At 47.2% G+C, this 70,365-nt stretch overlaps 2 protein-coding genes across 5 annotated transcripts; both read left to right on the top strand.

Annotated features, from left to right (window-relative positions):
* The first annotated feature begins 17,863 nt into the window (after positions 1 to 17,863).
* On the top strand, positions 17,864 to 39,596 carry LOC140896898 (BPI fold-containing family B member 3). 4 transcript variants are annotated; one of them, XM_073308987.2, is made up of 17 exons: positions 17,864 to 17,924; positions 18,622 to 18,698; positions 30,181 to 30,306; positions 30,657 to 30,759; positions 31,623 to 31,727; positions 32,084 to 32,224; positions 32,656 to 32,716; positions 33,104 to 33,164; positions 33,945 to 34,036; positions 34,737 to 34,919; positions 35,618 to 35,671; positions 35,770 to 35,934; positions 36,409 to 36,476; positions 37,037 to 37,079; positions 38,132 to 38,195; positions 38,327 to 38,403; positions 39,223 to 39,596. In XM_073308987.2, exons 3-17 carry the CDS (start codon positions 30,195 to 30,197, stop codon positions 39,250 to 39,252), a joined length of 1,359 nt encoding a protein of 452 aa, XP_073165088.1. In that variant the 5' UTR covers positions 17,864 to 17,924; positions 18,622 to 18,698; positions 30,181 to 30,194; the 3' UTR covers positions 39,253 to 39,596. The 4 variants fall into 4 exon arrangements, with proteins under 4 accessions (XP_073165088.1, XP_073165091.1, XP_078704407.1 ...); XM_073308989.1 differs by lacking the exons at positions 17,864 to 17,924; positions 18,622 to 18,698 and adding an exon at positions 29,011 to 29,069; XM_073308990.2 differs by lacking the exons at positions 36,409 to 36,476; positions 37,037 to 37,079; positions 38,132 to 38,195.
* Positions 39,597 to 46,691: 7,095 nt separating this feature from the next.
* On the top strand, positions 46,692 to 57,195 carry LOC140896909 (BPI fold-containing family B member 4). Its single transcript, XM_073309006.2, has 14 exons — positions 46,692 to 46,751; positions 48,846 to 48,950; positions 49,571 to 49,714; positions 50,411 to 50,471; positions 51,676 to 51,736; positions 52,470 to 52,561; positions 53,050 to 53,244; positions 53,541 to 53,594; positions 54,231 to 54,401; positions 54,649 to 54,716; positions 54,894 to 54,936; positions 55,845 to 55,908; positions 56,381 to 56,457; positions 56,896 to 57,195. Exons 3-14 carry the CDS (start codon positions 49,632 to 49,634, stop codon positions 56,917 to 56,919), a joined length of 993 nt encoding a protein of 330 aa, XP_073165107.2. The 5' UTR covers positions 46,692 to 46,751; positions 48,846 to 48,950; positions 49,571 to 49,631; the 3' UTR covers positions 56,920 to 57,195.
* Positions 57,196 to 70,365: the final 13,170 nt, after the last annotated feature.

Raw genomic sequence — 70,365 nt, 5'->3', positions numbered from 1 at the left:
CCCGCTTCGTGCTCCCCTTCTGACCTTGTGTGACGGCCATATTAACGATTCCAATTTTCTGCTTTTTATGGTCCATTTCAGCTCCTAGGTACAGAGCTCACTAATGGCTGCAGTGCTCAGGTGGCAGAGCGGCGGCTGGATCTCCGCTGGTTTCTATCTGGCAACTGTTCTGTGGGGACAGTACAGATTTTATAGGGCGACTGAGCTCTGCTATCTAAGGGTTACGAAACGGAGCAAAGTCTATAACTTTGCCAGCCGGGCGACTGGGTGCGTTATTGCTGCCCATGGGCTGGCAGCAAGGATTTCATCAATGGGGAGGAGAGGGGAAAGTAAATACCTCCAGTAGAACATGAGAAGTTCAGGCTTTTCAATCTGCTTTTAGCAAGTATGTCTGTGTCTTCTGCGGTTTGTAAGGAGGAGTTAATCCTGTTTGCATTAACGTATCTTTGCCTTTGACATACCAAAGGAAATAGGTTGGTGCTCTGTCCTCACCCTGGTACTGTTTGATCTGATGAAGGTTATACAAGAAGATGTTTAGTTAAAGAACACAGCTCCCCACGGGGTCTGGCATGAGGAATTCACTTGGTTTTGTGAAATCCTGAAGGGAAGCCGTGAACATCCTTTCCATGGGTTCCAAGGCCTGAAGGCAGCATTACTGTTTGAGATGAATCTACTCTTCCATATTTGGTAGCAGCTGCAACCTCAGTACAAAACAGCAGTTTGATCCAGCATCCAACCTGAGTACCGTACAGCTCGTCTTCATCAGCATTGCCTGGACATGTGCAGGGTGGTTGTAGCCATGTTGGTCCCAGGACATTAGAGAGACAAGGTGTGGGAGGGAATCTCCTTTGTTGGACCAACTTCTGTTGGTGAGAGAGACATTTTGAGCCTCCATAGAGCTCTTCAGATCTGAAGAAGAGCTCTGTGTAGCTCGAAAGTTTCTCTCTCTCTCCAACAGAAATAAGTCACTTGTTACTGCTGTTCGGGGCAAAGCCACATGACTGTTACAAACATATAGAGGAGTCAATATCTAATTCTGAGTTTCAACACAAGGGTCTTCTTCAGTGACCAATATAGTGTATGTGCAATATCTGGAACTGGGGCTGTCCGAGGTACACCCAACATGAAGTTCTATGAAGTTGTTCCCCCCTATTCGACATTGGTGAGGCCTCATCTGGAGTACTGTGTCCAGTTTTGGGCCCCACACTACAAGAAGGATGTGGATAAATTGGAGAAAGTCCAGCGAAGGGCAACAAAAATGATTAGGGGTCTAGAACACATGACTTATGAGGAGAGGCTGAGGGAGCTGGGATTGTTTAGCCTGCAGAAGAGAAGAATGAGGGGGGATTTGTTAGCTGCTTTCAACTACCTGAAAGGGGGTTCCAAAGAGGATGGCTCTAGACTGTTCTCAATGGTAGCAGATGACAGAACGAGGAGTAATGGTCTCAAGTTGCAGTGGGGGAGGTTTAGATTGGATATTAGGAAAAACTTTTTCACTAGGAGGGTGGTGAAACACTGGAATGCGTTACCTAGGGAGGTGGTAGAATCTCCTTCCTTAGAGGTTTTTAAGGTCAGGCTTGACAAAGCCCTGGCTGGGATGATTTAACTGGGAATTGGTCCTGCTTCAAGCAGGGGTTGGACTAGATGACCTTCAGGGGTCCCTTCCAACCCTGATATTCTATGATTCTATGATTCTCCCAACTAATTTGAGAGCGTTCCGTGGTGCGTAAGTTGGGGTTACATTGTTTCCGTAAGAACAAGTTGGTTCCTGAGGTCTGGATCAAAAATGGCAAATAATTAAATGAACTAACAATTGGGCTGTGCTCTCACTGTGGTAAGTCTGTGCTGTATTTGTGGTAAGAAAGGTACAATGGCCAAAATGGGAAATTATTCCAAAAACAAATAAAATGTTTATTAAGGGAACAATTTATTTGTGAAATGGCAGAGTAAACGACCTTGTTGCTATCTGTACTGTTACAGCACCTTTCGTTCACAACTCTCCAAGTGCTTCACAAACATTCATGTGTTCGTTACAAAATATGAAGCAGGCTGGCACTCTTCCAGCTTTGCAGAGAGCTGGGCAAATCAAGGCACAAAAAGCTTAAGTGACTTGAAAAAAGTGAGTGTGAATCATTGACAGAAGCAAGAATACAAGGTGGGGACCTTGATGCAAGTCCCTGCTCTAAGCAATTGGCAATTCCCTCTACCAGGGGACAGATGCTTTAAATTAAATGTCCATTAAAGCATGTCAGCACTGTGCTTGTCAGTTAGTTCCCTCGATGTGCTGGTTAAAGGTTTCGGAACATACAGCCATGCTGCCCTGGAGCTGATTTTCAGAGAAGGATGTCTGTTTTTGGGGAAAAAAAAAAAAAAGGAGGACTTGTGGCTCCTTAGAGACTAACCAATTTATTTGAGCATAAGCTTTCGTGAGCTACAGCTCACTTCATCGGATCTGATGAAGTGAGCTGTAGCTCACGAAAGCTTATGCTCAAATAAATTGGTTAGTCTCTAAGGTGCCACAAGTACTCCTTTTCTTTTTGCGAATACAGACTAACACGGCTGTTACTCTGAAACCTTTCGATAGCTGTAACCCTGTAAATTCCAGCCTGAGTATTCCTGGGCAAAGTCCCTCATGCAGGTCTCCATCCTGGTGGCATCATCTGTGACCCCAGCAGCACATTGGAATCATCTTTGCATCCCTCTTTCAAGTCGGGCATAACAATCAGAGGAACTTGCCTCTCTCCTGCCCACGTGTACAGACCGTTGTGGTGCTCGTGCAGTAACGTCTGTCGGCCTCTGGGTTATTTCTCAGCCTGTTTTAATGACAAGCTTTAATTTCATATAATTTCATCATAAGGTCCAGCTTTATCCAGGGGAGTAAACCTGAGAGAGCCTGGGCAGAGAATCCTTCTGGAGAAACCGTTACAGAACTCAGGTTTTCCCTTATTTAAATTTATACCAAATCTGATGTGTTGACTATTTCTTATAGGGCAAAAGTCCATAAACCCCATCGCCCAGCTCCTGTACTCCACGTTGGAACCACCAGGGATCACCAGCGACTATACTGACCGGGATTTAAATATAAGCTCTCAAGAAACTCGGGGAGGCTCTGCAGAGTTTGTCTGGCTGATGCTCCACTTAAGAGTCAGGTTCTTATGTTGGGCAGTGGGTGGACAAGGACCCCTTCATGTAGCTCAGGCAGGCGGGAATGCCAGAGCTAATGCCCTGGGGATAGTGTGGTTCACGGGCAAAGTGAAATCAGATGCTTTTGCAGTGCTTGAGCTGCTCTTGCGCTGGTTGGTCTTTAGAGCATGGTTTGTTCAGTAGAACCACGTATTTCCTTCCCTTTTTCCTCTGGTCTCAGGCTGCGTTTGCACTGATGGAGAAGCCTCTTGAGTTTTCCAGCCTCTTGCCCCCCTTCTCCCTGCCACGGAACATTGGCTCCAGTAACTCCAGGGTCTCTATGGGGCTGTCAGAGGAGTTTCCCAGCAGGCCGTCTGCTCTGCACTGTGGGAGTGGAGGGAAAGAAGGGGGTGGGGGTGGGGAGAGAGGGAAATAGCTAAGAGGAAGAGGCTGGGGAGTGTTGATGGGGGTCCATGGGGAGGTATAGAAGGGGTGAAAAAGGGACACGAAGAAGAGAGAATAAGGATGGAAAAATGGAGAGGAAAATCACAACATTAGAACAGAGAAATGAAACCAAAGGAAATGGACTGAAAAAGGGAAGGGGAGAGAGACAGAAACAGGTGCAATGCAACAACCATGCCCAGGATATTGGGGCCCAGCTGCAGACCCATCACAGATGGGGCCTGTTGTAGCAATTAGTCTATTAGTCAAGTAATCAATTAGCCTAGCACCTTTCACCTGCTTTGGAAGGTAGGTCCAGTTATTTTCAATAAAGAACATTATATTCAGGTGCAAACCCCCCCCCCCCAGCAGTGGTTCCACGACCCTCCTTGAAGAGAGACCTGGAGATTGCACAGGCTGTGGGGTATAGGAATAGAGAAAGGGGAAATGATAACGAGAGGATGAGAGAACCATCCCAAAGCCTTGGGGGTCTGCTCCTCAGCTCTTGGAAACTGGTGTCGCTCCTTTGAGTTCCATGGAGCTGTGCTGAGGGACAGCAGCTCTGGAGCTAGTGCTGGATGGTCTCCATCCTTGATCTTGGAAGTAGATCTGAAATCGCAGACAAAGTCACAGGCTTTGTTCTGAGGATTCCAGTACTTCCTGCTTCACCTGGGCTGAAATACCGGGCCAAGCCATCCACTTGGTATTCAGTTACGGTCTTCTCTGCCTCCAGCCCAAACTGCTGGCAAGTGAAGGGATGCCCAGAAATTGTGGGGGGAAGGGACACGTGGAAGGCCGGCCGGCCGGCCCCTGCTTAATGCGTCGGCCCATGTAGCTAATACCAGTGACACGTTCCAAAGCTGCACTTGTGACTTGTTCACGTGCATATTATTATTTTAACCTGTGCAGAGAGTCTGACGGGGATAAGAGGACACCCTGTTATTTAGATGTGGATTTTCTCCTATTGTTGAGCTGTACTGTGCCTGACTGTCCAAGTGAGGACTTACCTGATAAGATGACATCTAGTTAAGGACTGATCAAGTTACCAGCACAAAAGCATCTTTCTGACTTGATGGGCACTTAAGCTTAAATTCCTAAGCGATAAGAGAGAAATCTCCCAAGCTGGGCTTAGCAGCTGATCGAAAGCCATCAGGTGTGCCACTCGGAGGAAGACACTGAGAGGTAAGCATCAGGAAACACATTTTTACATAAAAATAATGCCGAGGACAGAAATAATTCAGCACCTACAATTTCAGGGGTGCACGTGGCCAAGTCAGTGACATATATGACAGGGACGATGGGCAAACCTTGAAAAAGCCACCTAAGCTGGCTCTCCGATGCCACAGGTCTGAGCTGATAACAGCCGGCTAAGCAGGCTCTCCGATGCCACAGGTCTGAGCTGATAACAGCCGGCTAAGCAGGCTCTCCGATGCCACAGGTCTGAGCAAGGTGTAACTACTTAGCCAGATACAGAGAGCTGGATAGAGAGAAATCAGTATTGAAGATGTAAAGATAAATGGGTTAGCCTCTAAGGTGCCACAAGTCCTCCTGTGTCTTTTTGCGAATACAGACTAACACGGCTGCTGCTCTGACACCCTAAAATTGTATGTTCATTCAGACCTCATGTCAATCGTGACAAAATGGTGCTAGCGCTAGAGTAAGAACAGCATTTCTTGCAAGCTTTTCAATTCTGGGTTTTGTCCAGGCTGGAAATGTCACAGAAACACTCCACTTCCAATCCTGCTGGGGTGTGAGAAGGAAGGGGAATTAGAAATGACAGGGAAGAGAGAAAGAGGCAGGTAAGATTGTTTTAACAAATTAAATATTCAGCCCTTTAAGGAGATTCATGTTAGTTCCCTCCCTTGCACCTCCTGCAGTGGGTGTCTCTACTGCCCTCCCTTGAGAGCAGGTCATAAATATCAATCACAAACGTTGGCGTGCCTGACCCAGAACACCAGCGATGAGAGCCGCTCTCCCAGCAAAGAGCTAGTAGCAGAGTTCATGAGTCCTGGCTCTCAGTCCATTGCTCTGTCCATGAGACCTCTAGTCATGATGGACCTCATCCAAAACCCAGTGAAATCAACAGAAAGATTTCCACCGGTCGGAGTAGAGGGTGAGGGCACTGAGTGTGGGCAGCTGGATCAGGCCCTGTTTCCCCCGGATGCTGGTGTAACCTCTGCCATCGCTCAGCGTTAGGAACATGTGCCATGCTAATCACATGGGAAAGGTTCACAGTTAAGCACGTGTCCTCCCCTCCCCCAGCAGAATTTACCCTTTGAGTCTCCCCTCCCCCAGCAGAATTTACCCTTTGAGTCTCCCTCCCCCAGCAGAATTTACCCTTTGAGTCTCCACTTTCTCCCTTCCCCACGTTCATTCATCTCACTTTTTTTGCCAATTCCAATATATCGTTTTTTAGCCTGCTCTTCTGGATTTGCATGCAAGTCTCCCAGGCAGCTCTGCATGGCTGTTGAGTAAGAGTGTTGGCTCCGTGCACACGAGGAACATTCACTTGATACCTCAGACTCAGCGACTTGCCCAGACTTTCACATCTGTTAGCAAAATTATTTACATTGGAAGATGTCAGAAACCACACGGGAGTTAGTTTTACATCCCCACAATCAGCTCCATTTTAACCACTCCTTTCGTTTTCCCTCATTTTCGTTCCGAATTCTAGTATATAAAGGCTGCCCCTTCTATATTGCCGGGGAAGGGGAAAGGCTCTAACAGCTCTTGAGACGCCTACCACTGGACAACAGCCTAGCCAGGTGAGAGCACGAAACACCCCGATGAAGTGTCTCTGGCGCTATTGCAATACTAGGAAAAATAATTTTTTTATACACTCTCAGGGGACCGATTCTCCGCTGCTTGTACCTCGTGTGGTCAGGAACACCTGCCTCACGGGGCTGTGAAATGCTGAAATCATTGACTGGATTTGGTAGCATTTCACACCCACGTCGCCCTGGTAGCAATGAGATGGACATGGAGCGTCTGGCTGTGGTCATAGCTTTGCTGCAGCACAGATCTCAGATCATTTTACTGAATTAAGAGCCGTCAGGTGGTTCTAGCAAAGGGCCTTGTGCAGCCGTTAACATTGAACGGGGCAGGCGGGGGGCACCTAAATGTAGAAAGCCACCTGCAAATGTAGACATTGCTCCATGCAACGTCCAAGGACCCCCCAGGGCTAACTCTCTCCACTAACTGCCTTTCTTCTGTTTACAAAGACCCCACGAGTGACGCTGATGCTTATAACATAGGGGGAGCGAACAGCTCATATCTCCTCCTATAAACCTGGGTCTGTATGGGGCAAGTTAAGCAGGTACCATAGCAGTCTCTCCTTTCCTCCCCCCCGTCCCCCAAGAGCTGATTCAAATGCACCTTAAACTGTGCTTTCAAATTGTATTTCTATAGGTAAAATCATTAGGGGCTGATTCTTAGCGCATGCTGGTTTTAGCCTTGGGTAACTCTTTTGACTTCAGTGTAGTTGCCCCCGATTACAATCCATGTGAGATGAGAATCTGGCCCTTGAGCCACAGCGTTTGCTCTGCTGCAGTAATGAACTCAACCCAACAGAGTCTTTCTGGGCATTTTAGCGGCGGTTCTCATTTCAGCCCCTCCGTTTGCACGTTGCTCGGTGGAAGGTTGGGCACCACAGTGCTGGAGCCAAAGATGTTAAGGATTTGGTGCATTATCTTCTCCTTTGGTTGGCTGGCCGCGTCTCAAAGAACGGATGCCCCTGGGGCCATCCTGAAGATTGATCTTGGAACAATAGATTGTGGTGAGTTAATGAGCCTGTCCCGCAATGAGTCAAAGTCAGCTGTGCATGGAGCGAACTCCTCACGTTTGTGCAGAGCATCAGGCCGGTGTGGCTGGAGCGTTTGGCTGTGCAATGAAAGGGGAGATTGCCATTCTGTTTTCTGTGCCCTGAAATGTCCCCTTGAGGGTGCAGCCACGGGTTTCACTTTCGCTGCACCGTGTGGCCATGAATTCCTGTGCTTTCTAATATGGGGACTTTAGGCCAGACCCATGGATTACGTATAGCAACCGGGTGCTGTTCTGTGGTGCAAAGGGTAGCAAAGCCTGTTTGTCTGGACGGCTGAGAATTCCCCGGGCCGGGCGCTGGGGAAATCCCCAGGTGGTGTAGAACCCGTACTGCCCCCTTGTGCAGCCCACACTATGTGGCACATGGCCAAAGCACCAATGAGCTTCCCCAATTCCCAGATGCCAGAACGGCCCCTTGGGCAAAACTTAGAGAAGCCCTGCAGCTACTTTAAAGCGTGCTCAAGGCCAAGCTAGCCCTAGGATCATGAAGGTGGAAGTGCTAAAGGGGTATAAAGCCACCTGATATCTCGTGCAGAGCACAGCGCAGCCAGGCCTGAGACTCAAACGCTTCATATTTGTTTTTCCTTTGTTTGCTGTTTTCCGTAATCTGCAATAAAAGTTGCTCGCATGGAGAAATGCATGTTCTGCTCTCCCGAGGTGGGACAATGTACCAGTGCCCACAGACAGAGAACTGCAGGTTCCAGCTATGTGATGGCCTTACGGGTCGTAGAGGGTGTAGAGGGTGAGGGCACTGAGTGTGGGCAGCTGAGTAAAAGCTATTTCGTGTCTAGAATTAAAATGCACACAGCAGATGATGGTTCAGGTTGAATCCCTGAACAGAAGTCTGCCACACTGTGTGACTGAAAAGAGTGCTGTAATTTGCCATATGACTGTCATCACAGGCTTCTCAGCCACACCTGTGTTTACGGGGATAGGACTGCCATGCAGCTGAATGATTTACACAGCATGCTAGGTGATCCTGAATTCCCTGACAAAAGATTCCCCGTTCTGCCCCCCATCTCCATCGCTGCTGATGAGGCATCTGTGCTAACCACACCTTGTCTTGCGGAAATATTCCAGCCGTCTCGCATGCAATGACTGAGAGCGACATTCTTCAGAAAAAAGAAAAGGAGTACTTGTGGCACCTTAGAGACTAACCAATTTATTAGAGCATATTATTTATTAGAGCAGTTTCCACGATATGCATCCGAGGAAGTGAGCTGTAGCTCACGAAAGCTCATGCTCTAATAAATTGGTTAGTCTCTAAGGTGCCACAAGTCCTCCTTTTCTTTTTGCGAATACAGACTAACACGGCTGTTACTCTGAATTCTTCAGAAACTGACAACAGCTGCAACTAAAAAGCAGCCAGGTGTCAAACCCATCAAGGGCATTTCAGGGTGAGTTGAACAAGACCGTCAAGCATTATGGCAATGCTCTGCAGGTGAAATATGTTAGCTGTTAGTATTAGGTGTGGAAGCATCAGCCCAGAGGCAGAAGCAAATGAATCAGGAGCCATTAATAAGTGTGATTATAATGGAAAGCAGCATGCTAGTGACAAAGGCATGACTGGCCTTACAAACAAAGGGAGGGCCATCACCTGAGGGCAACACAGCAATGTGAGCTGCTGCTTCAGAGCAGGTGAGATGTTAATATTGTAATTCTTGCTTACTTTGCTAGGAAGTTTGTTGTAGACACGGCAAATTTCTGTAACACAGGGTGGCCGTAGATCAGAAGTTCACTGCTAGATGTGGAAGGGACTCAAGGCGGATGGTAAATCAACGATACAGCTTCACCCACATCTTCTTTGCACCTTGTTTGCATTTAGCCAGAGAACTGGAGAAGGGCAAACATAGTACTTTTGACCTTTAAAAAGGGGGACAAAGAGGACCCAGGGAATGACAGACCAGTCAGTCTGACTTCAATGCCTGGAAAGAGACTGGAACAAATTATTAAGCAATCAGTTTGTAAGCACCTGGAGGGTAATTAGGAAATAAGTAAAAGCCACCATGGAGTTGTCAAGAGCAAATCATGCCAAATCAACCTAATTTTCTCCTCTGAAGGGGTTACTGGCCTAGTGGATGGGGGCCCAGAAAACAGGGACACTTCGATTTTAGTAAGGCTGTTTGTGACAGTCCCAAATGATGATCTTATAAGCAAACTGGGGAAATGTGGTCTAGATGAAATTACTCAAAGGTGGGGTCATAATTGGATGAAAGACCGCACTCAGAGTAGTTACTGATGGTTTACTGTCAAACTCGGAGGGTGTATTGAGCAGGGTCCCACAGGGGCTCTGCCCTGGGTCTGGTTCTGTTCAACATTTTCATTGGTGGCTCGGATAATGGAGTGGCAAGTATGCTTATAAAATCTGTGGGGGACACAAATAAAACTGATCTGAAATCAACAAGATGAAATTCCATAAAGACAAGTGCCAAATAATCAAGAAGAAAAAATCAAGTACAAAATGGGGAATAACTGGTGAGGTGGTAACACTGAAAAGATTCTCGGGGTGTGTGTGTGTGTGTGCGGAATAGCAGATCACAAATTGAATCTGAGTCAGGTGCCAGAACGGGGGGGGCCAAGGGGCCATGGCCCTCCCACTTTTGAAAGTGGATGCGCCTGGCCCCTGCCCCTCCTCTTCCCCCAGAGGCTCTGCCCCCTGGCCAGGCCAGCTGGAGCTGAGCTCAGGGAAGAGCAGCCCGGGGAGCTTGGGCAGCTGTGAGGAGCCATGGGCCCTCCATTGAGGCCTGGGGACACGAGCCAGGGGTTGCTCTTGGGCCCCCACCCAGGGCAGGTAGAGGGGCCCGGGTTCCCTGGCCCAGCTCCGGCTTCTGGCTTGGCTGAGAGGTGGGACCTTGTGGGGAAAAGGAGGGATGGGGCCTCCTGGCCCCCCCACTTTTAGGAAGACTCACTAATATCAGTCAACAGTGGGATGCAGTTGCAAACAAGGCTAATAGAATTCTGGGCTGTGTTAACAAGACAAGACCTTGGAAGTAATCGTCCTGCTCTTGCTCAGCACTGGGGAGGCCTCAGCTGGAGTCCTGTGCCCAGTTCTGGGCACCCCACTTTGGGAGAGATGTGGATAAAGTGGAAAGAGAGTCCAGGGAAAAGTAACAAAAAAGATTACAAGTTGGGAACCCTGTCCTATGAGGAAAGGTTAAAACCCCCTGGGAGTATTTAATTTTGAGGGGAAAAAAGACTGAGGGAGACCTGATAAGTCTTCCAAACTGTTAAGGGCTGTTTTAAGGAGGACGGTGATGAATTGTTCTCCATGTGCACTGATGGCAGGACAAGCAGTAGTCGGCTCAATCTGCAGCAAGGGACATTCAGGTTAGATGTTAGGAAAAACTTTCTCCCTCTGAGGGGAGTTGAGCTCTGGAACAGGCTTCCGCGGAGGTTGTGGAATCCCCGTCGCTGGAGTGTTTTAAGGACAGGAGGGACGAACGCCTGTGAGGGATGGTCCAGGTTTACTTGGTCCTGCCTCAGCACAGGGGGATACACGTGATGGCCTCTCGAGGTCCTTTTCAGGCCTACGCGTCTATGGTTATTGTAACATGTCCCCTGTTTGTTTAGGAGTTTTTGACCTGCATACAAACCTCTGCACAGGCCATGGAGACGTGGTCTGCCAGTCACCGAGGGTTCTAGGTTTCTTATTTAGTCTGCACGCTTCACGACAGGGGAGCATCTCTTAGTTCTGTGTCTCTACAGCACGTAGAACAGTGGGGTTTTGATCCCAGACAGGAGCCCTTAGATTCTGCTGCAATAACAAATGGAATAATCCTGACGGGATTTGTATCCCTGCAGACCCCAGTCTTACCTGTGCAGGTGCCGGCACTCTCCTAACTCACCTGTTTTTATCCCATAAGGTAAACGTTAAAGATTTTCACCCCCCTGAGATGACGCCAACCTTCTTACCAGGGACTGGGCTCTTCCTGGCTGTGGTAACTTGCATAACCATCGCTGGGAAGAGGTGAGTGCGATCCTGCCTGGGGTGTGAGATGATCTCATTCCTTTTAAACAATTTGTAGGGAACTGATAATATTTGAAAATGAATAAGGTCTCCTGAGGAACCTGGGAAAATGCACCCTGTGAGCAGATCTATTGGATAAACTGTTTCCCAAGTTCCTTGAGTTAATGATCCCAGGAAGCTGATAAGGAATTAAAAACAATTATATTCAGGACAGCAAGGAATGCAACATGTTTCGTTCCCTTCTTCTGCAAAAATGTCTAACACCTGAAGTGCAGTGGCTGGCATGTGGTGTGCTCTGCAGATGGATTAGCCAGAGCTGAAAGCATTTGGCAAACAAGGGCTTAGTTTGGGCTTGAGAGCTGCAAAGTTAAGGAAGAGAAGGGGTGGTAACGTGCCGAGGGGCCCCCCACCAGCACCTACCAAACAGACTCCAAGTGTTAGTCACACCTGGCATGGCAAAGACCACCCGGCTGGACTTGTCTCTGGTGCATCCAGAGTCTGTTCTGGCTCCTCTGCCTGCCTTTCCAGAGGCACAGTGCATTCATCTGATGGAGACGATCTCTTCCAGGGGAGCAGCTCTCACCGCTCCGGCACTCAGCATTGCCTGCCTCGCCCAGCATGCGTGGGCTAGCGTGGCTCCAGTGTTCACTCTACGTCCCTCGCCGAAGGGTGTGTTCGAGGGTTCCCTCAAACCAGGTCACCAGAAGATGAGCAAGAAGCAGGCGAGTTTTAAGGAGTTTTGTTACCATGAGATAAACTGTCCAGAGCAGCGTTAGACATGTAGTCTTAGACTCAATGCACGTGGACTCGAGAGCAGTGATTTCTTAACTGTTTCCCTAAGGCAACTCCCTGGGACCACCCCAGAAGCCCCCCCCCCCCTTTAGCAAGCTGGAAAGGTTGGGATGAGCAGCCCTACATTAAGGCATCCGAAGGAGGAGACCCGCTGGCGTGGACCCTGAACCAAGCAGCTCCCTTCTGGGTGCTCGTGGTCCCTCTGCAGGACGATGTCAGTAAAGAATTCATCAGGAGGTCACTGAAGTTTGCTCTGTGTAGCTTTATAGGTGGAAATATGGAAATCCCAGTGGTTGCGAACATGACCGCTAAGAACTAACGGTTGCAGGATGACTCGGGTTGCCCCAAATTTAGAGTTGGCAACTGCCAGATTTCTCTTGTTAGTATTAAAAACCAACCTCCCCAACAGGTGAGTGCCTGAGATTTAGCCTCTGCTATGGAGGACAATGCTCACTAGATTTGCCCCTATTCATCATACTTAACATTTATAAGCATAAGGCATGTCCCCAGTTCAGTGAAAATCGGCGCACCAAGTGCTCGCCCAAAGGAGCAACGACCTTGTGCTGGCCCCTCGGTGCCGGCATGAATTTCACCCACAGATGACTGACTTTATTTCCATGCGGTATCCATATGTGTGCACTGACATGACCTCCAGGGTGATGGAGCTTCTTCTTGGAATGGGAACCTTTTAGCACTGTTTAAAGTCAGCACAAAACACTTCTGACTCGTTTGCCAACTGGATTCCTCTGGTGCTGGTCCTCTGACCTTTGGCTTTGCAGCAGCTGTTGTCATTTTGAATCTCTTTATTTACTCTGTTGATTTATTTCTTCGCCACCTTTGCCCAGCACGCTGCCCAAACTTGTGAATAAGTTCCTGGATACCACCCTTCAAAAAGCCTTGCCAGACACGGTCAGTCTGTTCAGGTAGGTCATCAACTAACCATTGTTCCTCCAGAGAATAACTGCCCAGGGGTGCTGTTCAGTAAAACATTCTTTTAATTTTTGTATTTGAAGTTGTACACTTTTTGGTAAAAGTAAATGTGCTCTAGTATTTGTCTGTTTCTGGTAACACCTGCAATGTGCTGGGGTCTGTACAAAGAGAAATGAAGACACAGTCCTTGTCCCAAAGTGCTTGTAATCTCAGACAAAGAGACACAGACACAACATTTGCCCACCATGGTCTCGATTGCCCTTTTTTTCTTCTTCTTCTTCAAAATTTAGGCACGTGTTTACACACACGTTTGCAGCTGTTTAACGGGAGGTGTTAAACTCTCATACAATCATCCTTCGACCCTGATGTTACAGATACCATAGTGAGCAATTCAAAGTTGGTGCTTTTTCTTTGGGGCTAATGAGGAAACCTAAACACCTATTAAGGCAAGTTCCATGCCTGTTTATCATTCCCCTGCAGTGACCCTGCAGCTGGAGTTGTGGGCGTAAAGTCCCAACTCCTGTAATATCTTGGAGCAGGAAAGAAATTTACTCCATGAGATAAATTCAGAACTCATTATCTACCATACACCTGGATGCTACTGCAAAGACGCTGGAAATCTGCCAAAGGGAGCAGCTGCAGATTTCCCTTGTATAAGGGAATCTCCATGTGGCATTAGGCACAAACCTGGCTTACTAGTTTTATGCCACTTACCCTGAGTTTCCCCCAGCACAGTGTGTGTGTTGGGGCCAGGATCCTAGGAGTGGAGGAAAAGAGCTTGTTGCATTGTGACAATGCTGGGCCACAGAATGGCTCATGGGGGCAGTTCCAGATGCTGCTGCTCTAACTTGTATCAGAGGCCAAAGCAGCCCCTGGCTGTGCCCAGGGGTGAGGAAGAAGAAAGATGGTAGAAACCTACCTATGCCCTCTTTCCAATGCACCTGAGCCTGTGGCCCATTGAGTTCAGTTTTTCTATATAACGGTCACCTATTTCTCTTTGTGCTCTCACCCTTTTTAACACAAGCCTATTGTCTCACTGCCTCTTAACACTTTATTGGCAGATTCTTGGGCTTCCTCCATTAACGACGACAACACTTGGCACCTTGATCCCCACGGCTGGTGAACTTTATTTATGTATCCCATTGGCCCCTGAGGCATCCTGGGGAAGCGGACAGTGTTATGCCTCCTCCACCAGGATCCTCCCCCAAACTCCGCATTGCTTTCTCCTAGGTTTATCAACAAGCCAGACCATGGGCATGAAGTAAAATGATGAATTGTCTCACTAGGTTTAACTTAGATCCTGGTATCTTTGAGAGTCCAGTTTTTCAGAATTGTGGATACATTTGGCTGCAGAATTACCGGGACTGCATGTGCCAGGATGATGACAGTGGCTTCATATAGACAGCTAAGCCTAGCTGGTTACTGGTGCATGCAGTCACCACTGTGCTAATTGCATATGCAAATGAAGCATACACATTTCTGCAAATCTGGGCAAAAACAAATGAGTCTGGTGCTCACAGAAGTTGAGGGACTGGTACTAGTGGTTCTTATAGGCTTTATCCCAAGAGTGGCCGAGCACCTGCGGTTCCACTGACTTTGGAGGGAGTCACAAGTGCTGAATCCCTCGCAGGATGTGCCTCAAAACTGCGGGGGGAAAGAATAAAGAAAACCAGCTGTTGCACCTGCTAATTGGTCAAGGAGGCTGTGTGTTTATTATGCAAGAAAAAGAGGTTTTGCTTGCCCAAGGAACACGGAAGCATCAGGGAATGCCAGTGACAGGGACATGTACCATTCTCAAATCAACACACAATTCAATGCCAGTGTGATGCTTTTCTCAGCAGATCATTTTCCTGGTAACCTGTAAGTTTTACGGGCTTGCAGGTGCTGTTCTCCAGAGCCTTTGTTGGGGCTGATCAGAGAGGTGGCTGGGTAGGCCTATCGCTTTATCATCTCTGTATTTTGAATCTCTCCAGCTCTCTGAGTCGTTGCCTCCCTCTCAGCCGACAGTTATTGAAATATGAATAACTAAACTGCCTGTGCTCACCATGCAACAGGACAAAGGCCCTGTGCATCTCTTCGGCACCGCGGCATTCCTCACTTCGCAGCCAGATGCTGCTCAGGAATCCCTCTTTGTCCTGAACATTGTAAGTTGAAATGATCAGTTAGGGGACTGCCCTAGGGATAGCTAGATCGTCCCCAGGGAGGCAGTGTGCTCTGTCCAGGTTCCTTCCATTCCAGCCTGCCCCCGACACACACTCCTAGATTTGGGAGGGCAGAAAGCTGGGCCCTGCTTAACATCTCCTGGGGATTCCTCTGTGTTCCTGCAGGGCAGCTTGAAGCCCCCTTTGCATCGCTAAAATGGCTCAGTGGAGACTGGCCAAAGATCTGGCTCCATCCCCACGCAGCCATGCAGGACTGAACCGACTTCTGATGCTGACTTAGGTTTCTCACTGCAGCATATCAATTTGGATACCCAATTTTCTATTCAAGAAGAGAAGCTGTGGTGCTCCTTAGCTCTGGACAGGTCAGACGTTCGCTATTATCTTTCCGTTGTTTCTTACCATTGAGAGTGTGATCATTCTTGACCGTGGGAAGGGCCAGGTACAGAGAAACCATGCCTGGGTATTGCTAGGGTGCGAGGAGGGGTTGCTGGGTAGAGTCCCAGTAGGACGAATTAGGTAGAGGGAACGGTGCTGAGCCCACGAGGGGCAGCAGGATGGGCTGGGGCCACGCAGTCTTTGTTTGCAAACCCCAGTTCTGAGGTGTATGAACTGTGAATAAGATGAACCATGCAGAATTTTGATCTTGATTAGTGCCAGTCGCATCCATAGTTACAATAAAGAAAAGAATTATGTGCACACAAGGAGAATGGACAGAGCGAGGTAAGTCAGTCAGCTGTTGTGAGCCCTGGAGCCTAGGAGTTAAAAGACCAAAAAGGAAATCAGAATGACAAGTGGACAAAAGGCAACCAGCTTCTCTTCCTTCCCCACCTCCTCCAGGAGATTTCTTATTTTCTAATTTATAATTTTCTACCCTTATAGCTGGGACCCATCCAGAGACAAGGAAGCCAATCCCAGCACCTGTTGGGAGAGTTGGGGGGGGGGGGGGCGGGGGTGTCTGGGAATTTTCAACCTTTTTTTGGTTGGAAAACTCCAGTTGGTTGAAATGGGAACGTTTCGAAAAGTTCTGACAAATTTTTCAACTAAAGAATTTTGAAAAAAGGTTCAAAATTGTCAAAAAAAATTTGGTCAGGCATTATCAAAACGAAAAATTCTCATTTCCTGATTCAAAATGATTTTTTGCTTAGAAATTTAAGCCAATTATAGTTAAAAACAAAAACACCCCAAAGGAAACTCTCCCCCCCGTCCCCCCACCATACACAGACACACCCTGGTCAAAATTGAAACAAAATATTTCATTTGAATTTTTTCCCAGCATCTTTGGTTTATGAAAAATTTTAAGATTTTGATTTTTCCTCATAATTTAGGACAGGAAAATTGTTCAAAATCTTGAGAATTTTTGTGGGACAGGAAAACATCATCCTGCCCAGCTCTAGGTCGGGGGAAGGGAGAACAGTGGTTCTGTGAGTTAATGGGGAGGTTTGTTCGTTTATATACTTAGAAGGTCAGCTTTTCCTTTTGCTTACACCAGTGTAAATCAGGAGTAATCCCCACTGGAGTCAGTGCAGAGGTAAAGCCCAAGCTCTGACCCCTGTAGGGAGCGGAGACGTTGACCTGGGGCAGCAAGTCAAACGAAGAGGCTGGAGGTAGGAAAGGGGGCCTGGGTTTTGGGTAATGCTGCCAGCGGCAGGGAAAAGGAGCCACATATAGACAAGGTCTGGAGAGGGAATGCCAACGCCTGTTTCCCTTCTCTCCAGCTTGCATGAAATGGCCATGGCTGCTTCCTCCATCGGCACTTTCGCCGTGAGCTCAGTGGAGTGTGTGACGCTCGGCAAAAGCAAATGCTGAAGACTAATTGTATCTATGAATCTGAGTGTTGACGTGTTGGTCTAAAATGTCTAGCCCTGGAGTTCGTTCTTGGGAACCCAGCTGGATTTCTTTTATCACTAGTAATAGTTTTATTTCAAAAATCGATGCGCTATAATCCACTAAATCAAAATGTTATTACAAGCAAGAAGTTATAGTGACAAATTAATTGGAGAACTCACCACCTCTTTTGCCAGGAAGTATTAGCAATCTGGAAGATCGCTGTGAGTTAATGCACTCACTTTAATTTCTGGAAGACTTTTGGTCAATAAATAACCGTCCCCAATGCTTGCAATGAAAATCTGTTCTGCATTAACAATGTGTGCATTGAAGGTTCAAGGTTCCTCACTCACTCCAATCTCACTTTCATTATCGAGAAGGAGGGGCTGTTGATGTCCAGGGTTTGTACTTAGATAACGTAAAAGCCTGTGAAGGACAGGAGACAATTACGGCAAGGCTCTTCGGGCTCTCAGTTTGTCTCAGGTGATCTATTTGTCCTCGTGGGGAGATAATTTGCACCACACTCTGATTCTTGGTTACTAGCTGACCTGTGGAAGAGCCATGAGTCATGGTCAAAGGAAATACTAGAACTGGGGGTAAAATTGGAAAATAAATGGTCATTTTCCTTTGAAATTTTGAATTTTTCAATTTTTTCCATCTAGCTCTCGAAACAACTGGCAATTTGCCTAAATTTTGGGCCATTGCCACTGGACGTCTACACCAGTGAAATCAGAGTCAATCTAAAATGACTGGGGTGGATGCTGCTTGTGGCAGGCTTAGTAGATCACTCCTCTCTTTTCAGGAGTTGCTGGTGAAGGGATTTTTGGTGAATATTATTGAAGCTGCGTATGTGCCAGCAATCAATGGTAAGACCGTGAGATGGTTTCGTGTTGTAAACTGTTTATCCTTCTCCAAGGCCATGACTACCGGCACTTTCTTTAGATTGAAATAATCTTTTCTGGCAGCGGAATGGACTAACTGACCTAGCAAAGCCTTTCCAACTTTAACTTTCACGAGTCAGTGAATAACTGCGCCCAATAAAATTGCAGATACAGCCATTTTGCACATGCAAAAGTTGCATGTGGGCATTTAGAACAGGTAATGTGTGTGTGTGTCCACATGCTTCTCTGCAAGCACAGTTGCTCATGGAAACCTGAGGTCGACACACGCAGAACAGATGCACTGCAGGTGCATTTTTGGAAGTTCTTTGAATATGGTACCTGCTGACAAAATAAAAACTAGATCCCCCTGGGAAACTGGAGATCGTTTTCATAAATTCAGTACGTTTTGGAAATCTCCAAACACCAGTGGGCTTATCTGACCTTCGCATTCCTTAGGTTTGCTGATCACAAAATACAGAGAAGGCCCAGTCTAGCTATTGGGCATTAGATCGATATTTGGAGAGGAAAATGTGCCATCGGAATAATAGAATAATCCATCTTGAGGAATTTTCCTTCTCGGCAAAGAAGCTGCAGGAGAATAGGGGAGAAGTGGCTAGAGCATTGCCAGTATCTTCAACTGCCCAAGGCAGCTTTAACCCTGGTTTCTGTTTACTCATTTCAGGGGCACTGCACGAAGGGATCCCTCTGCCTAACCTGCTAGTCATTAAATATGAACATGCGGATATTCGCATGTCTGAGGTAAGTGTACGGACACTTACCTGCCATGTGTTTTTCTGTACATTGCATGGTCCGTGCTGGTTGTCAGCACGTAGGTATCTAAGAGCTGAACTAGCTGACGACTAATATTTCTGATATTTTTTACTTTGGTCAGAATGCTCTCGTGCTGAATGTAAAATCCACCTAAAGCTGACCCAGGAGGAGTCGCTAGACTATTCGCCCCAACTGGAAAGAGTCCGAGAGCTGGAGAACAGCAAGTCTGGCATTCCCGGAAGCATGTCTTCCTCTTTTTATTTTTAACATTTTTATTCAATATTTTGGCTCTACAGAGCTAAAATAAAAAGGCAACACCACTCCCGGGAACTGGCGTACGCTGGGCTCTGCCTGTAGCGGAATCAGAGGGCTGTTCATTTGCTTGAATATAATTAATCTCTGTAATTTTCTCAGTGAAGTTCCAGCCTGTGGCCTCCACAGGAGTTTAGAACAGCAGTGCACTGTGGGCAGTGGAGTTTCACATGAGATAAAAGATTCTAGTTTCTTTCTCTGCATTCTTGGTGTTTCCTCTTTTCAGAAGGTTTTACCGGCTGTGTCTAGCTGCAGAGTCCACGTCTGTGAGGAGCTAAAGAGTGTTAGGCAGGCGGACACTGAGCAGATGTCTCTACACAACTTTGCCAATGCTCTCCAACCCCTTCTACTCCTGAGCCTGCCTTGAGCAGACTCCCATTTGTGCTGAAGTATGCTCTGGAGTTACAAACGAACTGGTTCCGATATATCGCAAACCCCTCCATGACTGGATCTGGCATTGCTAGAGCCCATCCAGATCCGGATCTGACCTGGGCCGATCTGTAAAATACACAGAAGGGGAAAAGCGAATCTGAGCATCCCCAAATGTCAGGGAAGTTTGGATTTGGGTCTAATTACAGTTTTCAGCTCCACAGCCTGGACCCCTCTCTAACATGACCCAGGTCTCTCAATGGAAACTCTAACAAAGGAAAGGAAACAAGTATTTTTGTTTAAAATCTGTAAAAACAGTTTTGCAAGTTCATTGGGTTGTAACCTCTGAGTATGCAGCACACTGCAGCTGGTCAGACACACACTGTCCAGAGCAACTACTGTCTACGCAGGGGTATCTCAAGAGAGCGATGGGACATTGATTCCCTTCATTTGAGCTAGCGAGGTGCCTGGGATCAGCAGCTGCACTGCTCCCCGGGGTTCTTTTAACCCAAAGCTCTTGGTAGCTTTTACTCTGTGCGAGGTGGTGTCGGGAAATAACTAAGGGGAGACACGGCCATTCGACTGATAGATGGCTGGGAAAAACTGGACGACACAAGAGTGCTTTCACTTAAAGCTAAACTTTACTTAGTCTCAAGCACTTATACACATCTCCGCAACAGGTTAGTAAAACACCCCCAACCCTCGATAATTACCAAAGCTGAGTGTGGCTCTCGAGTGGCACAGCGGTAACCCGTCTGCTGGTGGGGTACTCAAGATGCATCCAAAGGGAGAGTCCAGTCCTGAAGAGTCCCACCACCTGAAACTTTCCCCCCTTTATTTATATATTTGTAATAGAATGACATGTCCCCTAAAGAAAACTTGTCAAGCAAGCAGTTTCAATGGTCAAGCAAGAGGCTTTCTTCTGATTATTGATTAACCAGGTGTGGATTTTTCCAGAGTTTGCAGCCTTGAGACCCCAATAGACATTCCTGGGGCACATCCTGCTCTTCTAAAATGCATGTATCAGCAACTTCAATACACCTCTTATCAGGAAGGACGCGGGGTCAAGCTGCCTTTTCTGTGGCACCCAAAAAAACCCGTCCCCTCCTGCCTTGGTTAAACTGAGACTGCTGAATGGCCAATTTACAGCCTGCTGACTTGGCTGCTTTTAGCAATAAGCCATAGTGGTTTCAGGCACTTTACTGGTTTGCCAAAGTCTCCCATACAGCCCCATCTAAAAAAAAAGATATATTGGAACTGGAAAAGGTTCAGAAAAGGGCAACAAAAATGATTAGGGGTATGAATGGCTTCCGAATAAGGAGAGATTAATAAGACTGGGACTTTTCAGCTTAGAAAAGCGATGACTAAGGGGGGATATGATAGCGGTCTATAAAATCATGAATGGTGTGGAGAAAGTAAATAAGGAAGTGTTATTTACGCCTTCTCATAACACAAGTACTAGGGGGTCACCAAATGAAATTAATAGACAGCAGGCTTAAAATAAACAAAAGGAAGTATGTCTTCACACAGTGCACAGTCAACCTGTGGAACTTGTTGCCAGAGGATGTTGTGAAGGCCAAGACTATAACAGGGTTCAAAAAAGAACTAGATTAATTCATGGAGGATAGGTCCATCAATGTCTATTAGCCAGGATTGGCAGGGATGGTGTCCCTAGTCTCTGTTTGCCAGAGGCTGGGAGTGGGTGACAGGGGATGGATCACTTGATGATTCCCTGTTCTGGCCATTCCTTCTGGGGCACCTGGCATTGGCCGCTGTTGGAAGACGGGATACTGGGCTAGATGGACCATTGGTTTGACCCAGTATGGCCATTCTTATGAATGTAGTTAAATCTCATTCCTACGGTTGCCTTCTAGGACCCTATGGGTCCTGATATCCTGCCAGGCTGAGCTATGATTGTGCCATGTGTGACAGCTGGGAGTGCTGAATCTATAGGCTGCCCAGAATGCTAGAGGCTTGTGATGCTTATGTTACTAAAAGTGAGAGAAGACATAGTGGGAATGGGACAATATGGCAGCAAACTCCAGGGACTCTTGACTGCTGGTAAACACGGGGCACCATGCACTTAGATAAAAGGAAAAGGTTTGGTGGCTGTTTAATGAAAGTGGTCAATGGGATTGCTTCCTTCACTGCTGCTGGGTCAGAAAGCAGGGCACGAAAGCTCCATGAGAGGAAACTCTGATTCTTGGCCGAAAACGTGTTAAGTTAACTCTTGTCCTGGCAAATAGGGGCAGCTCTCTCTCTTTCTCCATCACCATGGGCTGAGCAGAGTTTGAGGCATAGGCTGGAGATCACCTTAGCCACTCCTCATGGCTGTATTGTACAGACCACTCTCACCCCGTAACTGCCTTGCCGCACTAAGGCATGTTGCCTTTTTTCCGTGGGATATGAAGGTACGTCTGAACTTCAAGTGGTGTCATCGTTTTCTCCTGCACAGTGGCGATGATGTGTCTAGGTGCAAGTGATGAAATGTGATAGAAACTGACAGTCACTGCTGGGGGGCCCTGGTTAGATGTGACTGGCTCAGGATCAATCAGTATGGGAATTACTGAGCACTATTTGGTCAGTCCCAGCTTGCGGGGCATGTGGTTTGTCACGTTTGTTGGTACCAGATCTGGGCTGGTCTCAGACCTTGTTTATACACACCACAGAGTCCTCTAATGCTCTGCCAGGTACAGCCGAGATTCCTGTAAATACGATGTTGTGTACACACTGCCCCTAGTGGCTGAACAGTAGAATACAGTTTAATGTTCCAAAAGTTGCCAAGCACAAGTGGGACTCTCACAATAGAAGGGTTCTTCCCAACTCTCGCACTCCCCAGCTGAATTTTCAGCTTGCCTGATACCTTCTCCTTTTGCACTGAGTGTCTATGAGGTCTGCTTCCAGGGTCAGCACAAACGTGTTACTTCTCAAAGGTCATATTTATTTATTATTTTCTCACATGTTCAGTACATTTCCCACTATCCCATAAAACTCTTCCCTTGTCACACTGGCAGTCAGTATTTTTTTTTTAACCCAGCCAGTTTGCACGAGAAATCATTTTGGAAAAGTTGGTCCCTGTGTTGTCTGTCTTTGCAAAAACAGCAATAAAGAAGCCATTTAATGAATGTGGACAGGACTGTACTGCTGCTCACGGCTCCCTTCATCACTCATTTGTAGTCATTAATTTGGATTTTGGGTGCATAATGCTATGGTCCAATCTCTTAAATGCATTCTACACCTTGGCATATAGTGATACAGTAAACAGTATGGCTCTCTTCCTGGGGCTTTTTAGTATCAAACATATGGTATCAAACATTATTTTATTAGGCTTTTGTTTTCACAATTCTATAATGAGAGGGCATTCCAAGAGTTCAAATATCTTTGCATTTAGCAAACATAACCTCTGGGCTTCTGCTTTCACAGTAAAAAGGCATTCAAAAATTGCAGACCCTTTTGCATTTGCAGACATCATGCATCCGGGATCGGCTATAGAATTACAAGATTAATTTTGAAAAGGTCTCTGCACATGTTTACACACAATTGTCCACCAAAATATCCAGGGTGAAATTTGATAAGCAAAAATTACTTTTTGTTTGTGGCTTTCACAGTTCAAAGATTGTAAACACTTTGACAGACGTCTTTCATCAGGTAGCTAGTGTAGATTTAAGGCTAACTTTAAAAAGGTCTTTGCACTTGTTTTCAAGATGTTGTCCCTAGAAAAGTCTATAAAAGCCAGCCATGAAAACCAATGATCTTTCCATGCCCATAATGCCAAACACAGAAAGCATTCACCTTGTAATGCTAACAAGAAATTGTCCTCAGCAAAAAATCCTAATCAATGAAAAGAGTAGCCATAAGCTGCAGAGATGTTTCCCTATGAGAGATGTTTTTTGTACCTTCACTCCCCATTGCTTAGCAAACATTCTTTTACATTCCAAGAAAAAATGAAGATCTTCATTCTCGCTCCTTCGGCAGCTGATGGAGAACCAAGCTTGAATTCTGATGGAAGAAAAATAAATCAAAATATCTTTCCATGATCTCACAGGAAAAACCCAAATCAAACGGCAAATCCCAGGTGGCACCTATTTGATTTCCCACCAAACACTCTTTGCAGGCCCCAAACCTTAGTTTTTGGCAATTATGATAATGCCACTAGGTGTGTGGTAAAAGGGCTATTGGAAGCTGACTTGGGGGAGTATGCATGACCCTGGTCCTGCATCACCCACCTGCATTGCAGGTAGACCAAGAATAGGTCTCTGTTTCCAGACACAAATTAGAGTAGCCTATGGGCAGCTCTAACTGACATTGGCTGCTAATGGCTCCTAGGGGCTGAAAGCACATCTGGAGATCAGCACAGTATAGGGGCATCCCAGCCCACATCTCTGGCCCTCTGGCAGCAGAGATGGGGTGTATACGGGTAGAGAGGCTACCGCTTGTGTCAGAGTGATCCCAGTGGTGCAGCATAGAGCAGCCAAGGTGTCTGATTCTTTTAGGTCAGGGTAAAAGGTTTTTTCTGCGCTGTGTCGAGCTCAGTGATACAGGAATATCCAAAAATCCCGCAGGCCAGAGTCTGCTCTAAATCACATTGATGTGAACCCAGATTGCTCAGCTGACACCAGTGGCCTTAGCATAATCGCTGCGTTTGGAATCTGGCCCTGGGAGTCTATTTTCCCATCACTCTGCACGTTAATGGAGTCACTTCATTCAATACTAACGGGAGTCACACACCTGGGGCCCCTTAGGCTGAAGGAGGCAAATAGTTGGACTCCATAACGTCTTAATTCTCCCAACACCTGGTTTCAATTGTTTATCTCTCACACATATTTGCAAGACCTGTTTTCTTCTCTCTAGTCCCCAGATCTCTCTAAGGCCGGGTCTACACTGGATAACTGTCATTCAGGGGTGTGAAAAATCTACCCCTCTGAGCAACGTAGTTAAGATGGCCTAAGTCCTCGTGTAGACAGCACTAGGTTGCCAGAAGAATTCTTCCATCAGCCTAGCTACTGCCTCTCAGGGAGTGGATTCCCGATTCTGATGGGAGAACCTGTCCAGTTGGCATAGGGACTGTCTACTCTGCAGTTGTTCAGCTGTGCCACTCTAGCATTTCAAGGGTCGAGAAGCCCTAGTCTCCTCTTAGGTATGTTATCTGCTTTCCGGTTAAGATTGCACAGTAATTACTAGCACCAAAATCATATTATATTCATCCCGTTCTTCTCCTTTTGAACTTGAGTCTCATCTCCTCTAATTTCATCTCTATTCCTTTCCTCCTACAATAATTTAATTTCTTAATCGTTGTGTCTTGCGAGTTACTTTTATGAAAGACCTTAGAACATGTCTCAATGTGATTCTTTTTAGGAAAATCCCCTTCAATTTGCACTACATATGTAATGCCATTATGGTGCCCTTAAAACATGCACAGGACGTCCATTGACATCTCTATTTGACTACAGCTGACAGGCAGCCAACTTATGAACATGAATGAAAGGTCACTAATGAGCAGCAGCTCTTTGTAATGGAAAGGTATTCCATTATTACACAGTCCGGTCTTCTTGATTAATCCCAGTGACATTTACTGGAGCTGTATTTATGCTGATTTCATGCTTCTTATTTTCATCCACTCAAAGTCTGAAGTGGCTCAGATGAGCTGATAGCACAATACTCCTTTATCAACGCACACGTATATCTCATTACATGTCATGGTCTAGCCAGCAATGAAACCCGTTGTTCTTTTGAGGTTAGTGAGTGATTAAGCTGCTGGGACAATGGCAGCATTCTAAGTACCTTGGCACCTCTCCTATGCTGACTTTGGCTGTTAGATAAGATCTTTAAAGCTGGAAGTAGGTGTGAGACAAAAGCCACCTCAGCTAATCCTCTGGGAACATGTCTTTCTGTCAGAAGTCTAAGCAAAGTGTTAAATATGAACAGGTGCTTTGCTGGTGGGGCCTGCATTGTGCCTCACAAGTGCAGAGCATCCCATTTTGAAGTCTCTCTAACGATAAGACTTGATAATGAAGTTCTGCAATTTCACATTTGAGTTCCTTCAGAACTCTTGGGTGAATACCCTCTGGTCCTGGTGACTTATGAGTGAATGAATGACTTATGAGTGGTTCATTCACAACTAATCACGTATCCCACCAATCCCCCTTTGCCTGCAGGGACTGCTCTTTCGGTGCATCCCTGGGGCCCTCTCTCCCAGGTGGATGGCTCATAGACCTGGCTGGCCACAGAGCACTGTCCCAAATGGAAATGGCACCTCCACACGAGCCAGTGACTTTATGCCACAAGCTGGCCCTAAGTGCGTTGCGTATGGTCACACAGTGAGACAAACACTCAACAAAGACCTCATGGGTACTGCTTAATGTGCCAGCTAGGGCAGGAAACATGCACACTGTGCAGTGGGTGGGTTATAATTTATTGTAGTTCCAGCACCAGGCCAGTGGCTACAGTCTAGGGTCCTCCCGACTTCTGGACCTTGAGCCCTACATTAACTCACATGGCTTCCTCTTTCCCTTGGCTGCTCCATGCTGTGTCCGTTGTACAGATCTTTCTTGCGTGGCAACAGCTAATTTAGACCCCCATCATTTGTGTAGGTGGGATGATGTTTTCTCATGTGCAATACTTTGCACTTATCAGTATTGAATTTCATCTGCCACTTTGTTGCCCAGTCACCCAGTTTTGTGAGATCCCTTTGTAACTCTTCAGTCAGCTTTTGATTTAACTACATTGAATAATTTTGTATGGTCTGTAGATTTTTGCCACGTCACTGAACATTCCATTTTCCAGATTATTTATGACCATGTTCAACAGCACTGGTCCCAGTACAGATCCTTGGGGGACCCGTTCTATTCCTCTCTTTACTGTGAAAACTGACCATTTATTCTTACCCTTTATTTCCTATCTTTTAACCAGTTACTGATCCATGAGAGGACTTTCCTCTTATCCTATGACAGCTTACTTTGCTTTAGGACCTTTGGTGGGGGACATTGTCAAAGGCTTTCTGAAAGCCTAAGTACATTATATCCACTGTATCACCCTTGTCCAAATGCTTGTTGACACCTTCAAAGAATTCTAATAGATTGGTGAGGCATGATTTCCCTTTACAAAAGCCGTGTTGACTCTTCCCCAACATTATTTATGTGTCTGATAATTCTGTTCTTTATTATCATTTCAACCAGTTTGCCTGGTACTGAAGTTAGGCTTACTTGGCTGTAATTGCCAGGATCACCTCTGGAGCCTTTTTTAAAAATGGGAGTTACATTAGCTACCCTCCAGCCATATGGTGCAGAGGCTGGTTTAAGGGATAGGTTACATACCACAGTGAGTAGTTCTGCAATTTCACATTTGAGTTCCTTCAGAACTCTTGGGTGGTCCTGGTGACTTATTACTGTTTCATTTATCAGTTTGTTCCAAAACCTGCTCTAATGACACCTCCATCTGGGACAGTTCCTCAGATTTGTCACCTAAAAAATATGGCTCAGGTGTGGGGATCTTCTGCAAATCCTCAACCATGAAGACCGATGCAAAGAATTCATTTAGCTTCTCCACAATGGCCTTAGCATCCTTGAGGGCTCCTTTAGCCTCTCGATCATCCCGTGGCCCCACTGCCTGTTTGGCAGACTTCCTGCTTCCGATGTATTTTTAAAAAAAGTTTTGCTGTTAGTTTTTGTGTCTTTAGAAGGTGAAGAGCAATTAGCTTTCTTGGCCTGCCACCTTATACTTTTGTACTTGACTTGTCTGAGTTTATGCTCCTTTCTGTTTTCCTCAGTCAGAGTTCATGCCCAAGGGTCAAATGCTATTTTGCTTCTAATTACTTCTTTTACTCTCCTGTTGAGCCATGGTGGCATTTTTTTGGTCCTCTTACGGGTTGTTTTTCACCTGGGGTATACATTTAGTCCGAGCCTCTATTATGGTGTTTTTAATAGTCTCCATGCAGTCTGCAGGCATTTCACTCTTGTGACTGTTTCTTTTAATTTCGGTTTAATGAGCTGCTCGTTTTTGTGTCGTTCCCCTTCTTGAAGTTAAATGCTACAGTGGATGGTTTCTTTGGTATTTATCCTCCCCCACCCCCCAAAGGTCTTAAATTTAATGGCATTATGGTTGCTGTCACTGAATGGTTCAGCTATATTTGCCTCTTGGGCCAGATCCTGTGCCCCATTCAGGACTAACTCAAGAATTGCCTCTCCCCTTGTGGGTTCCAGGACTAGCCGCTCCAGGAGTCAGTCAGTAGAAATGTTATCTTTGTATCCCTTCCTGAGGTGACATGAAGCCATTCAATATGAAGACAGTGGAAATTCCCCATTATTGTTATTTCCTGCCTTTTAAGCCTCTCTGCTCTCCCTCAGCATTTTATAATCACCATCACCATCCTGGTCAGGTTGTCAGTAGTATGTTCCTACTGCTATACTCCGACTGTTCAAGCATGGAATTTCTAGCCATAGAGACTCTATGGTACAATTGGATGCATTTAAGATTGTTACTTTATGCTTTCTTTAACACCTGGTGCCACTCCCTAACCAGTGCAGCCTATTCTCTCATTCCTGTATATTTTGTAGCTGGGTGTTACCCTGTCCCACTGATTACCCCTCATTCCACCAACTTTCCATGATGCATGTCACATCATATCCTCATTTAAAGCCAGGCACCCATCTTAATATTTACACTGCTCGCGTTTGTATATAAGCCCTTGTATGTTTTGTCCATATTCGGGTTGCTTGCCTTCATGTGTTTTATTTAAATGGACTCTTGACTGTTCCTCGCTAGCTCCTACCTATACTTCACCAACTTCAACCAAACTGAACAGGGGTTAGGCCACACTAATTGATCTGGCTGGAGAATTGTTTTTGTTGACATTTTCCACAGAACATGTTGACTTTTTGGTGAAAAACTGAAAACCAAAAACTGAAAATTTCAAATTGGAAATGATGCTGCAGTGCCTCACAGGAGTTATAGTTCAAGTGCCTCGTACCTTCATTCTTCTGTGATTGCTGGGCTTCATTGCCAATGACACACCGCAGGCTCCCCCTTTCTCGGCCACCACAGTGCATGCTGGAAGCCTCTGGTTGTGGTGTATCATGGGAGATGTAGTCTAGCTGGAGAACCCAGCCTGTAGAGGTGGATGGGGGCATGAGGTACCCAAACTACAAATCTCATGAGGCCCCTGTGGTGGCATTTCTGAATTGCAGTGTTTTGAGTTTAGCTGAATTTTTTTGGTATTTGGCTGAAAACCCCCACCTCATTTAATGAAAGACCCACATATCCATCAAAAACCGCGGCCCTACATGCGAATCCCAGTTTTACTACTCAGCTCAGCAGCAAGGAAGAAAACTCACTGCACTAGACTAGCAAAGAAGCAAGAATCGTTAGATCAACCTTTGTGGATTAGCACCCTGGAATGCTGAATTAAAATGCTGGCCAGAAACCAGGCTGTGCATCTGATACATGTTGCTCAATAATTTACCTAACTTTTCACTTCTATAAAGAAATATTTGCACTGGATGACCTCAGAGATCACACTTTATTGTTAAACCCAAACAATTAGCCTGACTCTTTCTCAGTCATGTCATTTTCCTCATTCCAGTCACAAGTTTTTATGTATATAAGGGCTGCCAGTTGCAGGTCAGCTGCAGAGAAGGAGGACAACTCTTGAGACCTTTCTTTAGTGATCAAGAGCTTGCGAAGGTAAGACCAAAACGACTCTCTGAAGAGCATTCTCTTAGATCAAGCCTGGATGAAAGCAAATCCACCATCACAGACAGAGGCGGGTGGGGAGATTGCTGTTCTTCATGTCCTTTGAAGAATAGATGTATGCTCACTGCATGTTGTTGAAAATTCTTGAAGTATTATTTCAAGGCTTTCATAAATAATAATTATTAAAATCATCCCTTGAGTAGCTCCATAAACCAGGTGCGCTTAGGCCCAAGGTGAATTTGACCCTTAATTTTTATCTTGATGCTTTTTGCTCTGTTTTATTATATTTCCATTTAAATGTGTTGATGGTACAATGGGAGCAATGAAGAAGTTCCTTCGGGTTCTCAAGACAATACTAATTCTAGTTGTGTCCCCGTTTTCAGTACAGGGACGAAATTGCTGGAGCTGGTAATATCTCTAAAATCAAAAGAGCGCTGGAAGTGGTCCTGTTGCACTTTTCTTTAACATAGTCTTTGAAAAATGACTCTAACCCCTTTAAACACTTCCTGCTTTTATCAGAGATGCTCATGTTTGATAAGGGTTTGCCCTCCTTCCTAGCCAACTCTTTAGTGAAGCCCGTGCTTATGCCATTCCATTAATGTTCATGACATGTCGTGTTACAAACACGGTTCCGACTGCCCTACATGTGGAATACAGGTTCTGGTTTGTGGGAGAAAATTCTCAGTCAAACTCCAATTCAAAAATACCAGAAACCATTCCCGATGGAATGAGGAAAATGACTTAACTATCCTAAGTCAAGGGAGTAAGGAAAGTGGCATAACTGTTCTCTCCTTTCACATGGCTCCATTATGGAAGTCATCTGCTGAAAGTTCAAGTTTTGGTCTCTTCTAAATCCATGGTAATTTTACTTCATTAACTCATTGGGATCAGGAGTCGGCCGCAAGTACCTATTGCCACTCACCTGCTTGTTGCCTGAATGGATCCCCTCTGCCATGCCTTCCTCCTTTCTCCCTGCTTCCCCTTCATTCTGTGCAACTGGCTTCTTTCCCTGTCTATTCTATCCCCCTCTGGCCCCATGTCCAGTCTCCGGTTCCTGATCGTCATCCTCGGATGTTTAATGGACTGGGAATTCTTTTCACAGGTACCACAACCAAGATGTTAAAGATTTGGGCCATTCTCCTCTTCAGCAGCCTGCTGACCCTGTCCCAAGGACTAGATGGAACTGTTCAGGTTCTTTCCAGTGTGGATGTAAATGGATTAGAAAAAGGTAAGTTTTATTAGAATACTATTTAATCCAGTGTTGTGGAAGGGGTCAGATTTATTACGATTTTCTGAACTATTTTGTCCTTCCTTTCATTTGCCCCTACACAGAAAAGCTGCGGGCAGTACCAAAGTCACTGAGTATCAGTGACAATGATAATCAGAGTCATTCTTGCAGTTATAAAGCACTTTGTACCCAAAGATTGCAAAGGGCTTTACCCAGGTGCATAACTATCACCAAACCCTCTTCACAAATGGGGACACCGCGGCATGGGCAGGGGAGGAGACGTGCCCCAGGCTACACAGTTGGGGATGGAACCCACCTTACCTATTCTAACCACTAGCTCATCTCTTCAGTTATAGCCGATGTGCTCCACAGAGGAGACATTCTCAACAGTGTGCAAGGAACCATGTCAGCTGCCGATGGGGGGCTCCTGAACCTGGGAATTGGCCTCACAGGGTAAGTCGGGGGCAGCCCAGGTGTCAGTGAACAAACCACGGGCTGATTTCTGGCCAATGGAGGAGGGGGGACTGGCGTAACCAGCTTCCAACGAGGAGCACAAAGATGTTGCAAAAGGCAGCGCTGATGTCCGGCCCCATTCTGGATACGAGCAGTCCCCTCCCCTCCCTTCTCCAATGTGTGTCTAATAAGAGAGAATAATCTAGTAGGGAGTGCTGTATGCATTCGTCACTGTCAGCCCTGGTCATCCACTTGCGCACCCCACATCCCTGACCCACTGCCCACCCCCAATGACATCCCTCTGCTGGTCCGAGTCAGAGAGAAGCAGTGGGGCAGCTTCCCCATGATCTTTTGGGGAGCTAAGATTGGAGCAAGCCTTTGTCCCCCATGGTGCTGAGACAATGTTTCTGAGTATGTGCCTATGCACTCGCCTGTCCAGACCATGACCCGTTACCATCAATATGAGCAACTCAATGAGTGATGAACCTACATGTGCCTCACAACCACCTGATGGTGACACCGGGGGCAGCGTCACTCACTCCTTGCTCTGTCAAGCATGACTCTGAAATCACAGTTGCTGGGTTTCCCCCCGTCCGCTTTGGGATTTTAAAGTGTTAACAGCCCTTGAAGGAAAAAATCCTGTACCCAGTTCTATTCATGCAGGAGGGAGAGTTCCCAGCACAGAGTAGAATTAAAGCACTGTGAAAACGTAGCTTAAACACCCATGCTGAAAACCCCTCTAGCTCATGAAGCCCCTTCCAGGGGGACTGGCTGGCTGAGGGGATGAACACTGGGCTATGGAAAGTCCGTGTCCTCAGCGCTATTGTTCTGTTGCCAACTTCTTGTTCTCGTTCGTTCTCCAGGCTGGAAATTAAAAAACTTACTCTCCCCAAAGTATCGCTGAAGCTCCTGCCAGGAGTGGGGGTCCAGATGAACGTCTACACCCAAGTGTTAATTGAAGGCAAAGGGTGAGTAGTCTTTCCTGGAGGGGGCCATAAAGCAGAAGGGTGCAACGCGAGAAAACTCAGACCAGGACGCATTCCCCATTCCTCCCCGCTCTCTGTGGACAGAGCAGTTTCTTTCCCAGGCTTGTGTATATCAGAAGGTGTCATTTATTAACCATAGTTCCACCTTTAAAAGTTCACACGGTGCAGAAATAACCTAGAGAGGATCATGTGAAATGGTGGTGAGTTAGTCAGAGAGCCCCCAGTTTAGCATGAAGACACATCCTGTGAAGAGGCTATTAGCCTGCCCTCTTTTGTAGAGTCAGCCAGCAGGGACGGTTGTTAAGCTGGATGTAATTAATTCCTACATCTGCTTTCAGCCTTCTAGGTAAGGTGCTCAATCTCCAGGTGGACGTGAACATTACCGCAAGAGCCAGACTGGCACAGGATGACATGGGTGCCCCCAAGTTAATCATTGAAGACTGCAAGATGCAGCTTGTTAACGTTCGGATCCTCCACAAGTGGGTACCACAGATATCTGCGGAGACGCAATGACAATGTGCCATGGATGGGCCGGCATCAACCATTTTTACTATTCTCTTCAAAGAATAAATTTGTTAATTCTTGTGTTTGATACTTAGGATACTTAAGTGCCGTATTCATTTGCTGTGACTAGAACAAATGTTTCTTTCAAAGGCTTGGCTCAAATGGCCAAACTAGAGAGTTTTTGCATTGTGCTGTGCTATACGTGGATGCATATTAATCCTAATATTGGGCCAGATCCTGGATTTCTTTCTTAGCTATTAATTTCAGAACAACCCCCCAGCCCTGCGCTGTACGGAGGACAGTGTGAAGCTACGAGCGAGCAGTTCGATTTCTCTTGTGCTGATTACATTCATTTTCCAGTTACAACCTGGCATCCCTTCTAATTTTATATTCTTCTGTTGTTTAGTGTGCTCCCATTACATCCAACTGTCCTAAAGGATGCCCTTGGGAACCTCTTTCCTGGAGTGGTAAGTCTGCAAAGCAATGGCGGTGGCAAGGATCAAAGTGATTCCTGAACAGCCCAAATGTGCAAACAAGTAGTCAGCTGAGTGATCCCTATTGCACTAAGACATTGCAGAGGGGTGAGCTTCTGCACCCCCTGGTGCACCACAGTTGTACCCCTTCTGAGAGGCCAGCATTGGTCCTTCATTTGTCAGCAAAGAGGGTGTGGAGGAGGCTTTCTAAGAGGCTTCCCCATGCGGGCAATGAACTTCCTGGGCTGCACTGTGGCAGCTTCTTGCCAAGTTCATGAACCATCAGTATTCCTATGGCTGTACCAGTATGATCCAGCCTGGGACAGAATCCAGTTACTCTGAGAGTCTCATGCAGTCGGATCTTTCCCCTGTGTGTTACAGCTGTGCCCTTTCATTGATACCGTGCTCAACGCTGTGAACCCTCTGCTGAGCACTGTGAACTGTAAGTTTCTGGTCACATCCTTCTTCCTTCCTGTTCCAAAATATTCCTTGGTACAGTTCAGCACTTTGTAGCTGCCCAATATGAAAAATTATCTGATTTTACATGAGTATTTCACCTAAAGGAGCTACCGGGTTTTCTAAATCTTTAAGCCGTTGTTAAGCTGACCTGCAGCAAAAGGGCAGCCGTGGAGTGTAGGCAGCAGAAGCAATCCGTGCTCTGGTGCTGGAGGTGAGATTCTTTCAGAACCGAGTGATCCAAAGAGCAGGGGATGGGAAACAAACCTTCCCAATGTGGGGTGAAAACTCTGTAAAGTTCCTGATCAAGAAGATGCTGGGAAAGTTCAGTGGCTGCTTTTGGACTTCCCACAGGGAGTCTGCAACCTCCTCCATTCCAAGAGCCGCTTCGTCCTAAGAGAGCTTCTCACAGCTCAGTTCAGAGCCAATTCCTACAGCTTTGCTCAGAGTGACTCAGAGGTGCAACTGGGTGTTTCTCTGCACGTTCTCTTCCCAATGCGGGTCATTTCAAGGACTGCTGCCCTCAGAAGTGTTCTGCTGGGAATAGGGTGATTGGGGATAGCCAGGAATACTTTGTGTGGAAGCTCTTTGGGGCAGGGACTGTCTGTTCTGTGTTTGTACAGCACCCAGCATCGTGGGGTCCTAGTCCCTGACTGGGCTCCTAGGTGTGATGATAATACAAAAAATAATAAATAATAACAGGAACAGAGAGCGGGGGCACTTCCCCCTCATCCCATTGTAAGAGAATCTCTTTGTCTTCCTGTAGCTGTGGTCCCGCTGGGTGTGGTAGGAAATCTCCAGTACACTTTAGCGAGCCTCCCCGTGGTCAGTGATGCAGCAATCAAACTGGATTTAAATGTAAGTGCTGTCTCTTTCCTTAATGTGAGCATCCCTGAGTCCACAATGCCGGATAGTTCTTGTGATCCCCTTTGGTGTGGTGACGATTTCTCAAAGGAGCCCCCGGTTTCTCAGTTGCCTTCAGCAAAGGACTTGTCCAAAGAGGCTGTAGACTGCAGCCCAGTGACTGGTCACATTTGCTGTCACTTGCTCACTCTCTGTAGACTTCATTACGCACTAAAGCTTGCTGGCCGGGTGTGAGAGATGAACAGCAGCTTAGATATTTGTCAGTTTAATACAACAATGTTCAGTTGATCTTCAATTAGAAGCACCCAATGCTAGCATTTGATAAAGCAACAATGGTCACGCTTTATATTAAGGTTCCATTTATAGAGAGTTGATAGATGGCTAGTAGATGTTACAAACGTATTACGGACATCGGTAGTATGTGTTGTTGATGGTTATAGGGGCATCAGTAGAAGACATCAAAGATGTTTGTAAGCCATGGCTATAAGCAACCTATTGATCTGTTGGATGGTTTCACAATTGATTAACTATTTCTTAAAACATCTATTAATTGTGCATAGACCATTTATAAACTATTTATGAATGGAATCTTACTATACAGTGTGGCCGCAATGATATTGGCTTAATGAATAGCGTATTTCATTGTGGGGAGCTTTATGGATGTCCCTGCAGCCCCTTCTAAACTTTCTTTCAGGCTGTCGTTAAGGATTTGCTTGGCAATACAGTCGACGATCCCACATGCTCAGCAGCAACCGTATCTCTGCCGTCGGAGGTGGACAGCTCTTCCCAGCTGGGCCTCTCACTGTGTCTCCTCAGCTCAGCGTTCAAGCTGCTGCTGGCACCTGGGAAACTCAGGACAGACATTGCAGGTCAAACGGTGAGTGTGGCAAACCGGAAGGGATTATTTCCTTTGAGCCTTCTGCTCAGGCATGCCACCTTTAGGCCACTCACCTATTTTCGCTCTCGAACGACCTAGGAACGGTTTGACTCGTTAGGGTAAGAGTCCTGCCTTTTGCATTTTGATAACGCACAGGGCTTGACCTTGCACAGCGCAGGGCTGGGCTGCTGCACATGTGAACACAAGGTAAAAACGTTGATGAGCAGGGGAACCTGGTCTTGCCTTATTGAGAGGGCTTCTGCATGGCCACTGACTTCTCTTATCTAGTAATACCAGTAAGGTCATAGAGGGGAGAGTCCAGTTGCATCCCTCATTGGCAATTAAGCCCTTGTCTCTTGAGACAAGACCATTTTCGGCCCATACCCTGCAAGTTTTTTACTCTGTGCTCTTAAGAGTAAGGGCACAAGAGGCTTGAGACTTCTGCTCAGTGCAAACGGTTCAGCCCTGGAACAGTCAGAGAAGTGGCAGCAGAGATGAATCTGGGCCAAACAATTCTCCTTCCATCATCCACTGTATCTGCATAATCTCAGCAAACTGCTACTTGCATGATCTGCTGCCAGTAGAAGAACCTGAGAATTTGGCTGAGCAAAGAAACGTTAACAGGGATAATGGTTTATGCATGATCCATTTCTTGGAAGCAATTCAGCTAGCTGACTCACTTTGTATTTCTCCTTCAGCTTCCCACTGACATCCCACTGACAGCCTCTGCCCTTCACACTCTCGTTCCCGAGGTCAGCAATTTTATTTTTTTCAGCTTTTTTGCCATATTCCTCTTACCTTCAAAATCTTCTGCTTCTTGCTGTAACTGAGTCCTGGTGACTTTGCACAGGTCTCTGAACTGCTGCCAGAGTCACAGCAACCGTTGCTGAAGATCAGAGTTCTGGAAAGGCCTGCAGTTTCGGAGCAAAATGGGAACGTCACTGTGCGCCTCCCTGCTTCCATTGAGGTTTCCCCCTCAGACTCGCCCCAGCAGCCTCTCTTTGTTCTGAATGCTGTAAGTATAAAGATAACAAGTTCAGATTCATCCCCGTTGAGTCGCAGGGAGCGGCAAAGAGGGGGACAGTGCACTGAGGCTTGTTGGGTCTTTATCCAGAAGCTTCATGATGCCTTTCAGTTTTGGATAAAGCCATAGAAAATGGGCCCTGTGATGTGTTCTCTGTTGTTCTCTTAAACACTGCAGCACGTCTACATGAAAAAGTCCTTTTATTTCCAGTGCACTTAAAAAGAAGCTAGGGCTGGGCATTTTATAAAATGCACATAATAAAACCCAACTGGGAGAAAGGGAAGTCAGAACATTTGGTGCAGAAATTACACTGATGCCACCTACCTAAAGGTTCTAGCTTTGCGCACAAGGAGGAGCGCCCTGCCTTGATTTGGGCTATTCCCAGATGTCTTGGGGTTTTGTTTTCAATCTTGGAAATGGGAGAAGAAGGAATCAATTTGCTTTATTTTGTTGCTCTAATTGCAGGATATTGTGCTGAATGTCCAGCCAACGATTTCAGACAACAAACTCCGCTTCTCTGTAACTCTGGAAAGGTAAATGGGGCTTCATCCCTTGTGCCTCATTCACATTGTAAGGAATATTCCTCAGGAGAACAACAGGCAGTGAACCAGACAAGACTAAATGGAAACGCACTATTTAAATTCAATACAAAGAGTAGATTCCTTGGCCTCACTTTGGTAATGACAGAGATTTGAAATGTGGACTCTGAAAAGAATAAAAAATAATTAGGGAGTTTTGGTTCCTGAAAAATGACCCTCTATTTTCAGTTTGGTTTTCACAAAGATTGTTTCTGTATGTGTGTAAGAGAAATTCAGGGCCAAATGGGTGTCTCATTAACTTGATTAGAGTTGGACTTCATAGTATTGTTACAATACGTTGTAGTCTACGGAAATCAGGAACTGGTAGGTCAAACCCTAGATTTTCCATGTTCTGTTGATTTAATGATAAACTGTGTGAGTAACTGTGTTGCCATCCCAGTGAAATATTAATTTTCTCTGATCTACTAATGTCTTTCCACAGCTATGCAGCTGGCAAAGTTGGTATCGCACAGGATAGTCTCTCACTCTGTCTTGACTTTTTCCATTTTTTGTAGAGTCGGCTTCAAACTGGCTTCTTCGCTAATTAGCAATTTCAATGTAAGTTCACGACACACACACTGAACAAAGTACAATAATGATGGAGTCTGTATCCAGGGAATAAGGAATAAAAGTTTTAATAAGTGTTGGTCTCCAAACTTTTCTTGTGGGAGAAAACTTAAGTATTTTCACGCTCCAATTATTTTAATTGACTCCTCTATCATCTTTCACACTAAGCCATTCTGATTTCAAAGAATTGCGTTTGAATCTATGAATTAATTTCACATGTTGGGAGCATCTTGTGAGTGTTTGAAGGTTGCGGGGGAGGGTGGGAGGAAATAGAGCATAATTACCTGTCACTCATTTCTGTGATTAACACACCCACTTTCAGTCCTGAGAAAGTTGGGAAACCCTTGCCTAAGATTTGCATTTTAAGAGCTCCGAGTGTCCTGCACTGATAGAATTTGCTTAATAAATTTGACACCACTCAGTTTTATACCCTTATAGGCGTCATCCTAGAGCAAAGGAAGCTTTGTTCTCCATAAGCTAACACCTAGCCTGTGGCATCCCTAGTGGGTAGAGAACAGCAGTTTGGGGCATTAGGTGTAAAGCAAGTGGGAGATTCTGAAGCAATCTCTGGACTCTTGATGCTCACTTAAAATGAAAAAGGGGCATCACAGATTGGACTAACTGCGGTCCTGATGGGGAGCTTACTGAAGGCAGCTCTCTTTCAGCATCTTCAGCATGTAGGAGAGTGAGACGTCCTCTATGACTGTAGTATCTGAGCACCTGATAATCTTTAAGGTATTTACCCTCACAGCCCTCCCCATTTTATAGGAAAAGAGTCCCAGAGAGATGAAGTGACTTGACAGTCTGGGGCCCAGCAGGGAACTGAGTCACAAGCTGTCCTCCTCTTGTGATCTGTGAAATGGGAATGTCTGCAACCCGAGAAATTATTGTCTTGCTTACTAAAACAGTCCCATGATAAGAGCCGGAAGGTCGGGGGACATTCTGATCCGGAGACTGAATGGATCAAATTCAATGTCTCCATAATGAAAGGGCAGATGCTGTCTTTTTCAGTGGTCGCTAAGACGCTTCTTTCTCCATTGCAGGTTGCACTTCTTGAACCATTAATCAGTGACATACTCAGTGCTGCGTATGTGCCACTCATCAATGGTACGGTCTTTATATTTGAGTCTTCTGTCTCTTAGAGTCCTGTTTGTGTTTCAGAGCTCTCTTGCCTTTCCTCACGGGCTACAACCACGTCATTCCGAACAGTGCTGATAGTTTCTGCTTGTTTATTTCAGATGCCCTGGAGGTGGGAATTCCTCTGCCTAATCTTCTCAACCTGAACTGGGAGGATGGTCTTGTCAAAGTCATGAATGTAAGGCTTTACTCATTTCTTCATGTTGCTTTCCTGTAGAGTTTCATGGTGGTCTCTTTTTCTGGATTCTCACTGGCTCAGACTTTGCAGTAACATACCCTTAGATACTGTCAGTCATTGTCCTGAATTTTCAAGAAGAGGCTAAACTCTGCCTCTGAATATGTGTCTACATTTTTCTTCTGTTCATTTTACAGTACTTTGTTGACTAAGCTGCTGCAATCAAGTATTCTGACAATTAAGTGAAAATTGTACACACAATTAGTGCAGGTGCGAAATACGGCAGAAAATTAGAGGCCACTTCTGAAAGTAAGGACTTAAATTGAAAGGTCCCACCTTGTTGGCATGGTAAAACCTTACAAACCCTGCTGCTTTATTTGAGAAACAAATGTCTTCTCACCATAGACTGAATGGGACACAGAGCTAAATCTTCACAGTGCAACCAGGAGCCACATACTGTCCCAATTTCATACATGTATGTCTTGTCAAATCTTCTAACCCTGCTCTAGGTGATGGTTTGGAACTGCTCATCCTGTTCCAGTCAAGTTGTCTCCTGAGATGAGACGATGAGTTATACTAACCCATGTAGTAGCTTTGTGAGGTGGATACATTAAATGTTTGCTACAGATTGGATTTAATCCACCATCTGATTTCCACTTGTGATCAAAACTAGGGCCATTAACCCCAATGTCCTGGTACCGAAGCACCCACTAACCATTGCTAATTCTTTAAATGGTCCCTCTAGCATAGGTGAGAAAAGTTGATGAAAATCTCAGTGAGAAAACTGAATTCTCTTGAACGAGTGCCTTCTCTTCCCCACAGAATGTTTTATTGGTTAACGCGTTGGCCTGAGCCTTCTACAAGGGGCAAGTGTTGGGGGCAGACCACCACTGGCACCAGGATGAAGGAGAGAATTCACGACTGAAGAACCCTGCACTTCCTTACTTTTGTTCCCCATGACACTTTGAGTCAAGGCTATGATGATAGAAATGAAATGTTCTGCTTCTGATCATTGAATCAAGCTGTAGAAAAGACTTTGTAGGAATGAAATTGTTGCTTACTTGGTTGAAAATATTTCGGATCTTCTAAGCAAACTTCTGCAGTCAGCTTAAGCTTCAGGAGAGTTTGGAGCCGAGAGCCCTGCTTTGTGCATGGGGTGCTTTGCATTTCTTGTTACCCTTTCAATAAAAGCTTTCATTACCTCAGCATTCCTGATGTGGTTTTGTTCCCCTTTGCTGTAAGACTCGGGTTGTCGGAATGCTTCCCTGCTCCCCACTGCCACACAACGAATACAGAAATTTGCATCTGACAATACACGAAGAGATTCTGATGGGAAAGGGGAGCCGTCATTAATAGTTAGATAGGCGGCTACATTAAGGGTCACATGTCTGAAGTTCAGCACAATGCCTGAGCCACCCCAATGCATGCCTGCCATGGGCCACTCCCCCCTTCCACGAACTCAGACTGCTCTGAGCCTTCTGTTTGTAAACACCACTGCAGTATCTCCACACCTTCATCTGAACTTTCTAACCTTTCTCCAAAAGGGGGGTGGGGAAGGTTAGGGTTAGGGTCCTGCTCGGACGACTGCCTTTGCCAGGCTCTCCTAGCCTTCTGTTGTCTTGTCTTGTCTTCCCCCCTTAGCAAGCCTTCCTGTGCCCTTTTGTACAGCTTCTCTGCTAATGGGCTAATTAGCCCCAGTCTGGTAGGGTTGCCAATTTTGGTTGGACATATTCCTGGAGGTTTTCTCTCATGACATAGTCTTCACTTAAAGATCAATCTTTACTCCCTGGAGACTCCAGGACAATCCTGGAGGCTTGGCAACCCTACAATCTGGCCTGGCAATCTGTACAGGTAGGCCTCCTCAGGGAGGCTGGGCCTAATTAGTATTGATAATGACCAGAGTGCCAGCCCTGTCACAATGCCCTTCCCCGCCAATCAGGCAGCACCCCACATGACCATGCACCAGTCAGTCACATGCGACATTGTCCTTCAGAAGGTTTCAGGTCCCCCGGAGAGCTGTAGGTAATGTTACCTCTGTCTTTGCACTAGCCTCCCTGCCCCCTTTCAGCGGCTATGCTCCCCTGGTGGGAGCAATTCCTTTGCCCTGGAGTCCAGCCTTTCTGTTCACATGGCCCTCTACAGTGCAGTCTCTAAGCACCTCTCAGTCCTAACACAGTCAGTGTTATCCCCATTTTACAGGTGGGGAGCTTAGGCACAGGGTAGACCAAGCGAGTTGCTCAAAGACACACAGGGACTCTGGGGGTGAGTCAGGAATCGAACACAGGTCTCTTGAGTTCCAATCTAGTGCTGCTACCAACTAGACCATCCTTCCTAGCCGGGGGGATCTCTGGTATGTGCTGCCTTGGAACCGCTCAGCAAGGGAAAGGGAGGTTTCTGGCTTGCCCCTCTGCCTGGCTGAGGAGCACTGAGTCTGCCTGGCATTTCAAAGAGACTGTCTGAAGGAAGCTCCTTATCTGCAAGGCCGGGAGATGTGCTCCCCACACAGGGCCAGATGAGGTCACTGTACCTAATACCTGAGCAGGACGCTCATGCTGCATGCTCCCCAGCAGCAGATCTAGGCAGAGCTTCGAGAAATGTCTGAGGAGGTTAACCCCCAATGGCCTGATTTTCAAGGGTCTTATCGACGTCTGTGGGAGCTGCACACGCTCCGCACCTCTGAAAACGAGGCCATAAGCCATTTATTAATTATTCCTCTTTCACTCTCTGTAGAAGTAGAAGCTTCATTCCTTGAGCTTCTGTTGGCTGCGTTTATCTGGTACGTGTCTATTATGGACACGGCCATGTATACGGGAGGGGGGAGGGGGGGCATATTCAGAGCTAATGGTAGCAGCTGGGTTTGTGGAGTTGCTCCACTTATACGAGGGGTTACTATGGCCCTAGATGACGTCCTTCCCCTGGTACATTGAGCCAGGTACTATTCAAAACGCCCTCTTCACAAGCCGGATGTCACAGGTCCAGTTGAATACGCGTGTTGTGCAAACTGAACACGGGCAACTTCTCGTTTGTCTCCCAGCTATTACGGGGAGCAGCTGGGGAGAGAACAGGCCGGTAACATCGGCACAGAGCCGCTGAACTCAATGGAGCTACTCAGATTTACACCAGGTAAGGCACCGGCTCAACACCTGGGGGATCATTGGAGATGTACAGAAGTAGTGCCCATGGGCCAGAGCCTCTGCTGATGTACGTTGCATAGTGCCATTGATGTCTCTCAAGCTTATGCCAGTTTACACCAGCAGAGGATCTGGCCCTGAACTGTTAACGTCTGTGTTGCCGCAGAGACCTATGGAGTGGTGGGCCGGGGGGAAATGAGAGGTAGTCAGGCTGCCGCTCAGTAGGGCTTTGGAGAAAACCCTGTACAGGGAAGTGGCCCATTTGCTAAATCATCTGGCTGGAAATTCCTCCCTCTGTGGCTGGCAAACTCCTTGGCTTTCACCAGAAATCTGTTTCCAGAAGGACACTAGATCTCTGGTCTGCGAGCCGGAGAGCTGAGAGACCGTCTGTCCTGGGCAGGAACAGAGGCAGTTGCACTTTTCCACTGGCAGTAAAAACCATTCCCGAAATGAGCATCTGAACGCCGCCGCGGCCTATCCCCCAGCCCCCTTGGAGCTCAATATCCCAGCCTGCCCTCTCCAGCTCCCAGGGGCCTACCCTCTGATTACGGCATCTTTGAGAGAGCAATTCATCCTCCCAGCCCAAACCTGAGCGATTGGCCTTTGTGCAGGACACTAAATGCACCTTGAGGGACAGAATAAAGCATCTGTGAAAGCAGCAGGGCCGCCACATCCTCCCTGCATGGGCGGGGCTCTGGCCCACGTGTTGGACTCCAGTGGCCCCCTTGTATCCCTTCCGCAGGGAGTCAAGGCATCTGCACAAACATGGCCTCCTCCTCTGTCCACCCCAAACCAAACTTCCCTTCCACATGGATCGGTTAGAGTCCACTGTGGAATTGCACTCCAGCGGGCCAACAGGGTGTAGCACCTTCCCTGTGTGGCTCATCCCTTCCCTCCTGCACCACCTTGATGGGGCTTCAGTGACACGGAGGGTCAAAACCCAGTCACACGAATGTTTATGGGGAAGCAACACCAGCAAAAAAAGCACGATCGACTCTGAATTGAATTATGATTCAGATTTCACAACCACTCTGGCCAGTAATTTGCTCACTGCTTGCCCATTACTGGTTGGCAATTTGCATGCACAATTGCCTACTTTGCACAAGCAATGATGGCAGCTGTTGACAAAAGTTCAGAGCACCGCGTGCCCTTAAACGTAGAAAATCTGCCAGCGATTTCCAGAGGTGGCCTATAAGCAGAACTGAGAGTATCAGTGAAGAGAAGTTCCTTTTTCTGTGGGTGAGATATGGGAAGATGGCCCATTACTTAAAATATTTGCTCTTGTAACAACATCCACTGGCATTTCCCAGAGCTGCACTTAATGGGAGGCCATGAAGGTGGTAAATATATACAAAGAGTCTGATATGGATAAGCTGATTTGATGACCTGTTTACTTGGTTTGAAAACATAGTTTCCCTTCTTGTGCGACATACTTGACCACTCAAGCTGGGATCTAACAAAAGATTTTATCTCGAAGGTATTAACCGTTCAGGCGACTAGGACAAAAGCATCGTTATGAGCTGATGGCAATTTAAGCCTGTAGCTGATGTTAAATCTCAATTTCTCACTGGGTAGGGACTTGTCAGTGTCTGTTGCAAGCATCAGTTCTATCAGTAACACGATGGAGGCTGTAGAAACTGTGCTGATAATCTTCAGGAAACACTTTTCAGGCTGAAACTTTAAGGACATAAACCTCCCTCAGCTCTTTCCCAGAGACTGTTCCCAGTGCAGGCGCCAAAAGCCATTGTTCTGTGATTCAGAGCTGGCTTTCAGCACCACGTGGTGTTCTGCTGGGCTCATCATGGGCAGGTTATCAGGGGACTTAGTGTCTTGTTTGTGAGTGATTTCATTTGTTTCTCTGACATGAATTGTGCATGACAGATAACCAAGACACGAAAAGCAGGCAGTGAGTGATCAGTGACATTGGCCTGAGAGGAAGCTGTGCCCTGGTGGGCTGAACCTGCTTTGGGCACTCAGGGAATGTCTACACTGCAATTTGACACCCGTGGCTGGCCCATGCCTGCTGACTCAGGCTCGTGGGGCTTGGACTAAGGAGTTCTTTAATTGCAGTGTAGCTGTTCTGGGACCCTCCAACCAAGCCCAAATGTCTACAGCACACTTAAACAGCCCCTTAGCTCGAGTTAGCTGGCACAGGTCAGCTGCAGGATTTTAATTGCAGGGTAGACACATGCTTAGAGCTCATTCATCTAATCCTGGCGTTGACATTATCTCTGAGCCATTGAGATCCAATTTTGCAGAATTGAATGTGCAATTGCATCTCTAATTTGCATGTGCAATTCAGCGGTGGTCATTAGAGTGGGATGTTCGGTGGAAGATGGTATTGTACGTTTAAAACGATGGAATAGCATCCAGTGAACGGACTGGGCACTGATCATCTGAGATGCTTATAAATCTAAACAAATAAATAATGGCCACAGTTGCATCCCAGACTCTGGGATATGCACACACATATGTACATAGAGATGGCTAGTGGGCAATTTTGTGTGGTGCAGTCACAAAAGTGGGTTCTAAAGCTGGGCACCAAAATCTACATTTTGGCACCTAAATCAGTGGCCTGGTTTTCAGTAGGGTCTGATTGTCGCAGGTCAACAGGAGCATTTGTGAGGACCAGGCCACGTATCTATGTACGCAGACATGGGTGCAGGTGCCTTACTCCCCGCAGTCTCAGCTGAAAGTTCTGGCCTCCAGTGAGATCTCAGCTGAGCTAGGTGAGTCCCGTGCTGCAAAGATCACGCTGTGTTTGAATTCGGAATGGCTGTTGGATCCAACCCCGTCTGTCGCCCTTTTGTGTGCTAGTAACATGAGCAAGAGTTTGCAGAATCAGGCTTGTGGGAGCCGGAAACCCATCGTATTAGCAAATGACCGGTGTGCGCTTGGAGACGTGTGCCTTAGCCCTTGGAATGCTGAGTGCCCGCACTGGCTGATTAACCTGGGCTGTATCTGATACCTGTTGCTTAATAGCTTTTCCAGATTTCCAAACAGTTATTTATATTGGAATCCATCAAAACCACAAACATCTTTTTGACACTCAAGCCATTATCCCACCGTTTACCATTTAGGCTGCTTTCTTCCTTGCCACAGCAGAGCCCTGCTATATAAGACCTTCCTGTCCTAGATGTTCAAACGCGGAGCACAGCGAGAACAAGGCTGCTATGGACAGCTACCGAACCGCTGGCTGATCACGAGCTAAGCAAAGCAAGAATAACAACGCCTTTAAAACTCAGGATAAAGTCAGGTAAAGAGAGGAATGAGGCCGCTATAGGGCGCTCTTAGTCTTTGGAGAGCACAGCTGTAATGATGTCACTGCAGTGGGGAGCTGGAGCCGGTTCGCACCAGTTCGCATGACCCGGCGGTTACATTTTGAAGCCGTTTTAGAACCGGTTGTTAACTCGCTTCCCTGCAAGGGGTACTGAGGCTTTGATGGGCTCCGGCCGGGAAGTGATGTAATTCCTCCTCCGGCCGCTGGGGGCGCTGCGGGAGCCATGTGGGCTGCTGCCTGGCCCTGGGCACGAGCCCTGGAGCTGCGGCTGCTCCCATGGCCCTGGGGCTCCCCGGTGGGTCCCCAGCTGCTCTGCTGGGCCTGGGCTGCTCCGAGCCGCTCTGCCCGTGAGCGCCCCCCACCCTGCCCGCAGCCAGCCCCGCACCCCCTGCCCTGCCCGCAGCCAGCCCCTGCCTGCAGCCAGCCCCCACCCTGCCCGCAGCCAGCCCTGCACCCCCTGCCCGCAGCCAGCCCCTGCCTGCAGCCAGCCCCCACCCTGCCCGCAGCCAGCCCTGCACCCCCTGCCCTGCCTGCAGCCACCCCCACACCCCCTGCCTCCAGCCACCCCCTGCCCTGCCCGCAGCCAGCCCCCACCCTGCCCGCAGCCACCCCCGCACCCCCTGCCCTGCCCGCAGCCACCCCCACACCCCCTGCCTCCAGCCACCCCCTGCCCTGCCCGCAGCCAGCCCCGCACCCCCTGCCTCCAGCCACCCCCTGTCCTGCCCGCAGCCAGCCCCGCACCCCCTGCCTGCAGCCAGCCCCTGCACCCCCTGCCCTGCCTGCAGCCAGCCCCTGCCTCCAGCCAGCCCCCCAGTCCCTGCCACACCCCCTGTCTGCAGCCAGCCCCGCACTCCCTGCCTCCAGCTAGCCCTGCCCCACGCCCCTGTCTGCAGCTGGCCCCACGTCCCCGGTGCCCTGCAGTTCCCAGGGCAGTAACCCTGCACACCTGCTTCAATGAGGGGGTCATGCAGCAGTTGGGACCCACACATGTGCACACCTGAGGGTGACCAGACAGCAAGTGTGAAAAATCAGGACAGGGGTGGGCGGTAATAGGAGCCAATATAAGAAAAAGACCCCAAAACCAGGACTGTCCCTATAAAATTGGGACATCAGGTCACCCTAGCACACCCCCAGGGCGTGACGGGGCCCCACACATGGGAAACGGAGCTCATTTCTAGCTCAGGCCCATCTTTTTAACAAAGAACTTTAGGCAGGGTTAACACACACCCGTATTTTCCCGGACAGGTCAGGCTTTTTGGTTCTTAAATCACCGTCCGGGAGGAATTTTTACATTTTTAAAATTTTTTAAAGTTTAAAAATTCCTCCCGGGAAAATACGGACGTATGGTAACCCTGTGGGTACAAAAAATACATACTGGGGCACATCCCTTACATCAGAACTTTTTATAGGGAACCGATTGTTAAGATTTTGTCAGCTCATCACTGTTTCACTGTACTCATGGTCCCTACAATACCGCTGTGAAGAACTTTTGCTATTTATATTTAAATTTCTTTTGTAATCCTGGTGCAAGTATGCCATATTTTGGTAAAAAACATCAGACAATTATGGTTAATGCAATCTTCCCATTGACTTTAGTGGGATTTAGATCAGGCCCCATGGGGAGCAGAATTCAGCCCCTTACTCCTTTCCCTCTCTTTTCTAGCTCATGTGTATGATCTATTACTCCACTTTCCTGTCCTGAATTTCCCTGGGACTCTTGTTCTCTTCATGGTGCAGCTTTGTTTCTTCCCCTTTTACTATGTGGCATATTGCTAACCAGACATGTTCTCACCAGGGCGCAGACGGCAAGATGCTAAAGGGCTGGGGCATTGCCATCTTCTGTGGTCTGCTGACACCTGCTTTAAACCAGCCTGCACCAGCTCTCAGCCAGCCTGCGTCAGACGCTGTCCTCAGGGTTGGTAACGGCGTGATAGGTGATGGTAAGTCAACGGAACGTCACCTTTGGGGTACAGATGGAAATAGGAATAAATTGCAGTCGTCGGAGGTGCTGAAGCTATTGTGCAAACAAAAAGCAGTAAGGCCTGTTAGAGCAGGAAAATGTCTGGCAAGGGAAAAACCACCAGGCTTGTTTGGCAGCCAATACCTATGAAAATTAGACATGAGTGAAGTAGGCAGATATGTCCAAAAGCCTGGTTACATGTATCCTGGCTCACGTGCTCCTATGGGGAGGATAGTACCCAGCTGACCCACCCCAGCCATGGAGAGCAATACGCAGACGGGCTTGCTGACATCGGCGCAGTCAAGGGCTGCCCATGCGAGACCCGGCTGCCTCAGCCACTCGCTGCGCCCCAAGAGTTATCCAGTGGCAGCAATAGCTACCTGCTAAGCCTTTTCCTGTACCTGCTTTGAAGCTGGCCCCTACCAGGTGCAGGCCACGGGGATGCACAGAGTGAGGCCACGCAGTTGGGACGCGTGCCAGGTGCATGATTATTGTTACTGTGCAAGAAATTATATTCTGCTTATCCAGGCCGTAGGCCAATTCACCTTCTCTGTCTTTCTCAGAGAGGTCTTTCTGCTGCTGCCCATCCCCGTAGTGCCGACATGGTCCAGACTTCCCTTCGCTGACATGATGATGACAGCAATGAGGAATTCTAATGTGTTGTCAAAGCAATGGTTATAACCATGCTTACGGAGAATATTCAGAAGTCAGAACTAAAATTCATTAGTTGGCTTCATCCAGGGTTTGAGCTCAGGGGGATATAGGTGGCCTGACATCTCCCTTGATAAAATAAAGCAGCCAGAGGGTACAAAAGAAGCCAGATTCCCATTTGTCGAATACTTACCTTGTGCAATGTTTCCAGCTGTCACAGGCTCGCTGATACAAGGCAACGCCCTCCAAGGCGCAGTCAGAGACGTGCCACTCGGCAGTGGAGGTCCAGATGCAGGTGGAGGCCTGCTAGGAGGTCTCCTTGGTGGTGGTGGCGGTGGCGGCCCACTTGGGGGCTTGCTTGGTGGAGGTGGCGGTGGAGGAGGGCTACTTAGCGGGGTTACTGGTGGTTTGCTTGGTGGAGGGGGTGGTGGTGGTGGGCTGCTTGGCGGGATTACAGGTGGCTTGCTTGGCGGAGGGGGTGGTGGAGGTCTCCTTGGAGGTGGTGGCAATGCTTATGGCGGAGGCCTACCTGTAGCTGGCGGTTACGTTCCTGGAGGGAGTCTCCCCAATGGTGCTGCTGGAGGATTGCTAGGAAAAGGAGGTCTGCTGGGTGATGAAGGTCTACTTGGTATCCTCGGGGAAGGAGGTTTGCTCAGCACCGTCCAGGGGCTCACAGGGTAAGGAACGCACTGAAAAGATCTCTGCACGGACCTGGCAATGAGCCCGCTGCACTGTCACAGGCAGTCACGTAATACAGCTCAGGAGCAGTAGGTAAACTCTCGGAGGTTCAGAGTTGAAACCTCTCTGGCTTAGAAATTGGGCTAGAAATCCCAAAAGATTTCCACTGCTTCTGGAAGGGTCAAAAATACAGCAGTAACATCACCTGTCCAATATTGTATATTGAAGAGCATCTCAGTACTTCTGTGACCCCTACCAGCCGAAGGCAGGAAGCAAATAGGCATGCACAAATGCAAGAGCTACATTGAACTACTGGGTATAATTTTTCTATCCAATTATCACCTGGTTTGCAAGGTTTCCATGGTCATTTGAGAGACGTGTACATTGGGAGCCAGTTTTTGAGAGAATTTGGTTCCTTAAGGCTCTGTCTCCATTGTCACTTACATTCCTTCAGTGGAGGCATTTTTAAATTTTTAAATTATTCTGATTACATGATTTTGCTATGCACCGAGGCCATCATTTAAAACCTTGTTTAACCACTTGAGGTCCTTGTTTTAGAGAAAGTGCTAACGTAACCTAGAGCAATGTATCTTTAAACAGTTTGGAAACAGTTATGCCTTAGATCAAATGATCTTTAAAGGATGTCAGAAGACACCATTTGTATGCTACATTTCTAAGTAGTTTCTTGAGACTCAGCCCCCCCCAGTCAGTTCACTTGCTCACGATCACTCTTTGCATCCCGCAGGTTGAGAATTGTGGAACTAACACTCCCCAAAGTATCTGTGAGGCTCCTACCAGGGATTGGAGTCCGCCTGGACTTATATACTAGAGTAGCAATCAATGGTAAGAGGTGAGTAGGATACTCTTTTGGAAGTGTCTCATTCACTCTGGACAGCTGGTAAAATCATCACCCACGCTGGGCATTCTCTAGCCCCGACTCGGGGGTGGGGGAATCATTCCTGATGGAAGCGTCAGCTTTGAGGGCAGTCAAACACAAGTCACTGAATGACACAAGGGGCGCAGACTCTAACTCCTGTGAAGTGAAGTAGAAGCAGAGGGACGTGGGATGGGCGTTGATGCAGCAGGCAGGAGGAACCCTCAGACTCAGCCAGAGTTTGGCCTCAGAGTATGGGAGCAGCATACTCTGCCATGGCAACTTCATCACAATGTTAAGGACTGTGGGGGTGCACTCCCCGCTACCCTGGCCAGCTATCCTGGGGAGGAGGTGGGCCCATGGTGCTACCCTCACTCCCCATTTTAGTTAGCGAGCCCCTGTCTTTCCCATCGTATCCAAGCATTAACAGGTTTCAGCGTCCGTCCCTGTGCGAGGGTGAAAGGATGGAGGCTTCTGTGCAGCTGGACACAACCAAACCCTGTCTCAGGAGGCAGCCACTGGTGGGGGACAGAGTCCATCCTTCTCCACTTGGAGGAGACCCTTTGTCCTGACACTGCTCTCGTCGCCCTGTACAGCCTCCTAGGTTTGCTTGACATTGCCGTGGAAGTGAACATCACCTCAAAAGCCAGACTGACCATGGACGGCACAGGCTACCCCAAGCTGGTGGTTGAGAGCTGCAATACCCTTCTCAATGGTATTAAAATCAGACTCCTTAGAGGGTAGGTGTGAAAAGGATTTTAAACTGACCATAGTGCTGATGCTATTATGAACATGCACTGATGACCTTCAGGGCCATATCTTCTGAACTGCAAATGCAGCTGCATGTATTAAAATGTGTTTACATTTTTGTGCCTAATTTGCATGTGTGATAGTGGCCATTGTGGTAATCAAAACCAATATTATTTGGGGGTTACTCAATATGCATTTACAGTACAGTGGTCGTTACTGAAAAGTCGGCACTTACCAGAGTTACCGCAGGGTGGTGTGTGTGATGCTCCAGTTATTCCATAAGGAAATACGTCTATATTTCCTATTCTGTTCTTGGATTCTTTTACCAGTGTGTGTGTTCTGAGATTCACAACATTTCACATACACAGCACAGTCCCCTCCTGGGACAAGGTGATTTCTTTTAAAGACGTGAATACTTTAAAAAGGTTAAACCATAGCCCATACAGCTCAGTGGCAAACCTCTCATTCGCTTCCATGGGATGAGAATTTGGTTCATCACAGCATTCAAAATCAAAACTTCCACGAAGCACTTAACTGCTTTATGCTGCTGTCTTATTGGCAGGGCTGTTACTTCCAGAGGTCCACACCGGTACTCAGTGGGTACTATTAATCCATAGTTCTGTTGTTCAACAAGATATTTTTATTCCTCAGCAACATTTTTCATCCTCTCATTTTATTTTTCTCAGCCTGCTCCCAATTGTGGATAATTTATTGGCACGGGTCCTTAACAGATTGCTTCCCGAATTGGTAAGTCCAAAAAGAGAGTATGTGAGTGCTTCACATAACTACAGCCATGCTCCAAAATGCCTTTTGAATGCTTTAAACAAGCAAATATTTTAATCTTTCTCAAAAAATTATCCTCTGTTAGACAATCTGTGAGAAAAGCAAAGAGTATCCCTTTCCCAAACAGCTCGATTTGCTCCTTGATTCTCCTTCTGATTCCCTAATATTCACAAGGAAGGGAGAAGGGACTAAATCCCCAGTAGAAAGGGGTTCAGATCCAGACCCAGATTCAGATTTCATATGCCCTAGAGGTTAGATCCAGGGTTTTGGTTCAGCCCGTTATAAAGGCAGAAGCCATTATTAAAGTTTCAATCCTGATCTAGGCTTATATTCAAAAACCACCCTTCCTTTAAAGTTCAGGGTCTTTGGGGCCAGAGTTTTGGTTTGGGTCCAGCTCCAATTCTACACTAATGATGTATCAGAGAATCTACAAGGTCTGTTGAAAATATCCCTTCTTTGGAAAACTCTGAGCTTAGAGTGAGCCTGAAACACCAAGGGGCAAAGTTTCTGAGGAAGCAATGAGTGAGCCTGTGAAAACACGCACCGCAGCCCCAGTCCTGCCCAAGTCAGTGACAGTTGTTCCATTGACTTCAGTGAAGCAGGATTAAGCCCACCATGCCTGGTGCCTACGAAGTCCCAGAAGTCTGTTAAGGGGATGTCTAGCTGCCTGTCTGCGCTTGCAGTGCTGGTTTGGGATGTCTGGCGATGCAGGATGGGCCACGCTCACATCCGGCGGGTGGATCAATTGTGCCTCCCTTTGAAATTCTGGGCCAGAATACCTGAGTCAGTTTTACTCGAGCTGTTCATAACTCTTAATAATCTTCCTGGCTAGTTTAATGTCTGGGGGTGTGAATCCCTGTCCCCTTCTTCTGAGAACTCCAGGGCTTGGGATTCGAGGTTCCAGCTTTGGCCCATCTGTAATTAACATGAACGGTGGCTTTCCTTGTACGGGGAAGCAAGCTCTAGGGGCCAGATCCTCAGCTGATGCAAATCAGGCGAGCTCATTCACGCAGATTTACACCAGCTAAGGGTCTGGCCGCAGGCACTGCACTAAAGGGTTTTGATTCGTCCGTGATGCGTTCCTATGCTGTTAGTTGCGTTTGCCAGTCCGACTTTGAGCGTGAGCCCGGTTCCTGGGAATGCCTCACCGAAGTGTTGACTCTTACAGCTGTGCCCAGTGGTCGATGTTGTCCTCGGCCTCGTCAATGATGAGCTGGGCCTTGTAAACTGTAAGTTTCTGGTGGTATCATTGCTTCTCTTTCCCCAAGCGCTGAGTCCATTCCCCGTGTTTCCCTCGGGGCAATTCAGACAATACACAGACCCGAGGAGAAAATGAATCCTCAGGGCAAAAGGTGCTCATTAAATCCATACCCTGCTCTGCACCTTGACATGAGACCTTCAAGGACCTCCGTTGCTCTGATCCTGCACGCTATATATAGGGGGCAGACCCATAGCTGAATGCCACCTCACATGGTGAAGTGCCTCCTGGATACACCCCCTTTCTGCTCCCCAAATCCCTCCCTTTCCCTAGCCTTTCTCCACGAGCCAGAGAACCTCTGCGCTCACCAAAGTGGGGGCAGGACTTACTCTAAGATAATATCAGGAATTGTATCTGGATGTCCTCTTTCCAGAAGGTCCCAGTTTTTGTTCACTTTTGAGATGTGGATTTCTCTGGGTCTGGCTCCAGACTCTTCCAGTGCTGGGTGTGTGTTCAGGGCTGTTCTGGCTGGAGTCCTTCTCCACTTCCAGCAATGGAAAACACTGGTTGCCAGGAGCCCAGCCTCCATCCACAGTACTGCCTGGTACCAAGAACTATTCGGGGACTCTCCGCACAGTGTTTGAGTTGGCTGCTCAGAACACCTGGGAGTTCAGGGATGTTTGTGGGAGATAGTGGTGCAAGGAGGTAGGAGGCGCATCCAAACCCAAATGATGATCACTTGCTTTCTTTCTATTTCAATGCAGCCCTGGTGCCCCTGGGTGTACTGGGAAGCATCCAGTACACTGTATCAAGCCTTCCGCTAGTAACTGGCCAGTTTCTGGAAGTAGATTTAAATGTAAGTCCTGTTCTTGTCATTTGCACCCGAGGGCTGTGATGTTTCAGGTTGTTGCAGTGACTGATCCTCCTGCAGTTTGGGGGGCATTTCCTAGGGGACCCCACCAGCCCCTGAGCAGTGAATTCACTGGAAGCTGTTCACTGTGTGAAAGGCTCCCGTTGACAACGGTTTTAGGTGGTGCTCTCTGTGCTCTGATCCTCTTCCTATTGAAGCCATTGGAGAAAATTCCCATTGACTTTCATGGCTCAGGATTCCCATTGACTTTCATGGCCCTATATCACACCAGCTGTTAACACTCTCCTGTTTTTAATTAATAAAATTCTGGAGAGAGGACAGAACAGCTGCCTAATATATTCTGCTCCAGAGTTCGTTAAATGTGAAATTATTTCATGTCAGTTCCTAACCAAATGAACCTAAAGTTAGCATCAAACAAAAATACCATGTGCAACATTTCTGAAGGTTTGTAACTCTTTCTCCTGGGCTTTCAGACTGTAGTTGGCCGCATAGCAGGAGGCCTCATTGACTACCCACTGGGCAAACCAGAAGCTGTCCCCATGCCACCAATGCCACCGATGGCAGACACCGCCACCTCCCAGCTTGGACTCTCTGTAAACTTCCTTGGCTCTGTAATATCTCTCCTGCAGAAGCAAGGGGCTCTGAACATAGACATCTCTGATGGAATGGTGAGTATCAAACCAGCCGCGTAGGGAGCCCACTAACCTTTTTTAGCTGTTGAGTTAAGAAGAGATGATAGCCTAATGTGGGAGGACAGTGGGTATATAAAATCAGACCCAAGTTGTAAGCTTTTAGCAGCAAATTATCGATCGCCAGGAACGCTGCTTACTCAGGCAGAGACATGGGAAATGCAGGGAGTCTGGTTAATGCTCCAGACGTGGTGTTAATGCAGCAAGGCCAGGGGTAAACACTGGTCGCGGGGTGGATACGGTTCACTGCATTATTTCTTTTTTATTTGTCACAGTTTCCTGAGCTCCCTCCACTAACAACATCGACCCTTGGAGCCCTGGTTCCCGCGGTGAGTGAGCTCTATTGTTATATTTTACAACAAATACTCCGGTGATGGGGGCCATAAATGCACTTGGGGGGGATGGGGGGAGGGGATAGAGGGATCCACTTCCTTTTCCAGGCTTATTAAGGGCCTGATCCAAAGGCCACTGGAGTTAATGGCAGGAATCCCATTGACTTCAGTGGCCTTTAAATCAGACTCTAAAGTGTAAACACAGTGGGCTAGAGCTGGACTCATGAGATGGCCTCTTTGCACTGTTCTGGTGGGTTGTTAAGACAGGTGTTAAGACAGGTGGATTCAATGGAACTGCCCCATCTGTCTTAACACGATAGTCACAGGCCCTGATCTGCAGGTCAGGAGATGATGCCCTAAGTTCAGCCATGGACTTCAATGGTTGATGCATTCACTATGCCTGATTCATCTCAGCATTACTCTGGGTTGAATCCATTTAAATCAATGGAGTTACACCTGGAGTAAAGCAATAACGAATCTGGCCACCTTATTCACAGTTAACTGTATATATTGAAATTAATCTAGCTGCATTGCATGGAATTCCTGCAGACTCTGATTTCATAATACAGCCTGGCCTACGTGTTACAATCCTACTCACTGTAACTCCACACCTATGCTCTTGAATTTCCACAGGTTTACCAGAAGTTCCCCGAGCCACAGCCTCTGGTGCTGAAAGTTACAGTCCCTGAAACTCCCAGGGTGACCTTGAAAAAAAATCAAGGCTTGATACAACTCACTGCTACCACGGAAGTGTTGGTTTCCCAGCCCAATGGTACCCAACAGTCCCTCTGTGTTCTAAATATTGTACGTATTGAAAACTCGCCACAGCACAAATACTGAAACTCCCTCTGCAGTCACACGAGTTCTGTCAATGGACTGTTGCTTCAGGGTCAAATCCGCTGCTCTCATTCCTCTGCAATGGGATGCACAAATTGAGGGCACGCACATCTTTGCTCTACGCTTGAGATGAGTGGCTGCTTTCAACCACCCTGCATGAAGGCAGGAAAAAGCCAGCTTCTGAGACTGACTGGCTTTTGTTTTCTAATTGCAGGATGCTGCTTTGTTGGCCCAGTTTTCTGTTGAAAACAACAAACTGAAGATCAATGTCAGCCTTGACAAGTACGAAGTCTTTTTATCATGTCTTAGCCTTAGTTCATTGTTCAGGAATGACACTGGGTGGGAGGGGGAGGAAAGAGGATCCTGTGTGTTAATTCACACAGCACCTTCTTAGAGCTGTGCACGTTTGGAAGTTGCTGGTAAAATTAAATTCACTTGACTCTTTTCCTTTCTCTGCAGGACTCATCTCTCCTTGGCTTCCTCCTCCGTTGGCAGATTTGATGTAAGCGCATAGGTTGCTTCAGCCCTGGGTGCAATCCACTGAAGGAAGCCAAGTGCCAACCAAGATTGGCTCTGGCAATACAAGGATTGATTAGAATGTCAGATCTGTGTCAGTTTTATACCCTCTATCCTATTGCCTCTGGAGATGGAGTTATTTCATGGGATGATCCAAGGGCAATCTTCACGCAAATACTGTAAATTACCATTTGTAAGACATGGCTAAGATAAATGTGTGATTAACATTGGGATATATTGGGACAGTGGTGAGTGGGGCAGTAATTACCTTTATTCAATTCATTCACTGCTATTTCTGAAGACTTTTGGTCACTAAAAGTGCTTACATTAATTCCACAATTAAAGTGTTCTGTATTCACAGTGTTTGCTCTGTAGGCTTAAGGTCTTCACCTCGTTTTCCATCTCTCTTTCATTCTTTAGAGAAGAGGGGTGTTTTGAGCTCCATAAGTTGTGCTAAAAACATCTCATTAGCTTCCCCAGCCCTGGGGGAGACACATCACGCTCTAATGGAGAGGACAGAAGGAAAATTCAGGAGCAATCACAGGATTTTCATTTCTTAACTTAACGGAAGATAAAGTTTGTTTGGCTTCCAGAGAAGGTTAATTGCAAAGAATCACTTAGCGCTACCTGCCAATTGATCTAAGGAATGGCATTAATTTCGGACTAAACAATGGCTCCAGAAGCCATGGACAGGTGCAGCATTCTGATTCTGAATCTGCAGCACAAATAAGGGACTGAGCTACAGGACGTTGACTCTGGAGTAGGCATTGGGCCAGACTCTGTTGTAGTTAAATCTAGAAGAGACACATTGACGCCATGTAACTGAAATCTGAATCCTGCTCCATCGTTTAATGACTAACCATCTCCATTAAATCACTTCTGTCCCTGATGCAGGTCTCACTTTGGGAGTTGCTGGTTGGCAAGATTTTTGACGTTGCCTTCCTGCCAGCAGTGAACAGTAAGGATGGCTTTATTTTTCATTCAGATGCTCATTTGCACCAGACTGTACACAATATAATGGTTTTTATATTTTCAATCTATGTTAGCTGCACACAGTAGAACCTCCTGGAGCTAATTTGTGCTAAAGATGGTGAGACCCATGGCAGATGACTGAATTTTGTCAGTGAAGGAATAAACACAATAATAAAACATTGCAGAATTGACTTTGTGCATCTATTTGGATGACTGCTATTTTGTAGTGTGCTAGAAAAAGAAGTGTAGTATATTTTGCAAAAGCAATGAAGTCTTGGTGACATGACTCACAACAGAACTCTGCTTGCAGTCATCTGAATGAATGGAGAGTTAATTAAAAAAAAACATAGTAAGGGTAATTGCAACTGAGTGAGCTGAGAACAGATAGGGAAATTAAACAATGACTCCAATTTCTGTTAGCCTGGAAAGCTAAGTCTGATTTCTGTTCTTCTCTGCAGGTGTGTTAGGAGGAGGCATTCCTCTCCCCAGACTGATGAACATCGACTTTAGTAATGCTGATATTGATGTCATTGAAGTAAGTGTTTTGACAAGGCAGTATTTTCCTGCCCCATCTCATTAGTCCTGCTTTCCCCTAGATTCTCAGAATAGTTCACTACAAGAAAGATTGTGTTTGTTATTTGAAAAGAAAAAGTTTCAATATGGCCCAACTTTGGAGCAGGGACAATGCAATTTTTCAAAAGTAACATCTCTCTTAACTGGCTGGATTCTCTGCTCAACATGAGCAGGACACCGAGTTTTTACAGGGACCCACATAACTGGCCTTAATGGGATCCACGGTGTCAGGTCTTCCCAGTCAGTCTTGCTGCAACGCCCTGAAAGTTCATTACAGTGGATTCCACTGACAGGAATATCAGGCAAAGGCATAGACTCCGATATTAAAAAAACCAACAAATGTTGTTTGCTTGTTTGTATAAGGAATTGAGCTAAACACTTTTGATTATTTGTTTGTTAGGATCTTCTTGTGTTATCAGCATGAGTCAGTGAAGCCAGATTGAGAGTCCCCTATGTTTTCTCTCTCCCACCTGAAAAACAAACTGGCTCTGGCTTGGCTGCAGAGGCCTGAACAATGTTTCTCTTCATACCTGGAATATTGAAACAAGACCTTGGCCCTTTCCAAAAACCAAGTACCGCCAGTTGCTACTTTGATTAAAGCCTAGACTTAGTGGAATCAACCATGTATCTGGTTCGCTTCAGATAATTAACATGTGGAATATTCTTTACTGTGGTTTGATAGTTTTAGGGGAGTTTGGAAAATGCTTATATATTTTGTAATTGTTGTGTGACTGTTTTAATAAAAGATTCCGATTTCTCTGCAAGCAGAGCAGTGCTTTTCGAGTCTCTAGAGCTGCTAAAGTATTCTTCTCTTTTATAACCTCTGTACCATGAAGGATTTGATTACGTATACTCTGAGGGCAATTAGCAAAGTGATCAAAATGCTACATAACAGCGTTTTAGAATGTGTTCTGAGAACTCCAGTGTTTCGCCAAACACTGGGCATGTCTATCAAATAACCGGAACAAGGCAAAACAGTGGAATGATCTGCCGAGTGCTGCGGTTCATTGCACCTGCCCTTTTCAAGAGCCTTGTTCAAAGCTTTGGGCCCCAAGGCATTTTAACTGATCCAAAATCTACAGTAGGAGAAATTACCCCTGCAAAGGGCCTGTATTAGTGTTATCATTAGTTTGGTAACTTACTTTGGAACAAGAGAGAACACAAGACCAATGCCCCCTCCTAGTCAGACACGGAACGACAGAAACTCACCAAAATCATTATTGTTCACTTAATGTAAAATCCACTCTTCAAAACTTTGTGAGGTACCCAAAGTTCTGCCAGGTTTCGGGCATGTGCTTGCCACAGAGAGGCAAGGTTGCAGCTGACTTGTTTCTGGAAGGACTTGCCAAGCCAGTGATTTGATGCTTGTTACTGCATGCATTACTTCACTTATTTATGCAATAAATCTTCCTTCAGGTAGGCTGCCTAATTCCAGCTACTGATCTTTTGCTAATTCCCCTAATGTTTTAAAATCACTAATTTGGCACTAATAGTGAGGAAGGAGGTTCTGGGAAGTTGTGGTTTTTGTGTTCCAGGAGCAGAAAAGAGGGCAGAAAGCAGGGAGAGTCAGAGGGGAGGAGTTCAAAGAAAACCTTGGCAGATTTCAAATGACTTTAAAATCCTCTCGCGATGGCTGGAGATGTGCCCACGAGTCCCCACAGAGATGGGCCCATTGGCCCTGTCTACCAGTAAATTGGAGAGGGATCCCTGAAGGGAGTTCCTGACCTAGGTGATGCACCCCTCCCCCACTGCAGGTTTTCACATCTTTCTCGTCCTCCAGATGTCGATGAAGCTGCAACGGCACCAGGTTGGATCTCCATGGTGCCCTGCTTCGTGCCCTGCCAGCTTTCCCTTCTGCTCCCCATCATCCCACCTGGCCAGCTGACTCGGAGCTGAGTGCGTGGGAGCCCTGGCTCCTAAGCTCCTGGGCTTCGGCAGCTCCCGTGGCAGGGTGCGACAGGGCAGCGCTCCCAGGGTTTCCTGACTCGTGGCTCTCTGGTGGGAGGATGGGCAGCTGGGAGTGCTGGCTCCCAGCCCTTGGTATAACGAAGCCAGGCTGGAACTGTGTCTGAAAACATTTCCAAGGAAGGTTACAAGCCCCCTGGCACACGGGGCGCAGCCGGAGCTGTTTCTCTGGGAGGAGCAGAGAGTGGCGTGTTTTTCAAAGCTGTAACCTCCCTGAATGTCAGAGTGCAGGGCGTCTGGTAGCTACACTCTAGGCCTGATATGCAAGCCTAGAGCAGCCAGCTCCTTTGCATGACTGTGTCTGTACAGGACCCCGCAAAAAGGGGGGATGCGTTTAGTCCATCACCTTTATGTGACAAAAGCAGGTAGCATTCAATATTGCTAGAGATTCCCCTGTAGGATTCAGCCTTTTTACTTGCTAAATGCTAGTACCAAAAACCAGCTGCTGGTGCGTGTCAGGGGTGGGATTCTAGAGCACTTCCTCCCAAGCCTCAGCCAAAGGAAGTCAAAGCTAAATGTGCAGCGATTAATGACTATAAACTCTAAGGGGAAAGTGCTACGTTTGCTTATTCAGTGTAAATCCCGATAAAGTCTGGGCAGGTCAGCGGGACTCAGAATGGACTAAGGAGCCTTTGACTTTGACAAAGCCAAAGAATTTGACCCAGATCCGTTGTTAGCTGAAGCTGGTGTCGGTGTGCAAGGAGCTGGTGGGTCTCAGTGCAGTGTCTGGTGGACAGATCTCATTAGCCCAAAGCAGCACGGGCTAGCATGCTCTGTTTGCTCTGCCGCTGAGCACTGGAGAGCCTGTGGGTCGAAGGGTTCAGCTTCTCGCACTGTCCATCCATGCAGCACCTGGCCCAGCGGGCCACGTAATTAATGAACAAACAATGCTAATAATGGCAAGCTATGAAAAAATCTTCAGTCCCTCAGGAACATTAGGGTGTCTGAGCAGTTCCAGGTGTGCGGGTCATTTCCAGCCTGACTCTAGTTAGTTGTCATGGCCTCCCTGAGTGTTGATTTCCGCTAATGGCACAGCATCCATTCCATGCATGTGTAAAACAATAGTGACACCTGCTAGCCATCCAGCAGCATTGCGAGTGGAGCTAAAAGCTATTTGATTCCCAATAGCTGCTGCGTAGTTGGGTCTATTCGTGCAAAGAAGCTTATGTATTGACAACTGCACTGTGCTTTATTTAAACAGCTGGGATTCTTCATAGGTCAGCAAGAAACGCCACACGAGGAGTGGGCGTGTTAGAGACCTGCTCAAAGTAAATGCAAAAACAGGGGGGGGTGCAGGCTCAGATGTTTTGGTCGTGCAACACAGGTGCTGGAACTAGGGGTGCTGGGGGGCTGCTGCACCCCCGGCTTGATGTGGTTCCATCACATACACGGTTTACAGTTTGGTTCAATGGCTCTCAGCCCCCCCACCCCTGCCCCCATACACACTGTTCCAGCAGCCCTGCGTGGCAACAGTGTGGATAAGTGAGTCTAGAAGATCTAGGCTGAAGGAGGAAGACAGAGATGCCCACCCAAGAAGATGTGGTGGGATGTCATAAAAGAAGACCTGTTAGCCTGTGGTTGATAGAGGATATGACATTGAAAAGAGCCCCATGGAGGGATAGGATTCATTGAGCGGGATGCTATTTGATGGGATTAATGTGAAGAAGAAGAAGAAGAAGAAGAGATGTTCAATATCTGAGAATCAAGGGCTTAGCATCTTTGGGTGCTGAAGGTGTTTTGTTTCTACAAGCAGGTGTGCAGGCTACTTTAATTGGCACAGTTTGGATTTGCTTGTTCAAGATCTACAGCAGGAGGCTGGAAGTTATTGGTTAACTGCACCCAGGTACAATTGGCGTTATGGAGCCCTGGCACCCACTGCACACTTGCCCAAGTTCTGTACTTCTGGTTTGGGTTTTTCAGTGTTGCTCATCACCAGGCAATTCGAACTCCCGTTTGTAGCGCTGGTTGATATTTTGGTCAAAGAAAAGTGGTGTTTGTTTCTTTGTTGTCAAAACCAATTTATTTTTACACTGTATTTTTGGGGAGAACCTTCAGGCCATCACAGAGGATCCAAACCCCTCAACGTTTTGTTGGAATTTAGTTTTTGTTTTCATCAAAAATGTCTATGGAAAAAAACAAATAGTTTCTCAGCAAGCTCTGCTAATCTGCCAGCCTGGGGCATTGCACGGTTTCTGTATTTAATAATCTGGGCTCCCTATTTGCTGTTTCATTCAAATGGAAACTGCTGTGTCTGCCTTCGTGGTCTGCCTATGGTGCCAGCCAGGACTGCTGTGGTCGGTGTTACTGCACCCGGAATGGCGTGCTGATATTAGCGTTGAGCACTAGTATCCCAGTGTGCCATACCAAGCCACGGCCCTCTGCCGTTAGCCTCCCTGCAAGTCTCCCCCCACCTCCATCTCCTGTAAGAGGGGCAGCCATCCCCTGTCTTCCCATACACACTCCTGCTGCTTGACAGTAGTCCGGCGTCTTCCACCAGCACTAAATCCACACCACGTTTTCAAAGCTGAGGTGTTCGGCCAATTAACCACAAATACACAAAGTAGCTAATGAGATATTTTGCATCAAATTTCACATATGGAGCTGTAGAAAACTTGCCAGCTATGCACTGAGACCAGTTTTTGTTGTGGTGTAGCTCTGTTAACGCAATGGCCTTGCTCCTGATCTACACCAATGCTCAGAGGGGAGTTGGGCCTAATGATCTTCAGAGCAGCTTCAGTCTGCAGTGTTTAAAACAAGAGCATCTGGGCATGCTAAGGAGTAAATACGATTTTGGGGAGCCCTCTGGCTACTATGGAAAGTTGTAGTCTTAAGTCCCATTGTTCGATAGCTCTGTCAGAGTAGAGGCTGTTCTGCCCAATGCTTCATTAGCTGTTTATCCAAATACCACTTGATTGATGTTGTACTAACAAACTTCAACAGGACTTTATTTTTAAAGTTGAAACCTCTTTACCAAGCTGCTGCTGCACCCTCGGTAGCTCTCACTCTGCCTCCTCAACTTCCCGCCCCCTTCCTGTTTCCTGTCCTTTCAGACTCTCAACAGCCAGTGCTCCCAGTTCTAATAATTACAAGCAGCATCTAAACACCACATTCCCTCCTCTCTTAAGAAACTCTCCCAATTAAAATAAACGTTGTTCTAACCACAGGAACAAATATGAAACAAGACACTATACTGTTGGCAGAATTATTACACTGAAAACACTGTAGACACTACACAACATAGTCTCCAGTCCAGACAGGTGGTCGTCTGGGTCTGACAGGCCGTCTCTCAAGCCCCGGTTCCAGTGCAATATCTTGTTGTGTTGATACTACGGTGAAGTCATCCAATGCAGTCTGGTTGTTCACATAATCTCCTCTTGGTGCATAGGCAGGTGCAAGATAAGAAGCATTCCATACCCGCCCATCAGAAAGTCGATAGGTGTAAGGTCCCTTCTTCTCTATGATTTTAAGAGGAGCTGTGAATTTATGGTCCCCTTGGCTTAAAATTCCAGGTTTTCGTATTCTAATGAAGTATTTCCAAACACGATAATATCATCCAGATAGCACTGAACTCCATGTTGATTCTTCAGTATTAATGACATCATTTTTTGGAAGGCACTTGGGGCAGATGCAAGACCATATGGAACATGTTTAAAACTAAATAGTCCCTCGTGTAATAAATGCTGTGAGGACTCTGCTATCTTCATGCAACATAACCTGGTAGTATGCCATCTGCAAATCAAGAGTAGAAAACATCTTTGCTCCACGGAGTTCTGCAAATACTTCTTCTATGTGAGGAAGAGGAAGGCTGTCAATCACAATAGCTTTATTTGGCTCCCTTAAGTCCACACAAAGGCGAATGCCTCCACCCTTCTTCTGCGTCACTACTATAGGTGAAACCCATTCCGAGGAGTCGATCTCTTCAATAATGTCCTTTTGAACAAGTTTTCTAAGTTCCTCTGAAACAGTTTCCCTGACTGAAAATGGTAAGCGCCGTAACTTCTGTCATACAGGCATCACATTATTCCGCATTTTAACTTTATGCAGAAACCCATAAGCACAGTCGAGTTTCTCCTCAACCTGGTGTTGGGTCCCAGCTGAAACTGGTGTGTGTTCCGCAAGAATGCTTTGCTGAGGAAGATCAATTTGTTCATTAACTACCCTGAGATTTAAAGCAGCCAATAAATCTCTGCCAAGGATAGGAGTGCCTTTGTGAACAATGTAGAACTCTGCAGTTACACAGCAATCACCAAAAGTAACTATTACTGGCAGGCAGCCATGTACTGGAATATGGTTTTTCAAATAGCACACCAAGTGAAGTTTGGGTTCAGCAAGAGGCACATCTCTAAAGTAATGCAGATAGATGGAATCAGGTAGTATAGATACTGCTCAGCCAGTGTCCAACATTAGCTGAATAGAGTGTGATTTGCCAGAGGGTATGGCGGAAACGTTTACCGTGAACTTTATTTGTTCTGGAATATGTGCAGTAGTGATTTTGTCCACGCCCAGCACAGTAACATCTGGTATTCTAACTGCATGCACCTGTTGGTTGAACTGGCTGCTGCGACATACATTAGCAGAATGCCCAATCTTTTTGCAATGATTGCACTGAGCTACTTTTGCCGGACATCCTGTGTAGCTTGCAAGGTGTTGTGGGGATCCATAGTGAAAGCATGCTTTTACTGTATTTTGAATTTGCTGAGTCAGTGGTTTTCCAATAGTTTTCCTCTTGTAATCGTTTGTCTGCAGCGATAGTAACTTTTCTGCAAAGGAGTCACAGCCTGGACTGTGCCTCCTGTATCCATGCTCATTATTTTGGCTTCAGCTGTAGCTGACTCAATCTGAGTAGCAATGGTTATTGCTTTTTCTAGTGTAAGTTGTGTTTCTAGAAGTGTCTCTTACACGAAGCATGGTTGTTTTCTCAATGAGCTGGTCTCTAATCATCTCATCTGCCATATTCCCAAAGTCACAAATTACAATCAGACTCCTCAGGGAAGCAATATACTGCATTATAGTCTCCCCTGTTTTCTGCTCACGCTGGCAAAATCTGTAGCGATTAGCTACTACATTCACTTTTGGCGCAAAAAAGTTCTTTAGTGCAGTGAGTGCAGTCTCATATTTATCATCTGCAAGGGGAAAAGTGTAAAATATATGCTGCCCTTCTGCTCCAAGGCAGTGGATTAGCAGAGCACGCTTTCTTACTTCAGAAATCTCTGTAGCACTGATTGCAAGCAGATAAGTCTCAAACATATGGATCCAGGCAGTAAAAGCAATTGGAGGCTCACCTGGATTTTGCAGAAAGGGTGCAGGGGGGTTCAGAGGCAGAAGATCCATCCTTGTCGCCAAAATGTTGTAGCAACCAGGCAAGGTACTAACAAACTTCAACAGGACTTTAAAAATAAAGTGGAAACCTCTTTACCAAGCTGCTGCTGCACCCTAAGTAGCTCTCACTCCGCCTCCTCAACTTCCCGCCCCCTTCCTGTTTCCTGTCCTTTCAGACTCTCAACAGCCAGTGCTCCCAGTTCTAATAATTACAAGCAGCATCTAAACACCACAGCTGAATAAATGAAAAAAGCAAGAACAGCATTTCACTTCCTCCTCAAAACCCCTTCCAACATGTGCGTGACACCTGGCTCCTGTATTGAGCTTTTCTTCCACAGATGTCACAGCACTTTACAGGTGAAGTAGGTTGGAAAACAGAATTTCTGTTATGCAAGATATTCCCGTGTTACGAAATGTGTTTCTGTGCTGAATCAGGACAAAAAGCTGAAATCTCAAAGTATCTCACTGAGCGAAATATTCCAAAATATTTTTATTCAGAACCATGAAAATGAACTTATTGAACCAAAACATTTTGATGTCAGAATATTATAAATAAAAATAGATCATATTAAATGAAAAAGTTGAAATGAAACCAAGTGAGAAAGTGGAAACGAAATACTCCATTTCTATGTCAAATCAGTTAGACGTGCTTCTGTTGACAATTTTGTCAAAACTGGCACAATTCTGTAAAACATTTTGCTTTTGACAAACAGCCTTTCTCTGACAGAAAACTGTTCCGGCGAAAGTTTTCCCACTTACTCTGTTTACAATGGAGGAAAGTATCATTAGCCCTACTTTACAGATGGGGAAATTGAGGCACAGATATTGGAAATGACTTGCCCAAGGTCACCCAGCAGGGCTGTAGCAGAGCCAGGTCGCCCCAGTCTCCTCTGATGTGCTAGCCACTGGACCACACTGTCTAACACACACTGACGTATGCACCCCTGTGTCATGTATTAACACACGTCTGGCTGAGTGTGTTTCATGCCATCGTTTGTTATTTCACCCCCTTCATAGAATTATAGAATATCAGGGTTAGAAGGGACCTCAGGAGGTTCTAGTCCAACCCCCTGCTCAAAGCAGGACCAATCCCCAACTAAATCATGCCAGCCAGGGCTTTGTCAAGCCTGACCTTAAAAACCTCTAAGGAAGGAGATTCCACCAGCTCCCTAGGTAACCCATTCCAGTGTTTCACCACCCTCCTCGTGAAAATGTTTTTTCTAATAGCCAACCTAAACTTCCCCCACTGCAACTTGAGACCATTACTCCTTGTTCTGTCATCTGCCACCACTGAGAACAGTCTAGATCCATCCTCTCTGGAACCCCCTTTCAGGTAGTTGAAAGCAGCTATCAAATCCCCCCTCATTCTTCTCTTCCGCAGACTAAACAATCCCAGTTCCCTCAGCCTCTCCTCAGAAGTCATGTGCTCCAGCCCCCTAATCATTTTTGTTGCCCTCCGCTGGAATCTTTTTCTAATTTTTCCACATCCTTCTTGTAGTGTGGGGCCCAAAACTGGACACAGTACTCCAGATGAGGCCTCACCAATGCCGAATAGAGGGGAACGATCATGTTCCTCGATCCTACTAATGCAGCCCAAAATGCCGTTAGCCTTCTTCAAAGGCAGGCTGTTTGGTTTGCCGACGATGACCGTACAGAGCAAAACCTACAGGGAACGTGTTGCACCAGGGCTCAGTGTTGGCACAAAGCCACGGGCCTGCGGCTTGGTGATGGGGTCTCGGAGGCACATGCTGGGTCAGCGTGAGCTGCTGGTGGCCCAGGGCCGCCATGTGTCATTTTGGGTGCCTGCCCTGTCCCGCATTCCCCCATCGCCACGGGAGCCTCACGCGGTGCAGGACGGCAGCAGGCAGTCGCCGCTGTTCCTGCTGGCTCCGTCGGGCTGCGGGGGCGTGTGCGGAGCAGGAGCCAGCTACCCCCTGGATCCCAGCCAGGAAGCTGCAGCCAGCTGGAGGCATAGCAGCAGTCGCTGGAGAAGGGTGCTACCAGGTGCCAGGCCCTGTGCTGTCCCCAGGCTCCCTCACCCCCACCCAGCCAGCAGCAGTAGGCTATCACCTCTCATAAATGCCCAGTACCTCCTGCAACCGCAGCTCCCAGCTCCTGCAGTACCTCCTACCCCCAGGTGTGCCAGTTACCCCCTGCTTCCCAGAGCTCACCCACCCCTGAGGAGCCCCCTGCCCCCCCAGACTGTTCCATCCCAGCACCCAGCAATTCCTCAGCCTCCCCCACCCATCTGCTTCAGACACCCCAGAGCCCACCCTTCTCTCCTGCACTCACCTCTCCTCCTTGGTCACAGCAGCCAGGGGCCGTGCAGTGCCAGAGCCTGCCCCCACCACTGCTTGGGGCTGGGTTTGTGGATCATAAGCAGAAGTTTATGGTCTCTATGAATATGCAAATTGGAACATTACATAATTTGTCTTAAGATGTCGCAAACCAGTGCTGGGCAGCTATGGTGCTATTGCCCCTCACACAAGCTGCAGGGACCAATGTGCCAGCCCTTGAAAGGGCAGAGGGTGCTCGCAAGACCCTCCAGGGGACAGCTCTTGCCAGCTGACGTGGGGGGAGACAGGACCACGGCCCCACCCCCTTCCCATTTCTTCCCTTGCTGGCTGAGCAGCTGTGCTCGGAAAAGTGCAGGGATTGCCACCCTACCCAGAGCCCGCTCAGCGACACAAGGGGCAGCCGCCTTTCAGTGGCTCTCCGGCTGGGCACCCAGGCAGGGCCAGGAGCAATGGAGCCGTAAGTCTCTCTTATGTTGAGTTTATAGATCACGCTCTGCAGGGTGACAGCAGCAGCTCTGGCTTTTATCTGAAAGGTAAATTGTTCCAGGCGTTTGGTAGACCCAACAGTGTACCCAGGCTCCAAGGGTGCGCTCTCGCTCTGAGTTGGTCTACGCAGCCCTTGGCTTGCTAGGAGCCCCCTGCGAACGCCAGCGCCTTGGGGCATGCTGCACGGTAGAGCCGGCAGCCACTGGAAGACTCTGCTCATAAGCCCATGAACGGACGGCACGTGGCTAGACACGGGCATTTACATCTGTAATATCAGTTGATTCGCCCCGGGGTCAGAGATGGCAATCGGCGGCTTTGTGGATCCCTACGGGAGCTGGACCCCAGCGGGGAATCCAGCCACAGAAAGCAGGCGATTATTTTTATCCCTGTATCCTTCCCCCCAGGACAGCTGGGGTTCAAATAGCCTCTGATGGCTGGGCTCCCATGGAAATGAAAATGGCTCCCCCCGCAGCACTTTCTTTGGCCTTCCAGTCCTTAGCATCATGGGTGCCAGGTTTGTATAATTTTTGGGGGTGCCCAGAATGAGACCAGCAGAGCCGTCCGGTCCATAGGACAGACCTGGGCAACCGCCCCAGCCTCGCGCTTTGGAGCAGGGGCAGTAAGAGGCAGGGCAGGGGCTTGGGGGAAGGGGTGGAGTGGGGATGGGAAGAGGCGGAGTGGAGCAGGGCAGGCTGGGGCTGGGTCACTTGCTGGACCCCGTGTCCCCCTGATGTGTGGGTCCCGGGGCGGTTGCCTCGGTCCATCCTTGGACAGGACAGCTCTGAAAATATAAGCCCAAACATTGGTGGAGCCGGGCCCACCTTCCTGAATATTGGTGGAGCACGGACACCATGGGCCCGTATAACTCGCTGCCTATGCTTAGCGTCTATCTGCCATGGAGCTCAGGGGCCCACGCTGGTGCAGGGGCTGTCCTTTCACCTCCTGGGCTTTGGGAAAGGATTAGTCCTGCTTTCCTCACGCCATGTATTTTCCTGCAGTTAGCCTGGGGATAGGAAGGCGGCTGCTTCATATCAGCAACAGAGAAGAAAGCTCTAGCCAGCCACTCAGGAACATCAAAGGATCCAGGTAAGAGCCGTAAAGTCACTGTCTCCATAGGACTCTCGCTCCCACGACCACTGCGGCAAAGTGTAACCCAGCGTTAGTCGGATACTGTTTTCCTTTCACGGCTGTGCCAGTGTTTAATCAGCTATGACAATTAAATATTAAAGCTGGTAGCGATGGTCTCGCTTGTCAAACTCACAACATTTACTTTCCTTGTTACATTTCTGCTGACGACTTGCCAAGGAGAAATAACCAGGATGATTTTTGAGGGGCTTTGTGCAGAGAATACAAAATTCAGAACCACTTTGGACCAATCACACCAGATCCTCAGCAGCGGTAAATCCATGTGGCTCCACTGAGGGGTGTAGCACTGTGCGGCCGAGGAGCCGGCCCGCTGTGTGAAGATGCTGGGTATAAAGCAGTGTCGCTCCTCTGCGGTCTATGGAACTACACTGATCTACAGCAAATAAGGATTTGGCCTCGTTTTTTAAAGTGACTAAAAATTTGCAGAAACTTTCTATAGTTAAGAGCTTCATTGTGCATTCGTTCCAAGAACTAGTTGAGAAGATCAGCAACCCATCCCTGCAGCCCGTGTCAATGCTGTTCACATCTTCCAGTGAGACTCCCACGCATTTTACTTGACACAATTTTCAGTCAAAACTGCATGCACCTCCTTCTTTCTCTTCTGTGCAATAATCACCGCTACAGGAACTGAGCTTCATCACATGCTGATCAAAGGGGAAACGGAAAAGGTATTCTAGGGAATTAAAATTTAATTTCATTGTGCCAAGGACTGGCATAAAGGGATTTTTAAAGGTATCTTGAACTGATGAAGTTGTTCAGTGTGACCCAAATAATGTTATTTCTCAGTGCTGAAGCTCTGCAATATACATATTGGACAGTGTCTTTCTTTAAAGAGACAATGTTCGGTCCAATCTGGACTGTGTCTTAGCTTTGTAAACGAATGGTTCCATAACACTTAAGACACCTCAGAATGTTTCCAGGCTTGCTTTTGTAGTTCCTAGGCAAACAGATTTATTCACATCAATAGACAGTCCATGAGAGTGCGTGCCAGCCAAAACTGCACCCTGGGGCCATACGGTGAAGACATGACAGGGGACTCCTTTTGACTAGGAACAGATTAGCTGAAAAAGACCAAATGGTCTGTTCTCGTTGTCTGAGTTGAGTGAAATGCAAATAGTAGCCTGAAGAGTGAAAAGCCAATTTGAGGCTGTTTGTAATGCAGAGACGGGCATTATTTTAACTGGTGTAATGTTTTATCTGGCTGGTGCCCCTTTAACTATTCTTATTTCAGGACATTTCGAGCAGTGTGATATGATCTGTCTTTCTGGCTTTTTTCCCCGCTTTCCTGCACTGGTTAAAATGCCACTTTCCTTCTCTGAGTCTCCCAACATTAGGGGCCTGCTGCTCCTCTCACTCGCACCAGGGTTTTGCTCCTGATTTACACCAAGGAATTGCTCCTGATTTTACACCAAGATCAGGGAGTGGCGGAGCAGGTCCCTGAACTCCGTGCTGTCAGGTTTGCACTCGTGCTGACTCTGGTCTCTCAGCAGGGTTCAGGAGGACTGAAGACATCAAAGGACCGGTGCTTTGTCCTGGTCTGTGGTTTGCTGATCCCGACTCCTGAACCTCCCTGGACCAAAGTCAGCAAAGTCCCAGAGACAGTGAGTGAAGAGGTGTCCCTGTGTTTATATGATGTTCCAGGAGTATGCAGCAAGGACGCAAAGCCATCTGCTAGCTAGGCAAGTCTCTCTTTGTTTTGAAGGCTCAGAGTGTCTCTGTGTTCTGCAGTTCTTCACAGATTCTGGCTCCATTTGAGAACCCAGCCAGATAAGGATACCACAGATAAGTGCTCTGCAGAAGGGACATTCACCCAGAACTGATTCTCTCTTTCTCTACTGAACTCTAAATACTCAGGCCACAGACTTGCTCCAACTGACGTCTGTGGCAAAATTCCCATTGACCCCAGTGGCTGCAGGGCCGCGTGGTGCTATATAAATACACAGTGCAGTGACTGCGGTTCTCAGCTTGCCCTGGAGACATTCCAGAGAGAAGATTTACTCCATTTATAAAGTTATTTAGGTGAAAATTTGCAAAATACCAGTGTGTGAATTTGACCAGACTGGGCTGAAGGTAAAGTGATAGTGAAGAAAATCACCCAGATGGTCCTAGTGATGTGACCCGTGGCGAGAACTGGACACAGATTGTGTGATGATCTCTCTTGTAGCTGTTACAGATTCGCTACACATGGGTGAGTGTGGGGAAAATATGCTGCAGGCCGTATTCCCAGGAGACAGGAAAGGTGATTTTCTTGGCCAAGAAGGTCTTCTGGGTGCAGGTCTGCTCAGAAATGGAGCTGTGCTTCGCACTGCTCCTTTGGGCAATGCACTAGGGCCTGGCCAGGCAGCTGTGCCTCTCAAGGGCTTCCTGACCATCAGGATGTGCCAGGCACAGGTGTACTGCAGAATGAAAGACTACTCAGTAATGACAGTCTCCTTGGTGGAGGAGATCAACTTGCCTGGCCATTAAGGTAGCCCTGGCTCATATCTAGGCCATGAAGGTGTTCCCAGCACAGGTCTTCCTGGCTAGAAAGATGCACCTGGCACTGGTCTTCCTGGTAATGAAAGCATGCCTAATACAGGCCTTCTTGGCAATGAAATTGTTCCCAGAATTGAAAGTCTAGTCCGTAATGAAGGTTTCTTGGTGCAGGAGGTCTGCTT

The sequence above is a fragment of the Lepidochelys kempii genome, chromosome 13 (assembly GCF_965140285.1).
Source record: "Lepidochelys kempii isolate rLepKem1 chromosome 13, rLepKem1.hap1, whole genome shotgun sequence".
In the NCBI taxonomy this organism is placed as follows: Eukaryota; Metazoa; Chordata; order Testudines; family Cheloniidae; genus Lepidochelys; species Lepidochelys kempii.
This window is presented reverse-complemented; position numbering and strand designations above follow the sequence as displayed.

Bases quoted from the DNA above. Each gene is read 5' to 3' on its own strand.
- LOC140896909 (XM_073309006.2), top strand. From the start codon at position 49,632: ATGGACGGCACAGGCTACCCCAAGCTGGTGGTTGAGAGCTGCAATACC. The intron at 53,595-54,230 runs GTGAGTGAGCTC...GAATTTCCACAG, and splicing joins TTGGAGCCCTGGTTCCCGCG to GTTTACCAGAAGTTCCCCGA. The intron at 56,458-56,895 runs GTAAGTGTTTTG...TTTGTTTGTTAG, and splicing joins CTGATATTGATGTCATTGAA to GATCTTCTTGTGTTATCAGC.
- LOC140896898 (XM_073308987.2), top strand. From the start codon at position 30,195: ATGTTAAAGATTTGGGCCATTCTCCTCTTCAGCAGCCTGCTGACCCTG. The intron at 32,225-32,655 runs GTGGGTACCACA...TCTGTTGTTTAG, and splicing joins AACGTTCGGATCCTCCACAA to TGTGCTCCCATTACATCCAA. The intron at 38,196-38,326 runs GTACGGTCTTTA...TGTTTATTTCAG, and splicing joins GTATGTGCCACTCATCAATG to ATGCCCTGGAGGTGGGAATT.